Below are 71,436 nucleotides of genomic sequence, written 5' to 3'. Positions count from 1 at the left end.
GCTCAGACATTAGTAACCAATGACATTTAACTTCCATGATTATATAGTAGCTTACTGCTTGGGGTTGAAATACATACTGACATTTCTGGATAGGTTTTTAAAAATGAAGTGATGGGACCCTTTTGGCACTGAGAAATCTCACCTGCATTAAAGAACACTAGCCATTACTCGCTGTCGTCTTTGAACACGATGGCTTCTTTACCATGTGACAGCTTCAGATCAAGGCATGGTGCTTTTTAGAAGATGGGCTCCAGGCAGCACTAGGTTTTTGTACGCAGTGCAGGATTGAGTGAAAACCTGCTTATATTATCCTGTTGACCGTAAGTGGTTTGTATTGCTAGTAGATGAGATGCTATTAATGGTGGAGGGAAGCATTGTGAAATAGATCAAAGTGTTAAATAAAATATTTTCTTGCTTGCTCTTCCAGTTTTGCTTTTTAGCATTTAATTAAAATTGTTTTACTTCGTAGTGTCTGCTTGGCTGTTTTCAGCATCCTCTTGCTGGTCTTGGCTACTACAGTAGTAGGACAGTTTCCAAATGGCAGGTAAGTGTTTGCTGAGGGCTCTTTCAATTTTTTTTTTTATTTCTTTAAGAATTTGAATTAGTGTGGTGGAATATAAATCTGCTTGAGTCTGCAGGATTAGTGTGAACTATTATGGGGTGATTTTTTTTTTCTCTACTGTAAACTCATAGGGCACTATAAGTGAGAGTATGGCAATGGCATTTGAAAGTGGACATGCAAGGTAAGACACACAGATACTGATGGAAGCCTCTCAGCGTGGAAAATAAAGAAAATAAAGAGTATGCTCTTCTTGAGTCAGAACAGGGCAAGTAAATCATCTGTCCTCAGCAATTCTATATTAATACTGTGAGAGTGTTATGGCCTATCAGTGCAAAAAAGCCTCAAATGTGATTCACTAGCTAAATGTTTTTAATTATTATTAATAAATGAGTCAATAGCAGCTGCTTCCAGAGAAAATCTGTAAAACAAACCCCTGACTATTATCTTCTCTGCTTTGAATCTGGTGGGTTTAGAATAGATTACAGTACAAGAATGGACAAAGAATATCTTTGATACCTGATAAGCTCCTCCTGTGTGGCATTGTTAGTACAATTGAATCTTCTTAGTATGGTCTTTGTAATAACAGCTATTGGGAATAATTTGGAGAGTTTACGTTATATTGTTTTATGAGTGACTGCATATGACTGGAAATATATCTATGGCTTCATTTCCTTTAGATTTAAATGCTGGTTGAGCAACCAGGTTCAGATGATATGTGCCACATTAGGTGTCCGATGTCTGGGTGGTCTTGTTCATTTCCACAACAGGTAAGTGGTGCCACCCTACTCTCATTGGTTTGGTATTGATTTCTTACAGAATTCAATGTCTCAAGTTTCAGAGTGGGATTCTTATTCCACTGCTGCATGGGTACTATGATGGTGCAATTTGATCCAAGGAGCTGTTTAGATTATATAGACTCTGTCAGGATGTTTGTGTGCCCTACTGTGTTTTCTTTTCTGTATGGGTAGGGTATGCAAAGGTGGAGTAGTACTGTGTTCTTGATTAAATATACACTTAGACGTTTTTTTCAGTGTTTGCCATGAATGTGTTACAATCACACGCAAGAACATTGCCATAAAATGTTTGACTGTTCTGTTGGCCAATTTGTTTGGTAACTAATCCTTCACAATCTCTCCTAAATAAGTTATGGATGGTATTTCAGAAAGTTTTTGTAATATCTTGCTTAGTGATGGAGTTTTATGTAATGGAGGCTTCTGAAATATTTTTTGTTTGTGCTTTAGAAAACAAGAAAAATCATGCTCTAGTGTCTTTGCTTTTAGAGTTTTAGTGTCCAAGTAGTTTTTGATATATACCTCTGTGAATGGTAATATATGCAGCTAAAATGCCTACTACAGTGAAGTCTTGTATTGTCAGCTAAAAGGAAACTGGTTTTGGTGAAATGCCAAAACTACTGAAATGTGAAGGGACTCTTGAAAGTATGAGGAAAGATAACTGATCTGCTGTGAGGTACTGCCACAAGTTTTAACATATTATAGTAATATTAGAATTTTTAAATTGTTTTTGTGTTCGTCTGCTTTCTATGGATCTGCATATGAGCTGTGTGCCTGAAATACTTTCATCAACTGGGAGTCTTAGTTGTGGATGTGTGTTCACTGGATGGGTCACCTGAGGGTGCCTGTAGTTTGGAGAATAAACATTAAGTAATTGCTTTTACGGTTGTCACTGCAGGGAAAACAGACCACAGGAAGGAGGCATCTGTGTAGCCAACCACACGTCTCCGTTAGATGTTCTAATCCTGGCCAGTGATGGATGCTATTCCTTGGTACGAACAAGGGAGTTGGTAAATATCGGTAATGTTGAGATGCCCATAAATGTAATGTTGGGTAACAGGATAAACATACTGGTAGAAAGAGTGGGATTTGATAGCATTCAAACTCAAGTTCAGGACTGCAAAATAATAGACACAGGCAGGTGTGTGTCTGCTTTTGACAAAGAGGATTGGTATAATTTGTGAACGAGCTTAGAAATTGATGCATCTGTATTCAGAATTTTATCATTTAAGTGTGTGTGTCTGTCTGCATAGTAACAAGTTTCTTTTGGGCTTGCAGGTTGGCCAGGAACATGGAGGGCTTCTGGGGCTTATTCAAAAATCTTGCATGCAAACCACTCAGCATGTTTTGTTTGAACGCTCAGAAATGAAAGACCGTCATCTGGTGAGGAAAAAGTAAGGTAGTGAGGTGTTTGCTTAATTGTCCCATCAGGTCTAGCAATTGTGAGGTCCAAGTGTGAGCTGAGACTGTTCTCACCCTGCATCTCTCTTTGGTGGGCAACTGTAGGTTGTCATCACTGTAGGGTTTGGAACTGCGCCATCAGTGAAGGTACAGAGTGTAGCAATCATCTACTGAACTTTTGATCATTTGCCCTGTAACCTCTGGGAATTTCCACGTTGCCACAATCGCCCTGCCTGCCCCAGGCAGGAGCCTGTTCATTGAGGGATGGAACATGATGGATTGCCTGTTCTCAGAGGGATGGAACACCTCTCCTGTGAAGGACTGAGAGATCTCTGGTTGTTCAGCCTGGAGAAGAGACTCCAGGGACACCTTATTGCAGCCTTCCAGTACTTAAAGGGGCCTTACAAGAAAGATGAGGACAGACTTTTTAGCAGGGCCTGTAGCAATAGGACAAGGGGTAATGGTTTTAAACTAAAAGAAGACAGATCCAGACTAGATATAAGGAAGAAATTTTTCACAGTGAGGGTGATGAAACCCTGGCACAGGTTACCCAGAGAGGTGGTAGATGCCCCATCACTGGAAACATTCAAGGTCAGGTTGGACAGGGTTCTGAGCAACCTGATCTAGTTGAAGATGTCTCTGCTCATGGCAGGGGGGTTGGACAAGGTGACCTTTAAAGGTCCCTTCCAACCCAAAGATTCTATGAGTTTTGAGGTCGATGATTTGGGATGTCATGACGGAACTCAGTACATCTGTTTCCCAGATCATGCCTTGCCCTGGTACATTTTTCATCAGCTCCGAGCATCACAGCTGGTTATATCTGCTGTGAGTATAGGATAAAGGGAGGCCTGAGTGTAGGATAAAGGGAGGCTGATTGTAGCACCAAAAAAACTGACCAAGCAAGCAAGCAAACAAAAAAGACCAAGGTACCACCTAGCTGCTAGAAGCTGGAAGAGCATTCTGCAGAAGTGTAGTAATATGTTTGCTTAATGCCTACACCTCTCTCCAGGCCTGTGGTATTGATTCCTGGCAGACACAGCATGTTGCACTTTAAGGATATGAACAGGATTGACTCAGTATGGTAGTTCTTATGTTCTCAGATGTTTACAGAGACTGTTCTTAGTCATCTGAAATCTTCGTGAAATAGGGTGCAACACAGCTAACATTGTGTCTGTAACAGTTTGTCATTAGAAAAATGGAGAAGGTCCCCCCATGCTGGATCATTCTCTCCTTTTTTTTGATAACTGATGTTTTGTTTCTGTTCTTTAATGCAGACTGGAGAGGAACTGCATGCTCTTGAGTCATAGGAAAGACAGAAAACAACAGATTTTTTTGTGTCCCTAATCTGCTTAGTGGTAATACATAGTGGTTTTTAAGTGATGCAGCAAATATAATAAAATAGTGGCCTATCTCTTAATTAGCTGTGGAGAATCACTTGATACATATAAAACTGAAGTTATGAACCTAGAAGGAATGAAAACTTGAAATATTGAAGAGACTTCAGTCAAAAGAAAAATTTGACTGTGTTCATAAGCTGGAACCTGTCAAAGATAAATGGGAGGTGATTTTTACACGTGTTGAGTACCACCGTTCTCTGGCTTCATGTTAATTGGGTTAAAATGGTGAAATAAAACTGTATACAGTTTTGTGGAAAACCTACTTTTGCAATTAGCAAGAGAGAACCTCCAAGATAAAGGCCTGAAACTGGCACGCACCCCAGCTGAGGCTACTGTTTGGCAAAGGGCAACTGGGCAAGGGCTTTTCTTCTCCTATGTGAGAGGTAACGGATATTTAGATTCTTGGCCAAATACAAATATGAGTCTTCTATGAAAATTAAGTATACACTGAAATGTTATTTTCTTTCCACAGAATTAGAGAACATATTGCAGATAAGGCCAAATTACCCATTTTAATTTTCCCGGAAGGTAGGAAACAACTATATTGATTTTATTGCTCTTCTCACTTCTTGCCACTGAGTGCAGTTTATTATACTCAGTCTTTACAAGTGAGATGTTTGGTTTTAGTCTGTAGAATTAATTAGCACTTGTGAGATATTAAAAGACAGATTCTAATATTTTATAGCAGTTTTATTACAGTCTGTTTGCTTTAGTTTATAGCATAATGGAAGAGAGAACAGGCTCTGGGATTACGTTTCAGAACTAAAGCTTACTTTCTCCTTTAGCAACTGAAGTCTTCTTAAGACAGTTTAGGATTCATTTGCTGATATTTTTCTTAGAGTGGATTAAACTTTTCATCTGTTTTAATTCTGGCCAGGTACCTGCATAAACAACACATCAGTAATGATGTTTAAGAAGGGAAGCTTTGAGGTAGGAGGGACCATCCATCCGGTAGCAATCAAGGTAATGCATCTGCAGTTTTCCAAACACGGATGGATTATTTACAGAAGCTTCTCATGTCAGAGAAGCTGTTGATATGTAAACTTTTTGAAAGGGGTTTGTTCGGTGTGAATAAGGTACTGAATAAGCTGTGAGAAAGCAGAATCTTTTCATGATGCGCAATGTCTTGCAGTTCAGTGCAGTATGGGAAATGTTTCACTGAATGTCTTTAGAACTGGCTGGGAGCAACCTGAAAAGCACAGTTGCAGTTGCTATGCTGTGTGTTCAGTTCTGCCTGCTCTTTCTGTCCTAGTGTTACTGAAAAGTCGGGGAAAGAACTCCCTAACGCCAATGTAGTGTTAAAGAGCAGGCATTCTTTATTCGGCACCAGGTGCATGCGGGATCCTTCTGCCTAACATGGACACCAGTTCGTGGGAGGCAGGCATTTTTATACATGTAATGATTCACATATTCATTGTATTTCCTGGACGAAGTAGTCTTATGTTGATTAGTTCCTAGCTGTCATTTACATAATTTCCCTCCCTTTTGCACATACTCCACACTGTCCTGGGGGGTCCCTCAGGTGGTCTCTGGTGGTTGTGGGCCCCAAAGGAATTGTTCTTTTTGTCTCTTCAGGCATGGCAACCTTGATTGCAGCAGTTAGCATGTCCCTCTCCTAAGCACATATTTACGTATCGACAATTTTAACTGTGACGCTAGGACTCGTGGCTCTTGTGTGCTCTGGGGATAAAGGCACTTCTTTTGGCACTTCCAAGGCTTTCCAAGTAGCTTTAGCCGAGCCACTCTAGCTCTAGATATGTCAGTTACTTTTTCTGGAACTATAATGTTGCCTAATCTTATGGAAATTGTTAAAACTGGTGTAAGTGTTTTCAACCTACTACCTTTGTAGTCAGCATATCTGTAGATGGCAAGTCTTTACATTTTGCGTAGATCTATCTGGTTATAGCTAAGATGTGTTTCAATGGGTCTGTCATTGTTTGGAGTCTTGTATTGCTTGTAAAGATTAACTGTTATAGACTTGTAATAAATGTTGAAATGTGGAGCTTTACTCTGAATTTACTCCTGGTCTTAGGAGGTGTGATTAGGTTTGTCCCTGATTTTACAAGTTGAGCTGTGACTTTGTGGCCAAAAAAGAGCAGCTTACGTGGTTTAAACTAAAGGAGCAGTTCATGCCCTTCTGCTTATGCTTCTTGTCTTCCAGTATGACCCCCGCTTTGGAGATGCGTTCTGGAACAGCACAAAGTATTCCATGATGACCTATGTTTTTAATGTGATGACCAGCTGGGCTATTGTCTGTAACGTGTGGTACCTGCCACCAATGGTCAAAGAGGTATTTAGGCTTTCGTACGTTTTGAAAATGCTCGTAAAACACTGTCTGGGAGGAAGTCTGCATTACTATGCACAGTGCGTTGGCATTATGTTTGCAAATCCTTATTGACAGCTTAATTGACAAAGGCCAGAAAGAAACACTGTAGTCTTAAATGCGTGCTCGCTTAATTTTATGTGGTTATCTTCAGGTAAAAAGTACTCTTGCAGAGATTCAGACACTTCTGCACCACACTTCCTATTGCTCCCAAACAGCTTCTTTACCTGGGTGCAGGTGCCTTGCTTTCCTCTGTTCCTAGAGACTAGAAGAGATGTTAAAATGTGTTTTTTATGCTGCAGGAGTCCTGCTGCTCAGCCAGGCACAGACTTCCCTTTTTTATTCCAGAAATGATGTACAGGTTCAGGCCTTCTCTTCACTCCATACTGGGGTGCTTCTGCTTTCTGTGTTGCCCCTCTACCTCCACCTGCACAGCTTCCCCCCACCACTTGTTTCTCAGCCCTACAGAATATCCAGCTAATCCTTTGCCCAGCAGCTTTACGCCAGAACTTGGGGCACAGCTTCTCAGTCCACTGCCCTGGACGCTGACCTGATGCTGACAAAGCGGTCAAGGCCTTTGCTCTGGCAAGGCCCCAGTTTGGTACTGCCTACCCTGATCCTTGCTCAGCCCCAGCCTTGGCAGGGAAGCTGCTGTAATGCATGCAGCTTCAGTCCTCTGCAGTTTGGGCAGACAGACTCCTGTGAGCTCACAATAATTCACTGATAATGCCCCAGGCCCCAACCCTGTTCAAAGCACCCCATCTCCTCCAAGGGGATCCTGTCAGTGTGTTCCCAGCTTCGGACTGATACTGAAGTATTGGGAGTAAATGTATCCCCTGCGTTGGCCAGACCTGTGACCTCACATGGTGTAGTCTGAGATTTGCCCTAGAAACCACAGAGCCTCCCACTTAGTTCTTTTCGGTACCAAATGGTGGCAAACCCGGTGGTGTTCCCCAGACCAGCTGGAGCTGCCCTGCAGCTCACATTTGGCTTGTGGGCTTGGCATAAACCCAAAGGCCTGCCGTCTGACAAAAAGTATCTCTTTAAGTGACACATGGGGAAAATCTTAAGTTGCAAAGCAAATAACTAATATATTTTTTCAGGAAGAAGAAGATGCTGTTCACTTTGCCAACAGAGTCAAGGCTGTCATTGCTGCTCGGGGAGGAATGTCTGTGCTTCCTTGGTAAGACACAACATCTGAGGTTGGGTTTAAAGCATATTTAGGTGTTCTGTATTTTGAAATGTTAGCTTGGAATTTTTTTAAACTTCTTCCAGATCTGCTTTGCTTGAGCTGTAGATCATCCTCCTTACTGACTCTAAGTCAGAAAATATTACTCTCTACCTTGAACTGTTCCACTAGAATAAATAGACTAATATAGCATAAAAAGAAAAACAGACCTGACAGGTGGATCTAGCCAGCAGATAGTATTTGGTGAAATTTTTGCCTGTTAAATGCTGGATTAAAGGAAAGGCATTGTTTGTGTTGTGTGGTAAGCCTTGGTAGTACACATCATTTAGAATTGTATTTCAAAAGACAACGTTTAGGCTGAAAACTGCTTTGACTACATAGTCTAAATACTGTGACTGGGTCTTTTTTGCCTTGACCCTGAATGAGCTCAATGCCGTTTCTTTTCTGTATCTTTCAGGGATGGGGGACTGAAAAGGAAAAAGGTCAAAGAGTCTTTCAAGGAAGAGCAACAGAAAAAGTATTGCCAGATAGTAATAGAAAATGCATCTGTCAGAAATTGAAATATTTGTTAAATGATATTTATTTTATCTCATTCTCCCCTTACTTATCTCCACTGGTAAATGGGCTATTTTTTATACTAAAACCGACATATTTTCCTTCTGTCTGTAAGGTTTTGCATATGACACAGCAGGGAAATGATAAAGAGATCGTATTTGTTAAACAAGGATATAAGTTTATAAATAGGAAGATTTACAATATACTAGTAAAATTCTCTCTGATGTTGAGGGAGAAGAATCTGCAATAAAATTACCTGGGTTCATTAAAACACCATTTTTAAAAATCTTTGAGTTGCCCTGAAGACTTAAATGGTAACTTCTTAATTTGTAATAAAACACCTCTGTACTTCTAGCCTCTATCAGTGACTTGGACTAGCAGTTTTCCTGTGAGCCACAGTTACGGTGTTGCTGTAGAGGTAGATTTCCTGATGTCAGAAGATATTAAGCTGCTCACCAAAATACGTTTTCCAAATTGCAAGTTGGAGAGGAATTGTTGGATGTTGGGGGAAGGAGGCAGTCGCTGACTTTGCCCTCCATATCACAAGACCAACGATGGCAACATGGGAAGCTTTCCAGGGTCCCACTGACAAACAGTGGAACAGTGGCCAGGGCAGCGCATCCCTGATGCCTGGGTGTGTGATGCTGGGATGAACTAGTCACGGCCAAGGAGAGTGTCATAGAAAAATGTATTTTTAAATTATATTGTGTCTTCTGATTTTTTTGCTGTATCCCTTTCTGTGTCTGTTGGTATGCATTAAACAAATTAAAGAAAACCTATGATGTGACCTCTGTGATCCTCTGTTGTAATTATTTCTGGATAGCCACCTGCTAGTTACCATTTGATGTGAAGGCTATTGGTTTGCGCTCTCCGTCAAGGCCACCCTCCAGAAGTAAATAGAGCAAGGGCATTTAAGGAATCTGAGATGGAAATATAATTTCTGTCACTATAGTATTTCTTTTGCATAAAATATTTGCTCTCCTGTTAAGAAACTCCCATGTGGAAGAATCTGTCGTCTTTAATGATCTGAACATCACAAATTGCTTGAAGACAGATGAGCTGGTAAGGAGAGTTGATAAGGTTTCTGCGACAGCAGCCTGTTGACTGACGTCTCAGCAGAGATGCAGGACCTGTTGTGGCAAGCACCAATACACCCTGCAGAAAGACACGTGCACAGATAAAACGCTGCCTGGCCCTGGAGAGTCTAGAAAATGAATATTCAGGTGAAGGGCTAACGGAGGTGATATCCGCCCTGAGGTGGCATGGCACAGAAGTGAGCTCACCTCTTCTGTGGCCTGGCCTGGTGTATCATCCCTGGGTTTAGGTGCTACAGGTATGTGAATTCTCTTGGTGGATCAGTCAGTCCAAATTTTGGTGTCATAGGTAAGCAGTAGGAGAAACTGCCCTTTTCAAAAGCTATTAGCTATTAGGGAGAGTGCTAGCAGTATGTCTACAGAGGAAAGTTGCTTCAGGCTCTCCTATTCTGAAAGAGGTCTGCTTGCTCTTGACTGTAGTAAGCTGTGCTTCCATATGTGTTGAAGATGTCAATTTAGTTTCTCAGTAAAAAAATCGGAAGAAATGTGACAGACTATCATGATAACTATTAAGTCTCTTCAGTGTGCCAGAGTTTAAAATTGGGAGGTTTTTTCCTTCTGCATGACTGATGTCTGACAGTCGCTAATAGAGACAGCACTTGTATGCAAGATGTGAAGACAAGTGTTGGGAGCATCCTTCCCACACTACTGTGTGCCTTCTTCCTGCTCAGAGGCAAAAAAGGGAAGACAGAACAGTCAAAAAGAGGAGCCAGATACAGGAAAAAAGGGGGAGATAAAGAACAACTGTTGGAACAGAAATTTTCTCATTTGGGTTCTGCTTATGTAAGACATTGGGAGAAGATGTGCCTTTTTTCCTGTCCTGCAACACTTCACCAGCTCACAAAGAGGAGAAGAGTCCTTTGATTCTGTGATCCTCATTATGGTTATGACTCCAAGTCCTGTAAAAGTAGAGGTCAGACCTCTGAATGTAGGAATATTGCATGTCACCTGATGAGCTGTGGGAGGAGTGGTGTGGTTCTCTCTATTTTCTCTTGTGGTTTTTTGCCTGTCTTGACAAAAGAAGCTAAAAACTCTGAAGTAGGTACTTACACATAGAATAGAGAAATCCAAAGCTAACAATGAACCCAAGAACTCGTCAATGAAAAATGTGAGGTGTGCTTTGTTAGCTATCAGTAAAAATGCCAACCTGGCTTGAAATAGAGACTACTTTGTCTTGCCCTGCTTTGAAGAAAAGTTTCTGTCTTTTGGTGGTGCTTCTTCCCCTTTCCTTTCTCTTGATATTCTGTGTTTCATTTGCTTGTATCAGCAGTGGCCTTGGCAATTGCTTTTAACTGAAATTGCATGCTGCCCTTAGAGTGCTGAGGTTTGTGGAGGAATTAATTGTTTTCCACAAGGACACCACAGACCAGTGTGTCTTCCTCCTCCAGCAGGAGGGCACAGCAACAGTAAAAAGAACACTTTCTCATGATAATGCGCGAGTAGGAAGCTGGTAAACGGCAGCTTATTTTTCACAATCAAAGAACTCACTCTTGTGCTACTTGTCATCTTTGCCTATCTTGCTCCCTTTCCTGGGTGCATCTTGCAGGAACCAGGCTTCTAAACTGTTTGAGCTCCTTTTTCACTCCGTACCTTCACAGGATTAAATGTAGCATAGCTTCATGCTAATTTGTGCCATATGGTAGGCTTAGATGGAATATTTCAGTGGATCAGGCACTCAAAAAATAAACAAAACAACTAAAAAATATGCCAGTGTAAGTAATTTTTTAAAATTTTTTTATTTGCCAGCTGTGCAAGCTACAGGGACAAGATGTATCATCATCTTGGAGAAGCCTGGGGCTCTGTCTTCCTCAAGAGCACGAACTTCCTCTATTGTTTATCATTGAATGTATTTGCCCTTCAGCTCCTTCCCCAATAAGCCTTGCACTTTTAATTGACTGGGTGGCCTCTTCTCCAAATGAAATATGAGGGCTTTCTGATACAGCTCATCAGCACAGGGAAGACCTCCATTGTAAAACATAGCCTTGCTTTGTAATTTGATGCTGCTGGCTGATACCTACGTAAGAAGCATCTAAGTGATGCTAACTGTTGCTGCGGCACTAATGTGTGATGTTGATGAAACTGAAACCAAGCGAAGCAGTCCGAGCTGCGTTCATCCCGAACTTCTGAGATGCCGAAGACAGTGGGCCGTGAGTTGAAAATAAATGTATGTTGGAATGAGTGGATAAAATCAGGCCCTCTCACTATGTGGGTGAGTCGGAGACAGGGAGTCAAAATAGCTGCTTATGGTAACTTTTGAAGACACCACTGTTTGATCAGCTGTGTGGATGGAAAACCAGATACATTTAATAAACTCCACCTTTAGGTCCTTAATAAAACTCATGCAGTATGTCCAAGGTACAGTGCAGAATCTTTGTGCCCAGTGTGGGTCCTGGGGTAGGCTGGGACCCCAAGCCACTTGGGCTTCTGCACTGGGCTGAAGGCTGGAGCTGTGTCCCTTGCATTTAGAATCCTGAAGCCTTGATCTTACAATCCCATAAAAGCTACATCACCCTGTCTAATGTGCCTCTTCTTCCTCAGGCAGGCTTCCAAAAACGGAATTTGAGGAGGAGTCCTCTGAAAGCATCTTTCTGAATGTTTGCATTACTATTACCTAAGTTTTCCTTGGCTGAGAGTAGAACTTGTAAAGATGATTTATGCTTTAAACTAAATGTGCAGACTGAAGGATCTTCAACATCTGGCTCATATTTCTGGGTTTTCATCTCTGGACTAACAAGAGGTTATTTGGACATTACTACCATTCATGTTTAAAGTACGTTGTGCTGCTCTGCTAAAAAGGTAAAGTAACCTGAAACAGGTTGTAATGATGCAGCATTAAAGCAGTGTAAGGTGAATTTCTGTGTAAATGACCGTCATTGCCTTAATGCGGTTGAGCCAGTTTTTTAGACAGGTTCTCGGAATTTCCTGGGCCTCCAAGAGCTTATTGTGATGCAAATACAAGATGGGTTTTGAGGTCTGTTTTTATATATATAAATATAGATATCTTTTTCCCTGTGTGTGTGTATGTATATATACACACATGCACTTTGTATGTACATAAAGGGATGCTTGAGTGCCTGCTATTAGGAGCATAGCAGGGATGTGAGAAACATGAGTTAACTACGACAATCTAAACATTACGGATTATTAGAAGACGTAGCGATAAGCAACTTAGTGACCTCTTGTACTCTGTGAGAACTGAATCGGAGTTTGCTAAAACGTGTAATAACCTTTCCCTGTAACGTACGTGCACGTTAAGACTGACGGATGGAGCTAGAGTCCTTTACCCTTTTTCTCCTCACTCGCTCATGTTTTAAGATGTGCCTGCCTCCGTCATTGTACGGCTACGTAGCATAAGATGTGTGCAAAGGGCGCCATCTAGTGGCGGCTAGCTCGTGGTACCACACTCTGCCTCGCCCAGCCTTCTCAACGGTTCGTTGAATGCAGAGTTGCCTTAAATTCCGATGAATGAGCCTGTTATTTCTCCTACGTTTCCAGGAAACCATAAAAAAACGTAGAAATAACTCTGCGTAGCCCCAACACCGGATCTTTGATTATCGCTCGTGGTGTACTTACCAGCAAAGCTTCTGCTTGTCCTAAGTGACAGCAGCCGATGTGGTGTGGGGCTTCCCCAGGCTGTCTCTTCCCTAGGACAAACCAAAAATCGGAAATACTTCTGTCCTTTAGTTGCCTCAAAATCAGGTATGGGTCTAACCTCTGAGCTTTTATCTGTCTTTTAAAATTCTATAGAGGCGGCAAGTCTGGGACGTTCCTGAAGGCAGTATGACACTTGCATTTGCTGTGATGAGTTTCTTCAGTACCTTGATACTCTTTGCTCCTGATCTGGGACTGGGGACTCTTTTAGAAGAAAACATGTTTTCAGAATAATAAGGGAGAAGTTCTGCACATGTTTTCTACCAGCATGTGTTTCCCTGAGCTGTGAGAACAGCTAGTGCCGAATTCGACAACCCAGCATTTTACTCAAGCTCTTCCTTGTGCAGCCTGCCCTGGAGGAGAGCGAGGAAAACAGCCTGGGCTTCACCTGGTGGGTTTTGTTTAGCCTCAAGGCACTCTAAGGAACATACTTTGGTTATCTGTGCAGTTTGAGGACTGATTTCAAGTAGGCCAATGGAGATAGGACACAGATGTGTTACGGATGGGACCTTTGGGTTTTTTAGCCTCTCTGCGGGATTTGCTTTTGGAACTGTGTTGAGGTGAAATACCCATTGCTCAGGCTCTTCTGAGCATGTTTCCCAGCTGTGGCACAGATTGTGGAGATCGCCTGCGGAGGCGTTCACATGTTCTTTTGGTTTTGGAAAAGTATGCTTAGAAGTTAGTGGACATATGGTAGAGACAGAGGCCTTCCTGGCTCTTTGCTTTTTTGTTGTTGTTGTTGTACAAACAGGAAGGACCTTAGCTTTGTAGCCTTTTCTCCTCTCCCCTCCTCCTCCTCCTCCTCTTCCTCCTCCTCCTCCTCCTCTAGTATTTATTATACTATTTAACGATGGCGCCTCAATTAGTGTACCAGATTCCTTTGTGAGCAGGGTTCATCATGATCAATTGTCATCAAGGCTAGCGTTTAGTTCATCCAATCAATGATGTTCTATATAATGGCTGTGGTATTGACTGATTTCTAATTTTACAGTATGTTGAGCCCTGTTGAACTCTTTTAATATGATAATTGCTTTGCTAATCAGTAGTCATGATTTGTGTGCAATTTCAGATTATTGACATCGGTTGATACCCCTTGGTATTTGCATTTGACTATATGAAAGATGTATGTGGTGAAATGCATTTAATATATACATGGTGATACTAAATAGAATAATATTGGGGAAAATACTATATTTTTGCATATTGGACTTCTTTTAAGAAATAGGTTATTAGATCATCTAGAAGGGTGTATTTCTTATTTTCTTCTTCTGGGATAGCTGCTAAATACTACCTTTTAAGTTTATACAGACAGCTATTAAACAGCTTATTTTGTAACTACATTATAAGCATTCATTTGTTCATACATTAAATGCTGTGTTTATCAATTACATAACACATATATAATGGCTATGGGCGGTCTCCTTTACTCATATAATTTATAACTTTACATAAGATGAAGTATGTACACACGTTCAATAAAATAAACTGTATGTTATACTCCAAATAACCGCTCTGTTTGTCTTGTGTTTTATTAATATAATTTTATAAATGTGCCTACAAGGGATTATAAGGAGAGATATCCATACAAAAAACCCATTTATGTTAGATTTGAGCTGAGGCTGATTTCTACTCAGATGCTGTCTTACATATTTTGGCTTTTAAGTTATTCTTTGCATGTCGCAGTCTCACCCTTTGCATCAGAGTGATGCAAGGGTGACACAGGAACCTGGTGGGTGCATCAAGCGCATACATTACCTGGCACAGTCTGCTTCATATGTCAAACGGGGACGGGTCACTCTTGCTGTGGGACCAGGAGGTGGCAGCGCTGTATGCATGTCTAACACCGCCATGAGAACCTTATTAATGCTCTTTTGGGAAGTACAAGCCTTAATATCACTTAAGGAAAAAAAAAAAAAGATGAAAAGGTAAGTTAATTTACTGGACATCAGCATCTTTTGTCCTTCCTTAAGATACTGGCAAGAACAGAAAAGTACGGTATCATTTTAAGAGGTAATTTTGTTATATTGGAAGCTTAAGTCATTAAAGAGATCATGAAGTTCTGGAGTAATAGCTATGTATTTTTTCTTCACCGTTTCTCCTCTCCAAGTGCAGTAGAAAGCCAGGCTGCCAGGCCTCAGGTCACGATGTAAAAGGAGGTGCCATCCTTGTGGCGTGCTCCTTGTGTTGATGCTGGAGATTCATGCATGTCTGCTGGCTGCTTGTCTATTTGTAGCATTTTTGTTCTGCAGATGGTGTCTGCATCTCCTCCTGTGCTTGATGCATAGAACCACTCAGATACTTACAAAACCCATTCCACGTTAACACAGTGGTGAAGGTTTCTAGGTGGTTTGGTCAGTTGAGCGCAGGTGTTTTTAAGGTCAGGAAGGGAAGACCAATGCTGAATTGCCTTCTGATGCTCCTCTACTGCTACAGAACCAAGCTTTAGTTATGCACTTAAATATTTTGTTGTATTTTACAACATGTTGTGTTTTACAGTGTATATATTTATGTATACATAAATACACAACAAAAATACATTTTGTTGTATATTTAGCAACTTGCAGGAACAAGCACTGAGACATCTCACTGAAAAATGTTCAAGCGTATTCCTTGCTAGAAAGGTGTCAGGGTCCTGTTTCCAAGACTTGGCTGTTATGCTCCAACTAATAAAATCCTGCTGTAGATGAGAGACCAAATGACCACAAAGCCTGTTCTTAGGGTATCCAAATAAAAAGCGTTGGGTGCTGAACATCCAGGAACATTTGTCCCTGGGATTTATTCATATGACCATTGCATTAGAGAAGATCCCTCTTCCTCTTCCCCCTCCAGCATTAAAGACTCAGTTTCTCACCAAGTCACCTCAGCATAAGCACCTCCAAGACACTCAAGGTTGTGTGGGACACGTGTGCAGTTTCTGTGGCCTGCAGCCATCTCCACCGCAGTGTGTTTCCTGTTAGGTGTTCTAGCTAGAATCCTCTCCGTTTCTGCTTGCCTCTCTTAATGTCCTTCTCAGGTGTTCACATTTTCTCACTCGTCGTAAGGGGAAAGTAAGCTTAAGGCTTTTGATGGGGTTTTAATTGTAGCTGGATTGATGAAGTCCTAGAAACCTAAATTTCTAAATTATGGAAGTTAAATTTTTTGAGGTGGAGCACACCTGGGCACTGTGTTTATGAAGCACACAGGGCTTATGGGCCCTCATCCTTGCTGGAGACAACACACAAGGCTGCAGCTCTGTCAATACACACTACTAGGCTTAAAGGGTATGTAGAAGCCAGGCCACATGTATTTATTTTCACTGTAATAAGAATTGGAGAATTCTGACAGCAGAAGGTAAAATTCCACTTAGGTTCCTGGGTAAAAAGTGAAGCTGAAAACATCTGACTCCTTGTATAAAGGGTATCAATTTTTACAATGAGTTATAGCAAATACAGTGATGGAGAGAAAGCATGACCTGCCTGCAGCCAGAAGACAGATGAGAAAGTGCAAAATTCCCCTGAGTGGTTTGTTGGCTACCTGCCATTCCTCAACAGCAGAAGATAAAAGGGAGTACTAGGATAACTACCCTGACCCTATTTATTTCCAATAAAACACAGATATTTACATGAGATGAAACTGTTTGATATTCTGCAGCTGCCTGGCTCCAGTGACAGGAGACAAATGAAAAGCTACTTTTTATTGGATCTGACCTACCAGAAGCCAATAACACGTGCAATAACTTAGCAAAGGGAGGGTGTGACTGCCACATGAAGTGACACCATCCAGGCTCTCTTCCCGAGTTGGTTCAACAAGATTTCCCTCAACATGGAAACCAAGTTTGCAGCCATGCTCCATGCCACCAAAACTTGATAGGCTCTGATAATTAAGCAGGATAAAATAAGTATAGCCAAAGGAATGTAAAAATAAGTCATTCAGAAAAGAAGTGTGGTAAGACTGATGAGAATTTTACACATGCTTTTTCTCAGTCTTTGATTCAATACACCCCCCTGTTAAAATCATGCACTCCATTACATAGCTATGCATATTAAGGCAATAAATGTAAATGTATTCTTATTACAGACATAAAAATACATTATTAGTTGCGTTTATAGAACAAAAATCAAGAAGCTTGATAACTTCTCACAAAGTTAAAAAACAAACCAAAACTTTTAGGAGCACCTAGTTTAGATAAACTTGAAGTGTATAATTTCAACTGAAGTACTTTTTGTATGCACTGCACTTTGTGAAATAAACTGAAAAATAAGATTATATGAAAATGTTTTCTTCCAAGTTTATCAACTGATATATTCTAATGGTTTTGCACTTTCTCCTGGAAAATACTCCACTAAGAAAGCATGACTACATGTAGTCTTTGTGCGTAACACAGGCCTTCAAAAAATGAAAGCATGGAAAATTGTCAAAACCAGGACTTTTTCTGTGTATTCAGTGGAATTATGCTGTCTTACCTATGCTGAAAGTATGGTCCTAGTGCTTGAAGGAAAAATATCCTCCTCTCTTAGGAAAACAGGCTCACTGGTGAAAGTGAGGCAGAGAAATTTTATGTTCTCCCAGGCTACAGAGCAAACAAATAAAATGTAATGATGGAGTTAATTTGAAACTAATTTATCAGTATATAGGGGATCAGTGGTTTATAACAGCTATATCTTTTTAAAAGACAAAGGTCACTTGGTGAAGAGCGCAAGCTGTTTTGGTTTTTTTTTTTTTTACATAAGTCAACAATTTTTGCAGTTAACAGCCCGCTATTCTTTGATGGGAATGCAAGATACATGCAAAGGATGAACTTCAGCATGTTCATGATAGGACTTTGCCAACAGCTCTATCGCTAGGAGGAGGTTTAGCAGGCATGTTTCCTCCCTGCTGTCCCAGGCAAAGAAGGTGGTTCTTCAAGCAACTCAGGAACAAAATTTATTTTTTTCCAATTTAACATTAAGAGCTTTGTGAATTATTAACGCAAGCATGGAGGGGAAACCTGGATGCAATAGAATGAGAGTTTCTGTTTATGTGTGTGAGTCTTGCTTCTGTTCAGCTTATACAGAATGGTTGTCCGTGCCTAAAACTCCCTCCTGTCAAAATACCTTTTTCCCCACTGGTGTGTAATGACAGCAGGGCTCAAACCAGTCACCTTCCCCTGCTCTAAAACACAAATCTTGGTAGAGACTGCTCATTTCCTACTATTTGTTTATGGACCCTGTGGACAGTGGCAGCAGGTAGGTCCAATAGGCAGGCTAGTGTGGCAGAAAAGCGATGCCTTAATTCCACATGATGAATGTTATGAGTAGAGGCCTCCAGAATTTTCTTTTGATGCTGCAGGGACACTGATGGATTTCAGCCCCTGAGACTCAGGAATTTGCCATATGCCACCAAATTTGACACACACTGTGCTGAGTCAAGACTTTTTTGCATTTTACATTGCAGAGATTAAGAACCACATGGAGTAAGTCAAACAAATTCTTTAGTTTTAGTTGCACAGGATTATCTGTATTGCAATTCTTGTTTCAGATGGCAATTTTAGATGTTACTATCTAAATGAAGATATTGAAATATAATGGAGAGGAAATCTGTACGACATGTACAGACACCCCTGTAACGTTTGAAAACCACTTGTAGTACAGCTCTTTGGAGTAGGGACTCTTGCATTAATGTGTGTATGGCACTGACAGGCTACTGCCTTCAGTGCTAACTGGGCCTTTTGGGCATGATCACAACTAAACACTTAGAGGTATGAAAACAATGACGTGCTGGTTGGCAATCTCAGATCTGGCTGTACAATTGCTTCTGTGGTTGTGCCCAGAGGCTTCATCAGGGATCATCCTGTCTCTGCCTCATAGAAATTATCTAACTAGATGAGGCAAAGAGTGGGAGGAGAGGTGAGATGTCGAGAGCAGAAAAGACTCATCCAAGATGATGCAGTGTCAGAGCCAAAAATAGGAGCCAGAATCCAATGCCCTTGTCCACATGACTCTCCTGGAAATAGTTCTTAAGGCCTTGGAGTCTAATTCACGTTTTTCCTTGGATCCTAAGCGCTTGGCTCTTAGATGCATTTCTGACCTCTCGAATATGGAGAGGGTCATCAAATGTCCCTTTTCTAGGAAGTGCCTATGAAAGATGCATGCAGACATCAGGTTTGAAGGCCTTTTTCCTGGAGGAAAACGTTCTTCCCCTTCCCCCAGGAGGCTTTGGCAAGACTGCCATACCTCTTGTACTTCAGCCTCTTTCTGCTAACACCACTTTCTTAGTATAGATTGTATCATGCCAAGTGCTATATGACTGCCGTGTACAGGCCTGGGCGGACAAACCCTCCTCTAGCCATTTTGCACAAAGTTTCATTTTTCCTGGCATGTGCCTAGTGCCTGGTCAGGTACCCTCCGGCCGGTCCCTCAGTGAATCCCTCTTCCCAGGTCAAGGCATGAGACAACACAGACGGAGCAGTGCTTGCCGGCTGAAGTGCAGACCTTGTCCCTTTCTCCTTTTTTATCTGTCTGTATCTACTTTACTATTCATAGATCCACAAGCTTTCCCCAATTTTCCTTTTCTCTTTTGCTCCCCGAGCTGCTATTTCTGGGCTTCTTATGGCTTTCCTGCTCGTGCACCTGCCATGAAGCACCGCGGTACGCTGTGGCACTACTGCCGCCCTCCTGTCCAGTTCCGTTGGAGCCGTTTTTCCTACACAAGGAGTTTTTAGTGCAGACGTGGCCTGGTTTTAGCTGCTCTCCGTTCCCCAAACATCACCTCCCAAGGCTAAGCCCCATCTCCCTAGGGAAGATTCCAAAAGGAAGTATTCGGTAAGGAGCTCCCCTTTACAAGAAGACACTCGCTGTGGAAACATCTACTTAAATAAAATGCCTTGAGCCCCCCCCAACTTCACGCAGCGGCGGGGCGGTGTTGCCAACCCCGCGGCTGCCCTCGCCCGGCCCCGGGCGGGCGGAGCGGGGCGTGCCGGGGGCGGCCGCGGGCCTTAGGGCGGTGGGTGGCGGGGCCCGCCCTCTCTGTGGCGGCGTCGGCGTCGGGCGCTGCCCGCGATGGAGGACCTAGGGTCGGCGGCGGCGCGGGTGGGCGCGGTGTGGCTAGCGCTGGTGCTCGCTCTCATCGTGCTGCCCTCGGCACTGGGCGTCTCGCTGGGCATCTCCGAGGCCTACATGTGGGTCCTGGTGAAGACGCTGGAGGTAGGCGGGGGCCGCCGTCCCCTCAGCCCGGCGCCCTCCCTCACACGCCGGGTCGCGCCGCGCTGGGTGTGGGGGCGGCCCGCGGGGCCTGTCATGCCGCCCCGGGGGACTCCAAAATGGCGCCCCCGGTGAGGTGTCCCCCCGGGCTGGCGTGAGGCGGGGTGCACTCCGGGGGGGCCTCGGCTCGTCTCCCCTTTCCCCGGCCCGGGCTGCTTCTCTCCGGCGGCGCCCCTCCGCTCAGCGGCGCCGGCGCGTTTGTGCTTCGTCCTGAGGAGACCGGGCGGGCTCTGCTGGCCGCGCACGGCTCCCTCCAGCCAGAGGAACCGTAACTGCTCTGCCGCCTCCAGCCGCGCCCCGGGCAGTGGGGGGTCCCCGGCGCGGAAGGGTGGGTGTGAGGGGATGGCGACGGCCTTTCCCGCCCGTGGAGCCCTGCCCAGGGCTGGGAAGCCCAGAGAAGTGTCTGTCCCCGTCGGCCCGGCTTGAGGAGTGAGGGCTATGGAGGTAGATTATGTCCTGTCTGGCATCATCTGTGGCCATTTGTAGTTTTAGAGTTCAAGCCCTTAGGCAGAAACCTGAATCTGTATGAATTTAGTGGTTGTGTAGGCTCTGACCTGTGCTCCTTGAACCTGCAGGAGCGCAAAGTAAACCTTGTTACCTAAGGCTGCACCATGTCCTGGGCGTGGTTGTCCCTGCTTGGTGTCGACTGTTCCCACCTGAAAGAAAGGTGCCGGGTCAGGCTCTCAGAGGGTATAAATGTCTGGCAGCATGCCTAGTGCCTGCGACAGCAAGTGCCAGGAGTGCTGATGCTCAGAGATGTGGATTCCCATCCGATTTGAGCGTGTCCAGCACCTCAGTTGCCATCTTCCCCCAAATTCTCTGGGAAAGCGAGTTTCTTGCAAAGGAACTGTTCTCTGCATGGGGCATAGTTCATATATGTGTGTGTAAACAGTCCCTCGGAAGCTCATAGTGGTGGTGAGGGAAAGTGTTTTAAAATGGCTGGTGGAAGTGATCTGGTTTAAGTTTTTATTATGCTTTTTCCAAGGATGAGTTGAACCCAAACCAACAAATCAGTTGTAAGGAGAAGTAGTAAAATGACGGGAGGCACAGTCTGTGGCTATGCAATATACATCAGTATGTGACTATGGAAAGTAGGTTTTACCTAATTTCACCTTGTTTTATGAGGTTTTCAGTCAAACCTTGCTCATGTACTTCAGTGCCTTCAAGATCCTTGGTGCTTGGCTAAAAAAAACCCCGCCAGCCACGTAATAAAAATGGCATCAGTTAAATGCATCTTAAGTGAAAATGTTTTAAGGCTTTTGGTGAGAATGAACCTGCTTGAAGTACTTTCTGGGGCCCTCAATGGTGTGAGGATAACTGTTAAGGGTAGAAGACACAGTTGTTACTGGTGAAAAAATTTTGGATAGCAGAATCTGAGGAGGTGAAGGTCACGCTGGCCTGAGGGAGCAATCCAGATGGCCTAGTAAGATAGTCTTGTTTGGATGACTTGCCCTAATTTACATTCTTTACTCTTAGATCATTAATCTTTTTTTTTTTAGTGTCATCAAATGTTGTGACAAGAGGTGACTCAAAATGTCTTGGGCAGAAGTATGGAGAAGCAGCTGATGGCATATTGATGTTGGTGACTTGTAAGACCTCTTCTGATGCCTAAGGGAGGAAATAATGACTTATCTTGAGAGTTGCCATTATTTTTGCATGAAATACTTTCTGGAATTACATGCCATATATTAAGAATATATGATATTAATACATATTTATATCGTACATAAATATTATATATATAAAAAAGAAAAGCCGATGACAAATTGGGAAGTGTTCTGAGGAGAAGAGTCTGGTAAGTTGGACTTCCTGCAGGAGAGTGAAGAAGCTCAATCCATTTAGGTCACTTATCTCAACTTGGCCCTGCTTTGTCTGTAAATTCTTTATGCCCTCTCCATGGGGAGAATCCCTGAAAGAAAGTGTTTTGTTGTGAAATGTCTCCTGTTCCTTGGCTCACAAGTCTGTCTAGGTTAGTAGCCTGACAGAGACAGGCTGATAGTCTGCCAGCCGGTTCCAAGCAGTGCCTGCAAGAGCCCCTGAAGATACGTGTTGTCGCAGCTGACGTGGAAAGTTTTAAATACATATATGTGCACCTTGTGCAGTTGCCTGGGTGTCTGAAACTTCCTGGGCTGTTGACTTGAGTGTGTGGGCTTTCTTCAGAAAAGCAGTAGTCTGTTTTGTTGCTATGTTGAGTCGTAGGATGCTGCAGTCTCTGGTGCCTGGGACCTTTTTCAGCACAGTGGTTAACTTAATCGTTTCCTTAAGCTTCCTCTTTGGCTTCCAGCCCTGGATCTCCCAGGTGATCTCCCTTGTCTCTCTGCAGGAGGGTGGGCACTTGGGCCTGCAGAGTGCTCAGTCAGGATGATGTTGCTGCTGCTGCTGCCTTCAGTGCCTCTTTGATGGGCCAGATTGTGGGAACTGTCTGCAAAGTGGTGGCTGTTTGTGCACCCCAGCTGAATACCAAGTTGCTCTCTGGCTTTGCCTGTTAATATCCCACATGTTGGCATAGTGGGAGGACACAGTTTGTTTCATATACAGCGTATATTGTCAGATAACAACATGTACTTAATTAAAACTAATCTGTTGTGATGGCCCAATCTGTCAACTTGGGCACCATAGTCCATGGACTAAGTAGATTGAGAGTCTACAGTTTGCTGTGGTACATCTGCTGGTCCACTGTCGCGTCATATGAAACAAGGCATATAAAAATGAGTCTGTGGTGGTGGTGTTGTCTAGGCTGTAGTATGGAGCAAGTTGAGGATAACTGTGGACGTGTGCTTGAACTTTTTCCTGCCAACAAAAATAAATCTGTTCTTGCTTGTTTCAAGAGGGCAGAAGCTTGTTCCCAGTGCTGCAAGCGTGGTCCAAGAAAAGGGAGGGGAAAAGCTTCTTTTAGGAACAAACTGTTCTTGTCCTTTGACTATCTGACATTACTGAAAAGGGAGATCGATTGGTGTACAATAGCTTTTTTCTATGCTGGGCTGCTTCGGCAAGGCACATGCTTCTAAGCAAAATGCTGCATGTACAGACAGCAGCGTTGAGGATGTGCGTCTGTTGGCTTCTGTTGTGGGTTGCATTTGACCCTTAAGTACTGCACTAGGGATGACCAGCTTTATATGGAGTATACAAGTATATTTTTCCTATGTGATAAGGGGAAAAAGAGCAGAAAAGCATGGCCAGCTATGCTAACACCAGAGGAATGCAGTATGGTAGGCAGATTACTTGCTATTAGAAAACCATCTTTCCCTATCACATAGGCATTCTGATCAGTATATTTGGTATATTATCAAACTAAGAAAACTTTTAGGAAACTGGTGACTTCTGCCTGTGGCTTCCCTTTCAGTGTTAATAGAAGGATCTCTAGCACCATGTTAGCATGTTTTTTTAAAATGTTGGATTACTGCTACAAAAGCATCTCCAGCAGCTGTTTGCTCTTATGAGGAGCTAGTCTGGGCTAGTCACCTGCCATGCTGATGCTTGTGAAATCACTTGCCACAGAAATCTTTACTTATTGCTGAAATGCTGGGGACTGCCTCTTGCGATCACCACAGCGTGCTGCATTTCTCCCTGTCTGTTTTTAAACATCATCAGATAGCTTCCAATTTTAAATATAGTGTGTCTTTACCTCTTGGTCTCTTTTTTTCCTCTGTCTTAGGCTGTTGCCTCTTTTGTAAGCTCTACTGTGAGTTGGGGCTGATGGGGCCCCTGCAAGCATGCCATTTGAGCTCTTTTGCCAAGCAGTGGAGAAATCCAGCATTTCAGAAAGTGATTTGTCTTTCATTAAGGCCCAGAGAGCAATCTGCTTCTCTAGTTCCATCAGTTTGTAGAAAATCTGGAGGACTAGTTTAGACTGTGTGCCTATATATTTGGCAGTAGTGATGAGCCCCCCTGAGTGATGATCTCTGCTTGACAGGTTGCAGCTCACCTTGTTAAGAACTAATCCAAATACTCTGGGGTTTTTTTCCAGTCTGCTGGGGGTTTTTTGTGTGTGTGTGTGGGGGGGGGGGTTTCCCCTAGGGTGTGCCTAGCTCCCTGAGACAGTAGGGTTGACTTGTCAGCAGCACTTGTACAGACTGCCCTGCTTGCTCTTGCTAATTGGGAAACACTTCTCGTATTTTTGAACTGTGTGGTGTGTGTTACTTGTGAAATATTAAGAAACAAGCTAGCCTGAGGGAAGTGACGTTATTAGGTCACACTTGTGTTAAGAAACAGCCTGGCTATAAACTAACATCATGTTATTGTGTATTTTTGGGCTAATAGTTTGTTAATGGCTGAAAGCACTTTGAAAGCTCCCCCCCCCATCTCTTGAGGCTCTTTGATTGTGAGTCTTGCAGTTAGCAGAGAAAGCATTTCTTGGGTGGTTGGTTTTGCTGATTGCGCTGTAATACACAACAGATGCTTGAAGTCGTAGGTGTTTTTAACGTCCTGTAACTAATCCATCTGGGTTTAATAGTGGCCCCTTGTAACAGAAGCAATTTCTAATAGCTTATTATGCTGCTCTGCAGGGAATGTGCTTTCACTAGACAAGGGTGTAACATTATTTGGTAGCTAGGAGGTGAAGCCAAAGGTACTTGTGTTGCAGGTGACCATGGCAATGTGAATGGACCTAAACTTAAGACTAATATACCTGTTGGGGAAAATGGACCTTTTGGTGCCTGTCATCAAACTGTAGATTGTGGCTGTGCAGGGTAGGTGGGATGGGCTGTTATGTCCTGTCCCACGTATGCCAGGCTGCCGCTTCTTCCCATGAACCACCATCAGGATTGCATGTGGTGCTGGGTGTAAGGGTGGGGAAGGGAAAAGGAGAATGTGTAACCTAATAAATAGGTGAATCATTGTGGGGTTTTGACTGTTTCCTCTTTAACTCGCTGGCCTCTAAAGCAAGCTTTGCTGACTAATGTCATTGTGCAGTGTCAATAAGGCCTCTGTGTAGTCGGTATCCTTCAAGTGCTGCTGGGCAGAGGAGAAAGAGAGAGCTCTGAAGTGACAGAGTAACTCTGAAGGCTGCCAGCTCAGATGTTAACAAGAAGCATGTCTTGGAGATGTGCCTGATGTGAATGACGCACCCCTGTTTACAGGGCTTGGACTGACTTTCAGAATAGTATTTTAGCAAATCTGCTGCATAACCTTCAAGTAAATCCCTGGGTTATATTAATGTAGCCCCGGTCCTATGAAGGCCATTATGTATGTTTTCCACAGATTTACTAATCAAGACTCCTTGCATATAAGTAAGGTTGGCAGAGATGGGGGTTACTCTCTGCTGGGATTGCAGCATTAATTAACCTAGCATCTTTCTGGTCAACAACTCTGATCTCAAACTGCTCTCGATTTCACAGCATGGGAGCACTGGGATTTCTGATACTGTTGATAAGCAAATGCTGTTAAAAAAATAACAGCTGCTGTATTCAGAGCTTGCCTTAAAGTAATAATTTGTGAAGCTGGTGTAAAAGAAGCTGCTTGGCATTTCTGTTGCTGATGGCCTTGGTGTTTTTCTGTAAAGCTGGACTCTGTTTTTCTTTGGATACCTGTCCACCAGGACTTGCTATACAACTCATGTATGCAGAAGAATTTGGAAAGCTGCTTGGAGGCAGTAACGAGGATGTCCCATCAGAATGAGGAAAAGATGGTGTGGGAGACCACAGAGGACCTTTTACCCTCAGTCAGGAATGGTTGCCCCTCTTGATGGTGGTATTTTCACACAAAACAACCCAATAATTGTCATGCGTATTTTGCTGCTTTAAAAAACGTAGCATTGTGTGGGAGGTTCTATGAAATCTTTCTGTTACGAGGTTTGGAGAGACTCCAAGGAGGTGTGCTCACCTAAATTGGCATATAAACTTTTGCTCTGAACATGACCTGGCAGTGCCTTTGAGTAGGGGAACACCAGTGATCTAACTCCATATGACTGCAGATTTCAGTCATCGTTAATAATTCTCTCCTCTTCAGAATAATTTTCAAGCATTGCTATTAAGCCAGAGGTGATGTAAATGTGATAAATTGGGTGGAAGGCGAAGGTCCATCTGTTAGGGAAACAGGGGAAGTCCCTGAAGTGTTCCTAATAACTTGACTTGTGATTGATCCTAGTATCTAGGATCATAGTATGCTATAGTATACTATATCATATACATAGTGTACTATAGTATGTAGTATATACTATATATAGTATATACTATATATCATTCATATACTATATATGATACTATATAGTATCATATACATAGTATACTATATCATAGTATCTCTAGATATATGTTCATGAAACAACATGTCAAGCTTGGCTTTGGAGATAAATTTTTTTGCCATCTCTTGTAAATAATGTATGATTTTTTGCCTCTGAGGTCTAACTAGAACTTTCTCAAGTACTGCATAGGTCCTATATAGTGATGCATAAATTAAATTGGTCTTTTGGCCATTTTGTATAGGCTGTTGACTTGCTGTGTGTTTGTATTTTTTGAAGTGCTGATAAATTAGAAGCCATTCCTATGAGGATGAGGAGGGAAACCTTTTCAGGGAAAGGCTGATATGTTCCTTGCCTAGTGAAGTGTGGTATCTTCAGACTGTGCTGTGTGTGATTAAAGCATCCAAGCTACTTTGTCCTGAGCAGTTGGAATACCAAAATTTCAGAATCAGACCTGTGGTGGTGTTTGTGTAGTTTCTGTGATCATGCTGCTTTCTAACTTTATGTGCTAGTTCAGTGAGTAGCCCCAGCTGCTGAACTATTTTTAATCTGCCCAGGAACCTGGTGTTTTATACTCATTCCCAAAAACTGCTTCATGAATCCCTGCTAAAGACTTAAGTCTGCACCAAGGTACTTGAGACTGCCTGCTCAGCACCAGCTCCCAAGCTGGGAGAAGCCACTTAGGTTTGTGTCAATGTTACGGGTAAGTGATAAATCCAAAAGACCTGCGGGTCTGCTTTTTGCTCATCTCCTGAGTAGAATGGAGGCTATGGTTTATAATCTTGTTTCATGGTTTTTGATCTCTAATACACAAACACATTATTTTCTCCTCCATGGGATGGATCAGGTTACACTGTGATAGCTCTTTGTAGCATAAAACTGTGCTTTAGCATAGGAACCAGCTGAAATGACAATGGATGGTGCAAATCCCTAGCTAGTGGGAAGGAAGGGAAATTACTCACATAGCTGCATGTGGTATCTCTCTTGTTTTCCAGACTGGATAAGACAAGCCTTTCCAGACAAGCTTTTCACTTGATCGAAGTTAAAATTTTGGTTTTGATAGTGCCTTTATTTCAGGTGCCTGCGAATAAGTGGAAGTAATAAATTAAGTAAAGCTAAGCAAAAATGTCTTGCTGCTTGGTTGCTGGAACATGCATAGTTTTTGGAAATGTGATGGATTCAGGGTGAAGGAGTCTAGGAAGGCTGGACATTCGTCAAGAAGGAAATCTTGAAGGTGCAGGAGCAGGCCATTCCCACGTGCCAAAAGACGAGCTGGTGGGGAATAAGACTGGCCTGGCTGAACAGAGAGCTTTGGCTGGAACTCGGGGGCGGGGGGAAAGGAGAGTTAATGACTTTTGGAATAAGGGGCAGGCAACTCGGGAGGACTACAAGAATATTGTGAGGTTATGCAGAGAGAAAATTAGAAGGGCCAAAGCCCAACTAGAACTTAATCTGGCTACTGCAGTAAAAGACAAAAAAATGTTTCTGTAAATACATTAGCAACAAAAGGAGACTGAAGGAGAATCTTCATGTGGGGGGAAACATAGGGACAAAGGATGAGGAAAAGGCTGAGGTACTTAATGCCTTCTTTGCCTCAGTCTTTAATAGTAAGGCCAGTTGTTCTTGGGGTACCCACCCCACTGAGCTGCAAGACAAACGGGGAGCAGAATGAAGCCCCTGTAATCCAAGGAGAAATGGTTAGCGACCTGCTATGCCAGTTAGACACACACAAGTCTACAGGGCTGGATGGGATCCATCCAAGGGTACTGAGGGAGCTGGCGGAAGCTTGGCTCACCATGCCACTTTCAATCATTTTTCAGCAGTCCTGGCTAACCAGGGAGGTCCTAGTTGGCTAGAGGTTAGCAAATGTGACACCCATCTACAAGACGGGCCGGAAGGAGGATCTGGGGAACTACTGGCCTGTCAGTCTGACCTTGGTGCTGGGGAAGGTTATGGAGTAGATCATCTTGAGTGCCATCATGTGGCACGTACAGGACAACCAGATGATCAAGCCTAGTCAGCATGGGTTTATGAAAGGCAGGTTCTGTGTGACCGACCTGATCTCCTTCTATGACAAGGTGACCTGCTTCATGGATGAGGGAAAGGCTGTGGATGTTGTCTATCTAGACTTTGGTAAAACCTTTGACACAGTTTCCCACAGCATTCTCCTGGAGAAACTGGCTGCTCATGGCTTGGATGGGCATATTCTTGGCTGGGTAAAAAACTGGCTGGATGGCCAGGCCCAAAGAGTTGTGGTGAATGGAGTTAAATCCAGTTGGTGGTGGTCACAAGTGGTGTTCCTCAGGGCTCAATACTGGGGCCAGTTCTGTTTAATATCTTTCTCGGTGATCTGGATGAGGGGATCTAGTGCACCTCCAGTAAGTTTGCAGATGACACCAAGTTGGGTGGGAGTGTTGATGTGCTTGAGGGAAGGAAGGTTCTACAGAGGGATCTGGACAGGCTGGATCAATGGGCCGAGGCCAACTGTGTGAGGTTCAACAAGGCTCAATGCCAGGTCCTGCACTTGGGTCACAGCAACCCCATGCAACGCTACAGACTTGGGGAGGAGTGGCTGGATAGCTGCCTGGTGGAAAAAGGACCTGGAGCTGTTGGTTGACAGCCGGCTGAATGTGAGCCAGCAGTGTGCCCGGGTGGCCAAGGCGGCCTATAGCATCATGGCTTGTATCAGAAATAGTGTGGCCAGCAGGAGGAGGGAAGTGATTGTGCCCCTGTACTTGGCACTGGTGAGGCCGTACCTCAAATACTGTGTTCAGTTTTGGGCCCCTCCCTATGAGAAAGACATTGAGGTGCTGGAGTGTGTCTGAAGAAGGGCAACAAAGCTGGTGAAGGGTCTAGAGAGCAAGCCCTATGAGAAGCAGCTGAGGAAACTGGGATTGTTTAGCCTGGAAAAAAAGGAGGTTGTGATGAGGTGGGTGTTGGTCTCTTCTCCCAAGTAACAAGTGACAGAACGAGAGGAAATGGCCTCAAGTTGCTCCAGGAGATGTTTAGATTGGATATTAGGAAAATTTTTTTCACCTAAAGGACTGTCAAGCATTGGAACAGGCTGCCCAGGGAAGTGGTTGAGTCACCATTCCTGGAGGTATTTAAAAGACATGTAGATGTGGTGCTTAGGGACATGGTTTAGTGGTGAATTTGGCAGTGCTAGGTTAACGGTTGGACTTAATGATCTTAATAGTCTTTTCCAACCTAAATGATTCTTTGATTCTGTAAGAAGAAAGCTGACATAGAGGACTTAAAACTGGTTTGCTGTAGCATCTGGTAGATGTGGGCCCTTATGAATGTGCAAAGGTTCCTGGCCAAGAGGGGAGCAAGAGGGGGAGCTGGTCTCATTCTTGCTGGTTTTATGAAGTATGCTTAAATCCCCTGGGAGATCTGGCACCAAAAGTAAAACTGCCTCAACTATTGACTTGTGGAGCAAAAGTCAGCTGTCCCCTGGAACGCTCTGTGCAACCTTTGTACAAGATGCCACTCTGGTGTCAAGCTTGTGGTGGATCTCCTGGGAAGGTATGGCTGGAGGGTAAAGGGAACTATCGTCTCCAGTCTTTCTCTTTGCCCCTGTCCCCCCCATCCCCTAGGTGGGGTATTGCAGCTTTGTGGAGTTAGATGAACTTGTGGACCAAAAGTCAGACTACTTGAAAGCAGGAATGTGCTTTTCTGAATAGGGTAGATAAATGCATCTAAGTAGTGGGAGCTTACTAGGGTTACATGACCCTGCCATTTCTGTCTGCTTTGGGAAGAATCCACTGCCTCCTTTGCATAGCAGGGTGTAAACAGATCCTGCAGTGCAGCAGGGTGTTGCAAGCTTTTTAGCATTACAAAGGCATGTCTCAATAGCCTGTGTCCTCATGGCTTGTGCTGAGGCTTAAACTTTTTGACTCTGTCCAGCATGAACTTGTAACTGCAGGATTTCTGTAAGCAAGAGCATTGTGAAGAGAGTGTTGCATGCCCTTTCTGAGCACCAACCAGGTTTTGCAAAACAAAAGGTGGCAGGGCTAGATTTTGATTATCTGTTTGAGAGGATTTGGAAGATGAAAACTTACTTTCTCAGCTAGTGTATATGGCTGAGACCATTAGCCAAATATGTTCTTACTCTATGTAATAAGTGACTTAACTGGTTATAGATATTTTAATTCATTGAATACAGTGGTTCAAGTCTGGTCAGAGGATGATTGTGTCAATGTATTTGCTGGTCCACCTGTACCCCCAAATCCATTTAGTAGAAGAAATGTAGACATGGAGGTACTGTGAATAGTTTCTTCCTTGAACAATGTTTCATTTTGGTACTTCCCCAGAACTTTTATGGCCATACCACTGCTGAGGATGGTGTGTAGCTGGAAAGTACTGAGTTACTCCTGCAGGTAAAATTAGTTCCTGGAACAGCTATTGACTTAGCAGCAGCGGAACTGAGAAAAGATGTGAATATACTGGCAGGGTAGGTTGTGATTTAGCAAGAACTGATATAGTAATCAGTGTTTGGCGGTTCCTGAGAAGTTATGTGGTGGGGATAATGAGTCAGGATACTGACGCTTCAGAAGAAAACTGCATCCCCAAAGGCCCCACAGCTTTGTTGGAGGGGAGAGGTAGAAACTGCATGGTTTAGCATTGGTCTGGATCCTTTCTGTGCAGACCAGTGAGGACCATCTGTATGCTGTTAAAGTATGCCTTTGATACTGCTTAAGGACTGGAGAGTAAGTTGTTAATATCCTGATCTTTTGATATGAGCTCATTTGTGCCAGGTCACCTGCCTGTCTTGGAAATGCCTACTGTAACAGTATTCCTAGAAATAGGATTAAGTCTTGTGGGAGAGGAATTAATGTGCATAATGGAGAGCCACAAAGTCAGTCCTCTTTGGCTGACCTTTCTGTCCCTTCGCAAAGCTGCTGTGTAGAGAAAAAGATCCAGGCTAGAAGGGCTACTCTGTCATCACGGGCAGGCTTTTGGGGCAGCAAAGGGGTTGTAATTGTTAACCCAGTAAAAATGAAGCCTGACGTAGGAGATAGAAGGGCTATTTAAAAGCACTGTGTGGAACTGAGTCAGCTGAAGGTCAAGAAAGCCTCTTGGCCCGAGAACAGGTTAAACTGGCTCCAGCCCCATCAGGGTTCGAAATGAGAGGAGCCTCCTGACGCCTGCCCATGTGGTTCTGCCACGGGGGTTTGCCTGGAGCAGAGCTGCTGGAAAGGAGAGCAGAGTTCATATCACCTATTTCAATCTCATTCTCCCAGCCCCCACCCCTAGAAAATAGCAGGTTAACCCCAGTGAGCTGGCAGCCCTTCCCAAGGTCAGGGAAAGAGGCTCTTTGCACTTGTACGCTAGAGCTGGTGATTTGGTCTGTTTCTCTGCTGCCCAGAGCTCTAAAATACCAACACAGGAGCAGTCGCAGAGTCAAGGGAAATTTCAGTTTTGTTCAGCTTGGAAAAATCTTGGGTGCAGTCCTCTTTGGACTGAAGCTGGACTTAAATGAGACTTCCCATGACTGCAAATGCTGTTTTGCTTTTTAGCAGAGTTAGCTGTGTGCAGGCCTTAGTTTGACATAACCCAGTTAGGATTTTTTTTTGCTTCAGTATGGTGCAACTATTCTGAAAGAAGACAAGATGAGTTAATGTGTCTGTCGGCTCTGTGAATGTGTGGTATGTGCTCAGGGGCTGTTGTCTCTCTGAGCTCCTGGAGCGTCCCATGCAGCCATGACTCGGTGGCTGGTGTGCAAGTAGCAAGGCTGACAGAGGCGTATTAGGCTCTTGGTGGCTGTGAATCTGAACTGGAACGTCTGTGAAGCACCGAGTTGGCTCTCTGAAGACTGGCAAGCAGAGTTGGGAAGTACTGACTAGCACTGGGTGTTTTTTTGATTATTAAATACACTGAGGCAGTGTTTCTTCAGAGGAACTGTGTTGTAGATATACCTGAGAAATATGGGTGATGATTACCTGGTGGAGATACTTTTTGAAAATCACAACCTGTCTTTGATTAACTGTTGCTTTTTTAGGTGACTTTTTTCTTAAGTGAATACTACATTTGTGAAACTAATATTTTATTTCTCTTCAACAGTGGGCCACTATACGGATAGAAAAAGGTGTCAAAAAACCACAGCCACAGATGCTAAAGACTCCTGCTGCTAATGGTGAGAGCTTGGGGTAACATCAAATTGATAAGACTAATGTTAGTAGAACTGGGTCCTTTTCAAATGGAGAAGTTAGATGTGTGCATGAGAGAACTGGAGAAGAGGGGGGGTGGTTACAAGCTAACTGCTACACCTAATTGTTTTGCAATGCTACTGGTGCAAGAACTGTTCCTGCAGAATGATATGCTTCTTTTACTGGCTTGTACTGAATGGTTGAAAAATCAGGGGAAGAGGAAATGAAGGGTATGAAATAACATTAAGTTTAACAAAACAAAGTAGAGCTTAAGATGGAGACATATCAGTTGAGGAAAATTTTTGAGTTGCAATATGAGGTTGACTTTTGTCTTGAAATCTGTCTTTAGATGGCTGCTTGCAGGGTTGCTGGACACCTGTCTCAGTCCTAACAGCATCAGAGTACACTTAATCTCTGAGGAGATCTGATTGTTTAGTGAACAGCACTTTTCTTGCCCAAGCTTAGTGCTTTTTCTGTTGTAGGACTGCTGGATGGAATTGTGTGGTGTTATACTTGTTCCCTTTTTTCAGTCTGCTGCTGTTCACCTTTTGCCCCCTGGAGTTATCTCAGTGTTTCCCAGATGAACTTCTTACACTCATTATCTGTAGAAAGACAGCTGAAGAATTGCTTCATACTTCTTCCTTTAGCCTAATTTTGAAATGAGCTCTTTTACTATATTTTAACCCATACTGTGCATGTCATGGTAGGTCAGAGTTGGCTGTAAGACTTTGGAGCTGTAAGTGCAGTGAGAGCAGTCTGAGTTACTCCAGGAAATAGGAGAAGGCTGAATAAGGCATTGCAGACAGCGGTTGTTTTTTTTCCTTGTTCCTGACTGCCTTGGTATTGCTATTGATTTGCCTGTTTTTGACAGCAGTGTCAGCATTTTATATGTGCTCCCTCATTAGGCAGCACAGCTGGAAACAGGACCAGCTTGCCAGTTAGTAGACAAGTAAATTGTTATCTGATTCTATGAATTAGCTCCTGTGAACATGATACAGTAATGGGGACTGAACTGCTGAACTGGTTGCGTCTAAAGGACTATCCTTATCAATACTGTAAACACTGGTACTGCACTGTCTGCAGGCCAGGCATGAAACAGGCTCCAATGGTAGCAGATCCAACTGTCAGTTAGCACCTGTAATAAAAAACTGGAGATACTGTACAGCAGCTCTCAAAACAGGTTAAAATTTGTCTTATTTAATTGCTGACTTTAAAGTGGCCGAGAAAAAGTATGTCCCATATCACTCAGTGTCCTGAAAGATGTGAGGTTTTTTTGGGGGTTGGGGGAAGGCAAGGTGAGTGATCCTTCCAAATAATGTCAGTGTTCTGCTATCTATGTTTCACAGGTTCAGTGATGCAGCAATATATCCTTTTTCTTCCTGTAAGGGTGATAGTGTCCCATTATGCCATGGGTCAGTGAGAGGGCAAGAGAACCATCTGTGCTGCTTTAGCTGCACAGTAGGAGCTATTGTGTTCATAGATATCTGATAATTCCGGCACACAGTTGTTTATTCTCTAGAACAGAAAGGTAAAGGGAGAGAGGACCCAGGTAGTAGATCATGTTCTATGAGCTATCTTTCAATAAAACTGCAAGTACCTATTTCCCTCTCTGTGTGTGACTGAGGGGTGTATAGTGATAATATGTGCTGTAGTTCAGAACCTGTTACACTAACCTGAGTGTACTCCACTGTCTGGAGCATTAGTGATAGTAAAAATGGCCTGAGGTAATTCATACAGATGATTGCATGTGGGCTATGTTCAAGTGGTCTTATGGATGGGGATACACAATCGCAATGGTGGCCAGAAGCACACTTTCTAATATCCTTCTTATATTTGAAATTAAAATTAAAAGCTTTCCCCACTGTAGGTGGCCCTTACTGCAGTAAGCTGGAGTCTAACTATTCCTTACTTGAGAAGGTATGGGGAGCTGGGGAGATGTGGAGTCTGCAGTCCCAAGCTGTGCTCTGTATATTGCTCTTGGGAGCTTTTTAAGCATAGGACTGACTTGTGATTAGGAGTCTGGGTTCCTGTATGTGAATGAAAGTACTTGAGGGCCAGGGCAGGTATAGGTCTAACAGTGCAGTATATAAGTTGATATGCCCTGAAGTGACAGAACGTGAGCAGGTGGAGAGGCCCAATTGCATTACACAATATTTACACTGAGGGAGGAGAAATTCTGGGTGATAATGAATTACAGAACAGCTGATTAAAACAGGGTAAAGGTAAGTGACTATGTGTGTAAATGCATATACATGTTTAAGTGCTGCAGGGGAATGTGTAGCACCTCTTCCATCTTCCCTGACCATCCAGTCGTCACTAGGAGGTGGGTAAGGATAGGAGGGAGCGTTGCAGATGCATGTGCAAGGGCAAGTTTTCCTGTTCCCAGGCTGTTGTGGTTTAACCCCAGCCAGCAACTAAGCTCCACACAGCCACTCACTCACTACCTCCATGGCAGGATGGGGGAGAAAATTTGGAAGACTAAAAGTGAGAAAACTCGTGGGTTGGGATAAAGACAGTTTAATAGGTAAAGCAAAAGCTGCATGCACAAGCAAAGCAAAACAAGGCATTAATTCACTACTTCCCATGGGCAGGCAGGTGTTCAGCCACCCCAGCAAAGCAGGGCTTCATCATGCATAATGGTTACTTGGGAAGACAAACGCTGTAACTCCAAACATCCCTCCTTCCTTCTTCCCCCAGCTTTATATGCTGAACACAATGTCATATGGTATGGAATATCCCTTTGGTCAGCATGGGTCAGCTGTACCAACTGTGTCCCCTCCCAACTTCTTGTGCACCCCAGCCTCCTCGCTGGTGGGATAGTGCGAGAAGCAGAAAAGGCCTTGACTCTGTGTAAGCACTGCTCAGCAGTGGCTAAAACATCCCTGAATTATCAACAGTGTTTTCGGCACAAATCCAAAACATAGCCCCATACTAGCTGCTCTGAAGAAAATTAACTCTATCCCAGCCAAAACCAGCACACAGGCAGAGCAAAAATGGTCCTCCCCCAAAGACCTTAAAACCTAGTGTCCCTCAATATGAAAGACAAGAGAGAGCATGATTGAGACACATTTCTCTGCAGTACCAAATCCAGCGTATTTCACATCTGTTGGCAGAAATGGCAGACAGTGCTCCTGCGTTGGTATAGTGCTAAACAATAGTCCTAAGAAAAGTTGGCTGGTGTAGTTGTTGTGTGGGGAATTACCTGGTGCTGTCACCTCAAGGTCCCTCTTGGGGACCCTCCAATGGTAGCTTTTGGCTGAGCAGATAGTTGGAGGCTAAATGTCTCTCTCAGCTGTTGGTGTGGGTGTTGGCTGTGTCAGAAGGCACTCCTCTTCAAGTTTGTGGGCTTAAACTCAAAGTCGCTGTTAAGTCAGAGTTTTGAAAGTGTCATCCACTAAAAGAAAACTTATGCAAATAATGTGACTGTAAGTAGATGGTGTCAAATTTGAGCCTTGTATAATTAGCTGATTAGAGTATGTGAGCACAAGCTTGGGGCTTGTGCTGTTGCACTGAGAAAAGCAGTGGCTACAGCTTTTTTGGTTGAGGGTGATGTTTGCTGTAATCCTGCATAATGCTGCCTTTTAGCTGCCATTAGCAAACTCAGCTCTGCCCATGGCCAAGGGATTAAAGGCCATGAAGTGTTACTTCTGATTACAAGAAGTCTAAGTACATCACCTGAGCAGCATGTGTTTAATTCTGTTCATAATACTTTTGCCTGCTGCTGAGATCTTGGCTCAGAGTAGCTTATCCCAAGGCTGCAAGCCAGCTTGTGCATGGGGGTGTCGTGTGACAATGACAGCGCAGGCTGGTGAGGCGAGACATTACAGCTGTGCTATCTCGGCTGTGCCAGCAGTGTGTTAAACTTGAACTCTGGGCTGGTTTCAGCCAACAAGTAGGAGCCAGGGGAGCCAACTGCTTGGCTGATGCTGAACCAGGGGCTGGGTAAGGAGAAAGTGTTCGCAGTTCTCCTGGGAGCTGGAGAGAAGAGTTGGACTTGTGTGATGGGTGCTGGAGAGTTCCCCAGCCAGTTTCTCAGCTACGACCTGTGTCTCACCCCATCAGCAGCATGGAGCAGGCAGGTTGGAGTGGCTTATCTACAGTCCTGGCTGTTTCACAGCTTAGAGGTTTAAGGGACTGACTGAGAGAAAAATTGAACCAAATTGAACTAGAGGTCTAGTTTGGGTTTAAAATAAGACACAAGTGTAGTCCATCCTGCTCAATGTTTGATGTGATGCATGTTTGTATAATTTAGATCCCAAAGGGCATGTGGGTGTTTGGGTGTGCCATATTAACAATTTATATTTATAGGCTAGTGATAGGACAAAGCACTGAGATGATCCACTGTTGGAATTGCAAGTTGTGGCTGCCAAGTTCAGAGCTGAAGGTGCTAGAAGGTTTTGTTGCAGTGTGACATCTCTCTTGCATGTTGTTCTTTAGTGTTTGCCTCAGTGACTTGAGCGACTTGTAACTTGGAGCTTCTTGTGTTATCCCATTTGTACACTACAGTGCAATACAAAGAATTTCCATGTCACTTGAAACTTAAATGTTGAGTGTGATTTGCACAGCAAATATATTCACAGAGTTTTTCTGCTAGCAAGATTTCCTTGGCATGTGGATTTCCACATTGTAGGATATGTATTTGTGGGAGGGTGCCTAGTAGCTTGAAACAGTTGGGTGCTTCCTTCTTTGCCATTTTTTCATCCTAACATGGAAACACAGAGATTATGCAATTTGTCAGAGGGTCTCTGACAGAGTGGCAGCTTGAACTTGGACCTCTGTAATCCTAGTTGAGTGTCTCAGGGGATGGTTGTTCTGGTTCAATGTTATTCTAGATTTCTTCAGTCATCAATTTCTGGAGCCAGAGTTGCCTGCCAGAAAGCAGCTACTTGATCTTTATATTTAGCTTACACAATTTGTCCTTGCCTTTGAAAGCTCTATTGAGAAATTGGTGCTTATCAGGCGATAAGTATAAAAAACGAAAAGAGAGGAGGGAATACTTGCTACTTGTACTGCAATTCTGAACTCTCTGGGTTTATTTTCCATTGCTGGGCATTATGTGGGCAGAGTTCAACTGAAACACAACTGTTAATACCAATCTAAATTATATCAAGGCACCTGTAAGCACAACTTTCTTTGACTCAGTCTTTGTTGGAGGGTTTTTCTTTGTTTGAGTTAAAATAAAAAAACTAGTGTGGTCCTGCCTGCTCACAGACAAGACTTCTGCTGTGAAGGGAGGGAAGTGCATTTGTTTCAAAGCTGGTCCATACACAGATTTTAGGTAGCTGTTGCATTCTGGGGCTTTGGCAGGTAGCAGCAGAGCATGTCTCAGCTGAATGCAGCTGTGGGATGCCAGAATGTCTGACGAAAGACCGGCCTAAGGAACAGGGAAGACTCCATGGAGGAGACTGAATGCCCTTAAATACACAGACTACCAGGAGAAAGGAGTGGAAAGGTCAAGGTCTCACTTGGTTTCCTCTGGAAGCATAAGATGGATAAAATTGCTGAGTTGAGGACTTGTCAGATGGTGGGAAAGGGTTTGCCTTCTTGCTTCAGCTTCAGTAGGCAACAGAGCTTGGTATTTGCAGCTCAAGGTGTTTATGTGAGGAAGGGGAGCTAGAACTGGCTTAACTAAAGAGTATACTGTGTTCAGCTACCCATCTGATCTTGCTGTCAAGGGGCTCCGACAGTAAATTTGTCTCCTCGAGTAATGCAGAGCAGTGAGAGATTTGGAGGATGACTGTTACTGTATAGAATTATTTCCTCATACAGTTACCCTTTCCTTCCCAAGGTATCATTGAAAGAGATGAAACGCCCATGGAGAAAGAAATTGCACGTCTGCATCGAGTGGACTTTGAATTCTCTGACATATTCTACTTCTGCAGAAAAGGGTTTGAGGCCATTGTGGAAGATGAAGTCACCCAAAGGTTTTCCTCTGAAGAACTGGTCTCCTGGAATCTCCTTACAAGGACTAATGTCAACTTCCACTACATCAGCCTGAGGCTGACTGTTGTGTGGGTCATTGGGGTTATAATGCGGTACTGCTTCCTGCTGCCCTTACGGTAAGCCCATGAGTGCTGAGGGATTTTCATCAGTCTGAGCATATGTAAATGTGTGTTTTCTTGGGAAACATAATATCAGCTTTTTTAACCCAAAAAAGCGGTATCTGCGTTAGCAGATACAGAAGATGAACCAGTTTAAACTCTCCTTTGAATGGTTTAGAAGCCATTCAGAACGTTTTTATCTTGCCATTTACTATGGAGAGTAGATTAGGGCTAGTGGTTATCTTTTCTGTGAATGCTTCCCCAAAATCATCTGTATTGGCAACATAAGTGTAAGTTGGGCAAGCTCTAAAACTCCCTGGTACTACGTGCATTGGGGTGTCTGAATCTGGTGCCTTTGCTAGACGATGATTTTGAGCAAAGTGTCAGAGAGTACTGAGTTAGAGAGCTGGATATGTCAAGTTTCTGAGGAATAACTGAATTCCTGCAATCCGTTTCCATTTTAAAGGGGAAGGTGATACTAAAATCGGCAAAACTACTTATTTTGATTTAATGTCTTACTTTGTCTGTAGCTTTACCCTTGCTGCCATTGGGATTACCTCAATGATTGTGGGGACAACAATGGTAGGGCAGCTGCCAAATAGCAGGTAGGTACTGTGTGTGGTGTGTGAGGGACAAACTTGCCAAATTGCATCAGTGCAAACAGCTCAAGATTAGGACTGGACAGATTTTACAAGTGAAAGACTACTGATAGTCCACTGCACCCACAAACTTGTGGCATTGGTTTTAGTGGCATTTTGAACTTGGGTTGAGACTGGCTTTTTGCCAGGCTTGGCACTGAGGTTGGTGATTTCTGATGGGTTCCTCATGCTGTCATGAGAGACTTAAAGGGAGTATTGTAGGGGAGATAATGGTGCTGGGTTAAAAAATACCCAGTGAGGAGATGACAGTCTTGCCTAGGTAAGTGAGATCAAGGGTATGACATGTCTTGGCTGAGCTGCTGTAGCAAGTAAGTGGTAGAGCTGGGAATATCCTTCTCTGCTCCAGAGTACCAGGAAAATTTCAGCTCTGAATTGTGTTGAGTAGGCTGGAGAATATTGCGTGCGTGTCTAGGTGCTTTCCAGGATGCTCCAGATGCCTGTGATTTCTTACAGTGTGAAAAACTATCTGAGTGAAGTGGTCCACCTCACGTGTTCCCGCATCCTTGTCAGAGCTCTGTCTGGTACTATCCATTACCATAACAAGTGAGTGAGCTGTCTTTGTGATATCAACAGTGTGTATATTCTATGTGTCTGAGTATCCCATTCGAAATGGGGCAGCTTTTTCCTGACCTGCAGGTTAATGTCACACTAGAGGCTGACTCACCTGAGAGCTTTATGGAACTGTTGTGTGTATAATGTGGTGCTAAATGCACTAGTAGTCTAACAAAAAATTATGTAATTGCAGGGAAAACAAACCTCAGAAAGGAGGAATTTGTGTTGCAAACCACACATCACCGATAGACGCAATCATTTTGACAAATGATGGATGCTATGCAATGGTATGAGATCCATGATGACCAGAGCAGAGGGAGAGAGACCAGGAAAGGGAAAGATTGTGGGGTATTGGTTGTGGAGTTAGCACTTAACTTTCACAGTAGAGGCGTTAACTTGAGCGCTAGTCTGTGGGGCGAAGTATAAATGTTCAAGTTGGTCTACAAGTTATGTGCTGGTAAAGCTAGGCTCTTCATCTGGTGAAATACTTGAGGTATGCTTCCATGTGTTTATCTAGATCCTTTCAAGTGAATGCATTTTAGTGGGCTATTTTAGAATAGTTTTTGTGGGCACTACCCAATCCTGGTTTGCAGTCTCCAGGGGGTTTGGGTTTTTTTTGAGGGAGGGTGCAGGAGAGGAAGTTTTGCTTTTCATGTGTCTGATATGCTGATGTGCCTTATTGGGCTTGCAGGTTGGCCAGGTTCACGGTGGACTAATGGGAGTTATTCAGAGAGCCACAGTCAAGGCCTGTCCTCACGTCTGGTTTGAACGCTCGGAAATCAAAGACCGCCATCTAGTGACAAAAAGGTGAGGTGTGGGCTGGAGCAGGGGATTGCAGTGCTAGTGTAACGCCGGTACCTAATAGTGCCTGGGAGGCCACGCCTGGGTATGTAATCCCCGAAGAGTCACTGAACAAAGACCCAGATGAGGCATTAAAGCTTTGGAAAGGCAGAAGCCCAAGAAGTTGATGAGGTTGCAATGGGAAGCGGGGAACTTGGAACCTTGGCATCTCGAGAGGGCAAAAGACCAACTTGCGAAAGCACTATCTTTTAGCAGGAGCCATATCTGGTTGTCTTATTCCAAACGATGACTTCTGCTTATGAATTCTAATTACAGGGATAGGAGTAATCTGTAATTTGACAATCTGTAATTTGGAATGATGTAGGGTGTTGCAAAATGATAGATATGGATAGGAGTAGAAGCAGTTGGTATAGTAGTGGCTCAATAGCAGCTCTTGGAGTGAGTTGGAGGGCTGGTGTGCAGCAAACAGGATCATTCAGAATGATCTGAATATGCTTGCTTTTGTGGGCTTTGGTACAGTAGACAGCTCAAAATGCCAAGTCCTCAGGTCACCAAGGAAGGCTTGGAAAGTTTATACAGGGTGAAACAGTTCAGACCAAAGGTTCTGGTAAAGTCTGGATTACCGCAGACTGTCACAGAACATCTCATTTGGGTATCCATCAGCATAATAACTAATGTCTGATAAATTCAGGTATATGTTTTGAAAGGATGTGAAGACATTTCAAATTCTGGCACTTGATGTTGAAGAGAAATACTGAAGAAAAAATGGGCTTTTTCGGTGACACAGACTGTCTCAACTTCATTTGAAATTGTGAGCTGCTAGAAATAAGCAGCTTTGGGTGAGAGGTAAAGATATGTCTGGTTATAAAAATGAGCTGCTTGCAAGGGCAGTTTTCTGCAGAATGTCACCAAAGGCATACCTGTGAACAGTGTAGTATAGTGATAGACATTCTTAATAATTTTTAAGGAACTTTCAGGTTAATTTTGACAGGTTAACTCCTTTACAACCTCATTGGCCTCTGCGCAGCAGGACAGCTTTGCCAAGTCATCCAAAGGGTTATTCAAGTACTGTGAGCTGTAGGTATTTAGGAGTCCTCTTTTTAAGAAATCTTCAGAGTTAATTGGACTGACTTAATGGCATACATTTGTTGGCTTCCCCGATAGTCATTAATAAAATAATATATATAGAAAAAAACCCCTCAGTGTAATGTGCCAGGGGCCTAAGGGGTGGCTTGCACAAAGCTTCAGGTTTGTCAGAAACAGAATAGTGAGTACAAATTAGGGTCCAGTAAAAGGCTTTCGTTTCAAACAAATGTGTTTATACGTAAAGATATTTTTAATGCAACTACCTGGGGAAAGAATAATGGAAAGGAGCTGTCTTTTTAAGCTTTCCTACTGCTTTCACAGACTCAGGGAACATGTGGCGGATAAAAGCAAGCTCCCAATCTTAATTTTTCCAGAAGGTAAGAAGCTGAACTGCTCCTTATATCCATTCAATGTAGATGTCATCCCTGTTATCTTTTCATGGCTTCTGGTGCTCAAATGTATGTTCACCTCTGGCAAAGTTTTTATGAGGGCATTCCTATTTTTCATCTTTAACATGAGATTGCATGAAGACAACAAAATACTGTCCCTGGCTGTTGGGTCTCCTGGCAGAAGCTGTAGGCATAAGAAGGGGAAGATTGTTTCTTTTGCCCTGTGAATATCAATTCACTGCCCTATGGATCTAACCTCAGCCTAGTGTTTTTATCTCACATGTTCTGGCTTCATTCAGGGAGTCAGTTACAAGGCAAAGAATGAAAGCAAGCAGGGGAGAGATGCTTAACTTACCCATAAAGGGCCTGCATTTGCTCCTTAGTGAGTGTAAGACCTGTATGTTGATGTAGTGTTGCTACTAAAATGTGTTAGATTGTGTGAAATGATGAATTCAGTTTCTCTTCTGGGCAGGCACCTGCATAAACAATACATCTGTGATGATGTTCAAGAAGGGGAGCTTTGAAATAGGAGGAACAATCTATCCTGTTGCAATCAAAGTAAGTGGAAATAGCTAGCTGCTGAATTTGAAAGTTTAGGATCTGTTTTTGTCAGGGTGGTAGGAAACTGTCTCCATACAGCTGCTAATGAAAGCATAGTAGCTCTGGCAATTGGCTATGTGCCATGGATGACTCCTAGAGTATAAATGGCTGAAATGAGAAAGTCAAGTCCTTCAGCCTATGGAGCCTGGCTGGTAGGATCTGGTGCGGTCAACTTCTTCCTCCAGAAAGCTGGAAGGAAGGGAGATGCAGCTAGTCTTTCCCAGTGGTGAAAGTAAGAGAAGCATGCAGCTTGCAGCAGACTTAGCTCTTTTGGCTTTTTGAGCAGATGGGTGACGTCTGCTACTGGTTCTGTCATGTAATCACACACGGCACTAATAAGCACATGATAATTTTTCTAAAGCCTCATTGTAAGCAAACATGTCAATTATGAATTTTCTCTTACTCTGGCATGTGACTGAAAGCATCCACCTCAGATCTGGGACAGGCCATAGCGATTTGTGGGGAAAGGGTTTTATAATTTGTTTTTTGTGATCCCTTACAGTATGATCCTCAGTTTGGAGACGCATTCTGGAACAGCAGCAAATATAACATCGTGAGCTATCTGCTGCGAATAATGACCAGCTGGGCCATTGTTTGCAACGTATGGTACATGCCACCAATGGTTAGAAAGGTAATCTAGCATCTAATTGACTTATCGCTATTTAAGAACCTGACTGTGCCTGCACGTGCCTCTTTTTATTCTTTTTCCCCAAAACCCCTACCCACCCCATGTCTCCAAATCAGAGTTTTATACTGGACTTTTGTTAGTGTTGACTTAGTATGATTTGACTTAGCTTTTCCTGCTGCAGCTTGGCACCATCAGTAGTGCATCAAATATGCAAAGGATAGCAGTAAATATGGTGCTATTCACAGTAGTGATGCTGTTAATGTTCCATCCTGTTGGAGCAAAGTTTTCCCCTAATTTCAACACTTTAGGCGGAAAATGAGCTAAATTATTATCACATTGGAACATCAGACTGAATTGCCAAGATAAGGGATGGATCGTTTGGCAACGAGCTAATTTGATGAGGCAGCAGTTGAAAAGTGTTATCCAAGTCTGTTTCAATTCACTTCTCTCTGCTTTGATTGTGTTGAATTTATGACCCTTGAAGGAAGGCGAAGATGCTGTTCAGTTTGCCAACAGAGTGAGGTCAGCCATTGCTCGCCAAGGAGGACTGACTGAACTTCCCTGGTGAGTGATGGCATCCTAGTTAGACTTCATGGACTGTCTGTTGTTAGTTTGATTGAATGGTGCTTCCTCCCTTAGCTTTGTGACAGATAACATTCAAGATAACTTTATTCCACTCAGGAGAAAATGAGGGAGTAACTTCACATGCACGTATGTAAAAATAAAAAAGATGCATAAAGGCATGTAGCGTTCATGCAGTGAGTTTCACCTAAAGGCTTGATGCTTTTTGAATAGGGCCCCTTCACAGTTGTTTCTCATGTTGAGACTCATGCAGAGATTAAGGAGCAGAAGTGAAGTTACTTGGCAAAACTGATGAACAACAAAAAATAAAACACAGGGCTTGAGGCTTTCTGCTCCGACTTTATGTCCTACCTCAGTACGTAGCAGCATGATTCCTAGATTTCATAGGACTATATGAAACAAACTTGAGCAAGATTCTGATGAAGAGAATAGGCAAATGGATTCAACTACGAGACCCGGCTGGCCCTCTGAATGATATAAGGCAAGAGACAGCTATGGTGTTGCACAAGATTGACTGCTTCTACAGTCTAGAGAAATAGCATCCTAGATTGGCAAAGGTTTCTATGGTAGGTATGACCTGATACCAACGTGAGTAGGCTTCTTTAATGGGTTAAACTCAAAATTTGGTCTGGATAAGCATTATAGCTTAAGGTAGATGTTTTAATAGACATGCTTAAACTTGGATGTTCTAGAAGTTCTGAAGAAAAGACGTCTTAATAACCTTGTAGGTTAAGACTCTAAAGTTGACTAAGATAGTTAATATAATACATAGTTTGATAACAATAGTGGTAACAATCATGATGGGTTACTTTTCTCTTTTGCTCTGTTTCAGGGATGGAGGTCTGAAACGAGCAAAAGTTAAAGATACTTTCAAAGAAGAACAGCAGAAAAACTACAGCAAGATGCTAGTGAGAAATGGATCAATAGGAAGTCTGTCTACAGGAACAGAGTCAGACTGAATGGTGGTTCTTGGAAACTAATTTTGCACAGCCAGCCTTCACAGGAATAATGCTTTTTAATTGGAGAAAAAAACCCCCACCATCCAAACAAAAAAAAACCCCTCACAAAAAAACCCTAAAAACCCCAAAACAAAAACTGGAGCAACAGAATCCCTCATCACGTGTATGCATATTCTCTGTATGGCTGGTGCAGAGCCTGCCAAAGGCAGTGCCTCTGTATCTCTCCCTTCCTTTTCACTCTTCTCACTCCCCTGCCCCTCCCCATCTCAATGTGATGATGCACTGCAGCTCCTGGTATTCATGAGCTGAATGTGTGGAGAGTTAAGAGACAAAAGGAAAAAAGCACCACAGTTTTTCTGAGTTTGTAAGGGAAGTACACTGAATAGATGCTATCAGGACACTGGTTGTGAAGATACCCCTTCTTCTTGGTACTTTGAAGCTTTAAACGTAAGAAATTTTTGTCTTTTTTTCTTGTTGCTCACAGATTTTTGGTTGTAGATGACTTAAACAACATGTTTTAGGATGTTGTCAGAACTGTAAGATTGACTCTTTTGGTTAGCTTGCACCTGGATGTGCAAAGAGGGAAGGGAAGCAAGGGCTGCAGACCCTAAAGGGTGGGGAAAGGAGCTGCCCTGCTAAAAGCACAGTTCACAGACCATGAGGAATTTGGTGGCCTTAAGGTGGTATTGCTTTTATTGAGAACTGCTATCTGAGGGAAGATAAAGGGCAAGTCCTCAATCTCCCTGTCTACTGCTACTGTCAAAATTGCTTTTTTGAGATCTGGAGCTGTAAAGGTAAGGTACAGTAAGCAGCTGGATAATGTAGGCTGTGACAAGTGAATTTTTATGAAGTGGGTTTTGAAGACTACCCTTCTGCAAAAATTGCTGCTAACGGCTTAAAGGTCTCGAGAGCCACTCCAGAAACACATTCTGTGTTGATCTGTGCTAGCAATAGCTATCACAGCTGTAAACACAGGATCCATAAGTCACCTATGATAGAAGACTTGGCATGTTCAAATCTGCAATATATTGCTGTCTGAATGTAAAGAGAAATAAATTCTATATTTCTAATGGCTCTTGCGTGGCATTTATACTCTTCTCTAAATGTGTGTAAATAAAAGTTACACTTCCCGAAAACTTAAAATTAGGGTCATGGAAACTTCAGTCACTGTGACATACAGGACCAATTGTAGTTGAGCTCTTACCTGATTTCTAACCTGACTTCTTCCCCCGCCCAGACTCCAAGGACCATATATAGCTTAGTGTTTGTCCTTTCTACTGTAGGAGTGACTCATCATGCAGACTGAATTTGAAATTACAACATGAATTCACATCAGGGAGACTCAACTAATGAGTCTATAATTAACTGGAAAACAACTGTGAGCTTCTAAATTTGTAACAAACTGTGAGTTCATTTGTAAGTAGTCTTTTCCTGTAGCAAAGAGATTTTTCTATTCAGTGCTGAAAAATCCCAAACTCCGCAAGTTCCACTCCACACTCCACTCCCAAGTTCTACAGCTGATAGAAATAGATAGAAAGTTTAGAAATCTGTTAGAAGATAGCCTCCCAAAAAAGGGTTCCTGATCTCTTTTCCATTATACCTCAGTCCAGGCATTTATACAAGGACAAGTATATTTATTCATTGAATATTATATGTAAGTATGTAGCATATCATACTTCGTCTTGGAAATCTGTTCATGAAGACTGTTGGAGGTATGTGACCTTGGAAGAAAACATTGAGAAGGGTCTTATGCTGGTTTTTGTTGGGATAGAGCTAATTTTCTTCAGAGTAGCTAGTATGGGGCTGTGTTTTGGATTTGTGCTGAAAACAGTGGTGAGAATACAGGGATGTTTTTGGTATTGCTGAGCAGGGCTTACACAGAGTCAAGGCCTTTTCTGCTTCTCGCACTACCCCACCAGCGAGGAGGCTGGGGGTGCACAAGAAGTTGAGAGGGGATGCAGCGTATAGCTGACTCAGGCTGACCAAAGGGATATTCCATACCATACGACATTGTGCTCAGCATATAAAACTGGGGGAAGAAGGAAGGGGGGATTTTTGGAGTGATGGTGTTTGTCTTCCCAAGTAACTGTTGTGCATGATGGAGCCGGGCTCCCTGAACACCTGCCTGCCCATGGGAAGTGGTGAATGAATTCCTTGTTTTGCTTTGCTTGTGTGTGTGTCTTTTGCTTTACCTATTAAACTGTCTTTATCTCAACCCATACGTTTTCTCACTTCTAGTCTTCCAGTTCTCTCCCCCATCCTGCCATGGAGGGAGTGAGCAAGTGGCTGCATGGTGCTTAGTTGCTGGCTGGGGTTATGCCAGGGCTCTTAGAGAAATGCTTTCAGGTTTAGCATGGCAGGCCTTAAAGAACAAAATCGTTTATATTAAAAGGGTTAGAGTGCTAAGACAAGTGAGACACGGCAAACATTTTTTGCTTAATGTGAACCTAGTTCAGCTTGGAACCAAGTTATTACTATTAAGATAAGGTCATGCAACCTTTAGGCTAATGAATGTGTTTGTCATAATTTCTGGATATTAGCTGTGAGCTTGAGATTTCCTGGATTGCGCTCATGGTAGGAAGCTTTGTAAGGACAATTTAGCTTTTTAAAAACACACCTGCATGTGTGCATATGCATACACACATAAAATACAATTTAGGTAACACGTTTAAAAAAAATCTATTATGCATAAATATTGATGTGTATGTATATAATAATTCTTCTAAGGTATAGATTTTGTTGTATTCCTCTGTAGGTAGAATAAGAATTGTTTTGGTGAAGGCTTAAATATGTGATTCCTAAGAGAATCTTCACAGTCAGTTTATGGGCTGATATCCCTCTGCTTTCTTCCTGCTTTTGGAGTTGATCATCAGTAATTGAACTGCAGTGGTTTTTGAAGTCTGAACTGTGTTCACTGGGATTCCTTGTTAGGTGCACATGTTTACAGCAACAGGATTGTGAGCTTTGGGAAAAGTGCCAAAGACTGCAGTTTGCTTCTTGCTTAGGGCAAAACTGGATTTTAAGGCAAAAAGCCCTGCTAAGGCGAAGGGTAATGACAAGGTAATACAATGATTCTGTAATGAAATGTTGCCTCGCAAGCCAAATGGAGTTTTGTGACTTTTTTAGAATCTGTGACCTCAACAGATTTACAAATAGCCTCTACTGAACTCATTGTTAAGCAAAATCTGCCTTATTTTGGAAAGAATTTATCAAGGAAACACGTAGATTAGCTGTAGGAGTGGCACGAAGGACTGCATGAGTAGAGTATATCTGTATGGCCATGAGAAGAGGCGTCATTCAGTCCCTAATTGCTGCATGAGTGGAGAAGGTGTAGGTGAATGAATAAGCTGATGAGGTTTCTTGAACCTGCAGTTGCTCATACATCTTTACTAAGCATAATATAGTCTTGCTTGTTCTTTGCCTCCATTTCTGGCAAGACTTGATAGGAATTTGGCGTTGTATCCCTAGACTTCTCATATATCTCTGAAAATGCTGTGTTTGGGATGGCTGTGTGAGCTGTGTGAGTAGTGGTGACTACTAATAGATGGCTCTGGACCATATCTCAGATTTGTTATAGACATGAGATCCACATTCTTTGAGTGGTTTGGAAATGTGTCTACTAGCTTTGGAGAAGTATTTTTATAGGGCAGCAATGTATACCACAATGGCTAATAGCTGGACAGAATAGAAGATACCACTTGGCTCAGTGCCAGTTAAGCTACTCTCTGCTGGCTTTGGAAAGCTTTTTGTACAATTTCTTCCTTTTTCCCTTGACAGATCTGAGAAGTGTTGCAGCTGAATTGGGTTGCATCAGTAGAGACAGCTCAAGAAATCCATGCAGCAGTTGAAGTCTTACTTCCTAGTGCTGGGCACATAGAGCATTGATTCTTATTTAAGGACCTAAGTACATACTGTTCTTGTTTAGATTTAGAGGAAGACCTTTGAGTCTTCCTTTGAGCATTAGAGAAGGGGTGGCCTCATTCAAGCTCTGACAAAACATCTATGTTCCTTACTGGCTTTGGGCAAAAAAACAGGTAGTTGGTTTTAAAGGTGGTGATGGAATCCAACTGAAATGTCATTAATTCTTTTTCTATTGCTGAAATCTACATACTATTTCTACCTTGAGCACAGTGAATATAGCCAAGGGGTCTGTCTGTGTCCTGTTAAGTTGCTCTACCTCTACTACATTAAACATATGCAGGCTGTCATTATGGAACACTCATGCTTGACATGAAGGAGACTAATGAAAGTACTCAAATTGGGAGTCCTTGGAAACTTTTAATGAAAAGCTCAGCATTGGCTCTGGAAGCTCCTGGGCCAAAATCTAAATTATGTTTTACCCTGAGATTTAAGGTACTTAAAAATGTCCTTGTCCTCTCCACTACAGAGCAGGTTGATAGGGGTTTCTGGTTAAGATTTGAGTCTTCCCCCCCGCAGTATTTATCTTGGTATAAGAAGACTTTAAGCACCAGGCTGGCAAATGTGATGTATTCTTGTTCTTCTTTTTTTTGACTAGTACTTCTCAAGAACTGGACAGACCAGATATTATAAAGTCTGCAAATTCTTGCGTGAGGAATGGAAAGGATTTTAAGCAGTATTGAGGTATTTACAGAAAGAGCCAAAGAACACCCTAAAGACACTTAACTAAGATGAAAGCAGACTTCAGCTATGGAGCATTGCCCAAGGTACTAATACTATTGCCCTAGAAGGAGGTTCCTAGTTACTGCTTCTTTTTGTGAATGTTAGACATTAAGTAGCTGTTCGATAAACAAAAAATTTATCAGTACTGGCACTAAGGAAGCCTGATTCTGTATGCAGTTGTGCCTCAACTTAGACTGCAAGCTGTAATTGAAGTTGTGGTATAATAGGCTGTTTTCATAGAATCATAGCATGGTTCGGGTTGGAAGGGACCTTTAAAGGTCATGTGGTGCAACCCCCCTGCAATAAGCAGGGACATCTTCAACTAGATCAGGTTGTTCAGAGCCCCATCCAACCTGACCCGGAATGTTTCCAGGGATGGGGCATCTACCACCTCTCTGGGCAACCTGTGCCAGGGTTTCACCACCCTCATTGTGAAAAATTTCTTCCTTGTATCTAGCCTGAATCTGCCCTTTTTTACTTTAAAACCATTACCCCTTGTCCTATTGCTACAAGCCCTGCTAAAAAGTCTGTCCTCATCTTTCTTGTAAGGCCCCTTTAAGTACTGGAAAGCTGCAATAACGTCTCCCTAGAGCCTTCTCTTCTCCAGGCTGAACAACCCCAGCTCCCTCAGCCTGTCCTCACAGGAGAGGTGTTCCATCCCTCTGATCATTGTTGTGGCCCTCCTCTGGACCCCCTCCAAAAGGCCCATGTCTTTCCTGTGCTGAGGGCTCCAGAGCTGGATGCAGGACTCCAGGTGGGGTCTCACGAGAGTGGAGCAGAGGGGCAGAATCCTCTCCCTCAGTCTGCTGGCCAGGCTGCTTCTGATGCAGCCCAGGCTGTGGTTGGCCTTCTGGGCACGTTGCTGGCTCCTCTGCAGCTTTTCATCCACCAGTACCTCAGAGTCCTTCTTGGCAGGGCTGCTCTTGATCCCTTCATCGCTCAGCTGTTACTGATACTGGGGGTTGCCCTGACCCATGTTCAGGACCCTGCACTTGGCCTTGTTGAACCTCATGGGTTCACACGGGCCCACTTCTGGGGCATGTCCAGGTCCCTCTGGATGGCATCCTGTCCCTCAGGCATGTCAACCGCACCACTCAGCTTGGTGTCATCTGCAAAGTTGCTGAGAGTGCCCTCGATCCCACTGTCAATGTCATTGATGAAGATATTAAAGAGTACTGGTCCCAATATGGACCCCTGAGGGACACCACTTGGAGCATGGATGTAGGCCAGTATGTGCTGCAAAACATGGGTCTCGACTCAGCCATGCGTGAGCATATGCAGTTGGACTAGGAAGCTGCTAAAAAGTCTTGGGGATTTTTAATATTGATTTGGATTACAAACTAGCTGTTCAAGCCTAACAGTGAGGGTAAACTCTTGATTTTTGTCACAGCTGTGCTTTTTGGCACTGCTGCTCCTGAAGAATGTGTCCATGCCATTACCAGCTCTGACTTGTTTCCATCCAGAATGTGTGGGTTTGGGGTTTTTTTTTTTTGTTTCCCTGAAATGAACATAATAAAAAAGGCAGAAATGTGACCTCAAGAGCCAGGATACAGACTCCAATGATTGTTCACTGTCTCCATCTTTTTATTAGATTTTCTGGGACTGTTTTTCCCCCTGATTTGCTGGATAAAATCCATACAAATGAAATACAAGCACAGTCAGTAAATAGTAATGAAAAGGTAAATTCATTTTACAGAGAAGCCAGTGCATGTAAGACATCATCTGGAATGATGCTGGGTTTTTTTTTTTTTTTTTTTTGCACAGATCACGAAGCTATTACAGTCCTTCAAAATTAATATCTGGCTTTTAGGCTCTATAATGGTTTGTGTGACCTCTTCTTACCCTTTGGCTAATAAGAAAAAAGATACTGTTTTTAAAAACAAAACAGACACAGTATATGATAGTTCCATGGATAAGGCCAAGACTTCTGTTAAACAGCATGGGATGGGCAAGTGCTTGGCTCAGTTTTCCAAATTGCACACTAGTGATGGGACCACCTTTGGGGCAGGGGAATATGGAGTTTCCCTGCAACACAGTGAGGAGGCACAGAGAATTCTCCCTGCCAGCTTCCTACCTCTCCTCTGTAGGTGAGGCATGGCACAGGGGTGGAAACTCAGCTACAGGTAGCCAGGTTGCAGTTTCTGCATCTCTGTGGTGGGAAGCGCCACCTGGCCCGGACCTGGCCCCACTGAATTCCAGGATGTTTCCAGCACTCCCATCAGTGTCAGTGACTGTATTGTATCCTTATGCCATGGTAGTGCACAACTCACGGGCTGGACTGTATTCAATTTGTTCTCACACACCAGATGATGTTTTGTGTGCACAGCATGTCTTGGAGACCTAACTAGGTAGGGATTTTAATTTCAGAGAGGGTGTGGGAGATTAAAAACCCTTAATTTCTGTGAATTGCTATGCCATGTGATGTCTTGACACTATTCCACCAATGTAACTTAACTTGGTTCGTTTTACTGGAGTCATGTCAGTTTAAAACAAGAATGGATCTTGGGAGTGGTGCTTTTAGCTATACCTTGAATACATGTCCTGTCTTAGTACTTAAGCTTTTAAGTCCTGATAATTCCAGAGTTGTCTCATGTAGAAGCAAGCTGCACAGAAATCTAAATGAAATTTGCTTTGGAACCTTGAGGCCATCACCTTAATCCAGCCACATACTGAATATGTTGCAGAAAAAGAGACTTCCTTGCAAAGCAGTCCCGTCTTTCAGCTGATGACTGCATGAAAGTTTATTAGGTTTTGTGGTTTGGGTTTTTTTCCCCCCAAGTTAAATGCTTGTGCAATGAATTGTCTGGGGGTAACTTAATAAACTTATCTTTCTAAAAAACCGTGGAGATGTTCTTGCTTTGGCTAGCGAAGAGAGTGTTTGGGATGAACTGGCACTGAGCTAGGATGCGAGCAGGGGACTCATGCCTTTTACAGGTAAGTCTTCCTTGATGCTCTTGGTGTTTTCAAGTAAAGGGGATTCTTACCAGAGCACTGCCGCCTACAGTTTGAGGGCCTGTGCTGGTGTTAGGCTAGACAAGCTAAGACTTTCTGCTTCTGAAGTGACTTGTTGGTATGTCAGAGCTTTATTGAATAGCAGCAGGTTTTTATGCATGCTTTTCTCATCAGGATTTCTCATCTTTCCATGTTAAAAAGATTTTTTTTTAAATGTTCTTTGGCTGTGCAATTTCATGCCTGATTTTTTTTTTTTTTCAAAAGGAAGGCACAAGTTTTGTCACTAAAGAACGTACTTCTGTACATACTTCCAGTGTTGATTTTCTCATATTGGTTGCCTGTGGGTTTCGTCTCTCTACCTCTGTTCCAGTACAATAGCAAGTCACCATCTCCTGCAACTAGTTCCATAGAAGAAAGATGAGATTGGCTCTGTGTTCTCCTCACTTCATCCTAGGATAATGGATTAGTCCAGATGCTTGACAACATTGCATAAAGTGAGCGTGATGGAGTGCAAACCCATGTGGGGACAGCACAAAACAAGCCTTGCATGGCACTCTAATTTTTCTCCTCATGCTTCATCTCATGCAATGGTTCCACTTAATTATTGCACTGTGGAAGGTGGCTGCCTGGGCAAGGATTAATCCTTTTCAACAATTGCAATCAAACTTCCACTTGTACGCTTGACTCCTAATGCTGGGTTCGTGCTTAGGTGAAGGGATGGGAATTCAGAAGCATGGTCTTGACAGCAGCAGAAATTTCTTCCTTGTCTTGCTCAACAATGATAATGACCATACCCTTTGGGGAGGGAGAGGAATAATCTTGTTTAGGAGGTAGTCAGTCCCCAGGTTAGCCATATGAAGAAACCAGTGATCAACTTAAGTCCCAAACCCACCTTTTTATTTAGTTGTGCTGTCTTAGGGTAAAAGTTAAACATTTGTCTGGGCTTTTGAGCAGCGGTTGGGGAGGGAGGGAGAGTACTTAAGCTTCTAGGGTTGTTAAGTGCCTGATGAATGCCTAAAAAGTGCCTAAAAACCTTGTATCTTAATCTTCAGGTGCTGAAAGGTCTTTGGAAATTGTCCCTGACATCTTGAGTAAGGTAGCGTCCAACTGTAAGTTTTCAATTTGAGTAAGTTCAGAAGTAGCACAGGCTCGGACTAGTTCTGTGAAACTAGAGATAACACATGAAGTGAAAAGAAAACATGACTGGGAAGGGAGTGCAGTTGCGGCTTTTGAAATAATTTGCTGCTCAGAAAATGTAGTGCTCGAACCAGACTGCATCCTTAGTCCGTACTCATCTCAGTATCTTTTGGAGCTGTGCTTGGCAGTCTAATGACCACCTCTTCATGCACCAAAGGGGCAAAACCTTTGCTTGTTGAGGACAACATTGAGATGGTGAGATGTTGTCCTCACAGTTTTGACTGTGTTTTGGTCAGGGTTCACCCATACTCCCACTTCAGTCAGTACAGGATTTACTGTGTTTCAAAGGAGCTCAAAATAAACTTTGAGAGTGGCAGCAGTATTTGTCTTGCATCCTGCTCCTCCCTTGAAATCACATGCAGTCATTTATCTCTTTAAGAAAACTCATGGGGAGTTGATAATCAGTGTTATCTCAGGGCTAGGATTTCCAATTTCCTTAGACATGTTGATTTCTGGTCCTTACGTTATTGGAACAGGGTGCTACTGCTGTATTTGCAGAGGTTTTCTAAGCACACTGAGAGGGCTGGAGTGGTTTGGCAAAAGGGCTAAGGTTTGTACTAAGGGCTAAGACTGAGGGTTAACTTTTACCCAGAGTGGCATCACTGTCATGTTGCTATATACAGTAGAGAAAAAGTTAAGATTAGATGCATGTGCGCGCTTGCTAGCAAGTACTAACCAGCCTATCTTATTTAATCACCACTCCAGGTGTCATCTCCAATTGCCAAAATTAAGGCATGCTGTTATTTTCTTTAAATTACTGTTATATTTTTTATACAATAATCAGCTTCTGGCATAACTACATTTCTCTCAAATGAATTTCACATCCTTTTAAATGGCATATACTCCTCATTTTATGTTCTTTTCAGATACTGCATCTTTCAGCAGGACATTGGCAGTAAGTGTCTGGCATTTTATATAATGTATGTATGTATGTATGTTTCAAGTTCCACTTATTGATATCTCTCTATTTCACACAGCCTAGAGTGATTATGAACCTAAAATACTGCCAGAATCTGTTGGCAAAATCTCAGACCATAAACTGTATAGATAACTTTTACTGCTTTGAATCCTCCATGTTTCATGAAAAATGAATATGCCTTTGGCATAAGTACCATCATGTGCATGGTGTAAAATGGCCAGGCTCCATTTTCATATCTTGCCTGATTGCTTGCCCAAAAGCTCCTGGAAGTTTGTGTTACCTCATGTTCTCATAGCACTCCTAGCTAAAGAAAATTCCCAAGTCATTGGGACCACTGACATTCATTAGCAGCTCTTCCATCTCTTTAGATAGATAAGTTTTGGCGATTAATTGTAAATTTTCTTGGAAAAGAATAAAACAATTGCATGTAATCTGGTAGAAATAGATCCACATACTTCCTGTGCGGCCTCAAGGTTTATGCCAACAATGTTCAGGTTCCTAATTCGCACTGGAATCTCTTGAGGCTTTTGAGTAACAAAAAAAGACACGCCTCCTCAAAACCCCAAACCTTAACCCCACCATTGTGTGCACCAATAATAAGATGACAAAGATGCAAGTAGTATTGTAGAGGATAAGATACATAAGCAAATTGGGATATTCGTACTGCAAGGTTATTCAAATCTGTAGGTAGCAAATCAAACCTTGCTTCTCTGGTGGGCTTTGCATGGGGTGTGGGAGTTTTACGATCATTGCTGATGGCAGCACCAGGAACTGGTAACTGCTGCTTTGGGGATGCTGCTGCTCTCACTTTGGGCTTTACTTTGTAGGAGCAAATAAGGCCATTGGGCTCCTCCTGGCGGAAATACACACCAACTTCTTGCATGGAGTTTCAGTTTGATCTGGCTAAATCAGAGTAAACTCGTATTACAGAAATCCAGTTTAGGAAGCCAGCCAAGTACAGGCTTCTTGTCAAAAAGATAAAATTATTTACTTAAGCCTGTACTGTCCAGCTTTGCAGAGTTGAAGTGGCTTAACAATTTGAGACCTTAAACGGGATTAATCCTTGCTTGAGATAGCTTTATTTGCCTTGCTACATCACCAGCTGAAATGAAATTGGGAAAAGATGGAATCTGTGTAAATGGGCCCACTGTTGAGGCTTGCATGGTGTTGCATTTTAGCCCCCTCTAGATAGGGCTGCCTTCCTCACAGCAAGTTATGTTACTCCTGCCAATTCTCTGGGCTTGTGGCAGGCTTGTTGCTGACCTTGGGATTTTGCATCAGTAAGGCAGCCTTCCTCATCTTGCCTGCTGTTATGTTCTGACTGTTTGTGGAGCATCTTTTCCCGTAGGCTTAAAAAAAAGAGAGAGAGAGATCAGTAAATAGATAAAGAATAAGGTTGCTTGCATATGTCACTGTGGTTCTTTTCTTTAAGAAGATGGACTCTGTAGGGAGTAAAACTCTCAGCCATTAAGAAAATTGCTATTTGAATTGGTTGTGACCCAGGGAGAAAGCAGAAGAAATACATCCCAGGATGCGATAGGAGAAGCGCTGTCTCGAGAATGCCCTTGATAGCCCTGAAATATTTTTCATGGGCGTGTGATGACAATGCCAGCAGACCTTGTTACAGCTTACAGAATTCCCTTACTGCAGCCTCTCAGACAGCCTTCTAATATGTGTGCGTCCTGAAACGAGAGTGGCTATTTCACACTATTCTCTTAGCAGAAAGGTAAAATAAACTCTAAAGGATACTGTTTCAAGGAGGCTATTATGCTATTGAGCATCATGTTACTTTGCACAAGGGTTTGCTCATTGTTTTCAAAACTGTCTGATGAGGATGCTTTTTATTGCATATAGCTGCTTATGAAGTAACAAACAATTTTTTTCTCCTCTTTTTTCCTTTAAAGATTTCAGTTCTAATGATTTCAGTTCTTGAAGTTAGATATGTACAGTATTTAAATTGGAATAATTTTTTTTTAATGGCAAAGATGCTAATGTCTGGGTTTAGCTTAGAAATCAGAGTTACCTGCAAACATGCAAAGGGAGTGAGGGTCAACTGTGTTGGACCCCCACGTTTGGCTTCTCACATCTCTTAGGTATGTGTGTCAAGATTTAGTGTTAAAAGCAGTAATGGTTTGTCTTCCATGCTTCAAATATGGCATAATTATGTTGCTTTTCAAGCTGTTTGAACAAAAAACCCTAGCTATAATATGACTAACATAAAAATAACAATAAAGAAAAAACCCAAACACAACCCAAAAGCCTGGGCTATGCTGTGATATTGGAGTTTCAACACCACAAACAGAATTGGAGGCACCCTGATCTTGCAAAAATCACATACTTCATTTTAAGTCCTTCTGTAGCTGCTGTTATGTAGTTTACTGCAGGTCCTGGCAACACTGACAAGTGTGGCAGTAAAGTAAGTATTACATCATAATTTTTAGGTAACCAGTGGAGAGATGAAGCTGACTATCAAAGTTGTCTATAAAGCCAGGGATAGAGTCCCACTGTACGGGCAGAAAGCCACTGTGCGGGAGGCTTTGGCCCAAAAATGTACTTGTGCTGTAGCCACAGAATGGGGAAACTCAGTCCCTGCAGGTGACTCCTTGAAAGGAATAAGCCTGTCTGTTATGAGCAAACTATGGGAATATCAGTCAGGATGAACGGGACTCAGGAGGGCCAGATTTTTGCAGGTGTATGAAACTGGACCTCACGGCCTGGCAGGCACATGCCCACTGCGTGCATGCTGCACGACTGTGCATTCACCATCAACTATGCCAATACTCCCGTGTGGTTGGGGTATGCAAGGCTGTGGAGAACTGGCAGGAAAAAAAGGTTCAACTCAGAACAGTTCATTGTGCAGTAGCCTTGTGTCTCCAGACAGCTATGGAGCATACATTGCATGTGTGAAAATTTTAGCAAACTTTTCCTTCACATTTTGAATTTTCACAAGGAAGAGAAAAAGCTGCCTGAAATGCTACTGTTTTGGTTTGGTGAGGGGAAAAGCAGGCTCAGATTAGAGTGTGGCAGGATTGGATGTATACTATTGTCTATGTTGGTAGCCAGAAATCTATTCTAGAGACTCAGAGCTCTCAGTTGTCATTTGAGAGGGCAAGACGTTTCATTGACGTAGGTGGAAGTTGGATGAAATCCCTTCCTTGCAGTATAATGATGTGCTTTTTAAAATGCCTTTTCTTCTTGATGTAAGATGATGAAAGGAAGGTAGTATCACTCAATTTTCTGTAGCTTTGCATGCACCCTTTCTTGTAATTAACCTTGAATCTGCTTTCTGAGATGCATTGGTGGGTTTTCTGCACCTTAAATTACTGAGTAGGAAGGTGATGAAGAACTGCTATTGGGCACATTTGGCCTCTGCTACTTCTGCATCCCCTTCAAATAACTTGGAAAGGAGCTAGTGCTTTACAGCACACGCAGCTAGGGGCCAGCACCAGCTCACTTTTGCGTTTTGCCTGACAAGTGTCTTCCTCGGCAGTGCCCTAAGCAGTAGCAGCTCGTCTATATGGTGTACTATTTGCATACTATAACGAGATGGGCTATAATTGGCCTTCATTGATTTTGTTTTCATTGAGCTAAAATAGAGTCAGAGCTTCTTAGGCAAGAAGAGCTGATTGATTTGTGGTAGGATTCAGGACCATTCAGTTGAAGAAATAATTAATTATGTTCTTATTTAGTAATTGTCAGGGTCTAAGTTTGCTCTTACCTTTCAAGTAGACAATGCTGAATTTTCTGCCTAGACTGAGTATCTCCTTTTAAAAGCTGTGCCAACATACTGAAGACAGTACACAGGAAACACTCAACTCGTTTCCTTCTCTACCCCTTCATTACCACTTTTTTCCCCCTGCAGTTCCTCCCTACTAATCCATATGCATGTCATTCTTCTTTTCTGGTGTTAATTGATCAGCTCCATTCCCTGGTAATTTTCTTTTAAACAATTCCAAGAAAACACCTTTTTAACCAAAATTTGGAAAACATAAGAAAAAGTAATTGCTTACTTAAGCAAATGTGAATGGTAACATGCTGTTAAGATTTCTCTCTTTTTTTTTTTAAGTCAAGTGCCCAAATGAAATGCTTTCTTTTGTTGAAGTATGGGTGTTGAACAAATACACCTGTGTAGCTCAGGAGCTGGGGTGTGTTGATTGTGTGCTGTTACACACTCATAAAGCTCAAACAGTGGATACGTTTGTGTGCAAGTGAGTGAGTTATGGTCTTGCTGAAACTGGAAGGGTACTTGTCCTTCCTTGTGCTTTTCTTATGAAGTATCCATTTAATTAAACGTTAGCACTGTGTCTGCGAGCAGACAGTGCTGTACAGCAGAGGCAGATTTTATGAGCTGTTTCAGTAGACTTGAAAGCAGGGTTATAATGGCCACATACAGAAAAGTTAGCATTGGCAACAAAGATGATGTTTCATATGTTTTCTCCTCTTCTTATCTTGTGCTTGCAGCATAATATGGTGGCAATGTTTGCTAGTGCTTTTTAAGTGGTGGATCTTATTATGAATATAATGTTAAACGCTAATGAATTGAGTGTAAGCGCTTTCTTGTGCTGCTGCCACGAATGCGGAGCTCAGTAAATACCTTGCACCAAGCAAGTAAATGACAAAGGAACTCTGTGGACAAACAACAACCAAATGCAAGAAATTGTTCTTTCTAACAAATTAGTTCTTAAATAGAAGGGTCTTCCACCAGCTTCACCGGATGAAGCCTCCTGACTCAATGAGTGTGCTGAAGTGGACACAATTGCCAACAATTATGTAGGGGATAAGCCCTGAGTGGCCTCAAGTCCTTTGCGGTATGCAAGTTGTAGGGGTGGGAAAACCAAACGAGAAAACTACTGAAAAAATATTAGGGTGAGGTTGTTTTGGCCACTGGCTCCAAGTAACGGGCCAAGTCTAGCTCTGAGGGGAACCATCCAGCAGCTCTTATCTCTGTTGGGCAGGTGAAGTCAAAGTGTGTAGGCCAACTCCTGCCCACTCGCTGCCTGTTGTGCTGGAAGAGAAGCAGCACTGCCGCAACAATTGTGTCTAGAGTATTGTTGTTCAGGTGGAGGAGGTGTCTCTAGACCCTTAGCTTGAACATGTTCAGAGGGATGCAGTTTGCTCCGGGAATGCTACCTCTTTGCATGAGAGCTGGTGGAAATCTTATGGAAACTTCCATGGAATAACTTCAAAGTTCATTTTCTTATGTGCTTTGAAGGAAAGACAGAATTTGGAAGGATCTTAGCAAAAATACCGTGTTAGAACTCAACTGTGTTAATGTTTCTCCTTTCTTCCCCTTTCATTTCCAAGAAAAAGCAGGAGGAGAAGCACTTTGATACGCAGAAAAATCTTCTTCCCACTCATCAGTTTCCTGCAAAAAAAATAGAAAGAAAGTAGATTCTGAGTTTTTTTTGTATTTTTTAATTTTGGAAGAAGAAAGGTATTATTTTGCACGAAGGATCTCTTCTTTAGAAAAATTGAACCATATTTCTTTAACAGTTTGGGGAATATCATTCCTACTCATTTACATTTCCCAGATGTGAGCAAACATCTTTAGTCCTCCTGTAGGGCAGGAGCTCCCACAGAGAGAGGGAAAGGACTGGAGGTGAGGTTCTTTAAACTGATGTCTGAGTGGACTTTGAATGCCATCCTACATCTGAAAAGTTTCCAAAGCTGTGGTGAAGTCACAGCTAGGTAATAGCTGCATAGGATCCAGGGCACTTAGTTGGCTGTGTGAGCTCTCCTGTATACTGCTGGAGTGAGTAGCCATCTCTGGATAGCGTGTGCAACCCCTTCTCCAAACCCTACTGCCCCCGCAGATCTGTGAGCTGTCTATGCTCCCCAGCACTGAAAACGCTCTCTTTTCCTTGCTTGCAACCTCACTTTTTGGTTAAATTATCTTTTACCACAGGTGGTGCTTATGAATGACACATACACACACACCACCACTGCCACACCCCCCCAATGCCTGCCTTGCCCTGGCACAAAGGGTTGCAGACCCTCTGGCTGTTTGGTGGCCTGTGCAGCAGCTTCCATGTTGGGAACTGTGCTTTGACAGGGATACAAGGTTTATGTGCGAGGCCTTGGAGGTTGGAGTCTGAAAGAAAGGAGGTTTTGGGGGCAAAAGGAAGTAGGAGGAGGCAGCTGTGTGATCTTATGGTGGCAAATCAAAGTCTGTGCTGACCACCATGTTCCTTTGAATTGGGCACTCCCATTACATTATCTAAGTTACTCTCTTTTTGGCAGTGACTTTTCTTTAAATAATGCTTTATATTACTCTAGATGGTTCTGTTTTGAGAGCTTAAGGTCACAGGCTTCGCCCCTTACATAGAGATGTTTTTTCTCTTCTCTTTGTTGCTGACCTATTTTAAGGAGCAGAAATGCATTGCATTACTTTTTTCCTCCAGAATCTTCCCTTGTGAAGTTGAGATGGCTTATCGTAAAATACTTTTTTTGTTAAAAAAGTGGATGGGTGCACCGTGCCACAAGACAATTAGCATCACTCTGTGTCTGAATATTTTCTAGTAGGGAATTAACTTACACATGTACCTCCTGGGATTTCTGTGATTTGTGCTGCCATCTTGCTATTTGTTCTGCATCAGAGGTCCCAGGTCATTTCAGAGCAGGGAAGGCAGGGGCTGGGATGTCTGGGATGTTTTGCACATGTGCTTTCTAGCTTTCATGCATCAGAAACCTGAAGGCACTTGCTGCCTACATTCAGTTTACTGAAGGCAGCTTTCTTCACTACATATGCATCTCTTGGATTAGATTCTTATATATTCCTGCCTTGGGACAGAGGTAGCACTTACAGCAGACCAGTGCATTTGTAATGGTCACCTGGTTTTGTCAGTATTGTGAAATGAACCTGAATTCCAAGTGCTCGGTAAGAGTTTTCCCTTTACTTTCACTGAAAGCGGGATGAGGCCTTAAACCTGTTTAATCTTAAACATGTGTTTACGGGCCTCTTAAACTTCATGTGTTTAAGGTGGACCAGAGCTTCAAAGACTTGTCATTTCTACTAGACTGATTGCCTTGAAAAATGAAGAATTTTCTATGGTGATATGCTCTGGATAATGAATGATCAGCTTAGGAGAAGATGAGTACCTTGGGGGTTGTAAGGATTATTGGACTGCCTACCCTGGAGCTTCAGCTATTGCATTGTAAAGATAATGAATGATTAATTGATCTCATACTTTGTACTTAACTTAATTGGTAGCAGTGCTTTGGCCGCACTGGCTGCTGTAGCAACTTAGCCTTAGAGGATATACTCATTCTGAGTAAAAAATTAAAAAAAAAAGTGAAGGGGCGTAGGACAGTGAACAGAAAGTGCCACCTCACTGGCCCACGTAGTTGTTGTGGGTAAAATGTGAGTAAAGGGAAGAGATGGGAGTAAGGGGAAGAGATGGGAAAGAGGACTACAGCAGGAATGCTCCCAGCTGGGAAGATCTGGAAAATCCCCCTGTCTGGAGAGAAGACCTTGCATTGCATCCTTCTCCCTTACCAGCTGAGACCTCAATTTTTCTCTTTTCAGAAGAATGCAGAACTATGTTAAATGTCTGAAGATTGTCTCTCTCATAATATCACTGTACCAGCATCTGTCTAGAAAGAAGCTGACCCTGGTATCTCACCCGGTTATCTGCTCCTTTACAAATTAATTTATTGCAGCAAGCTCCAGCTACAAGGGGTTGTTGCTGCTGTTGTGTTATTTCCTCTTTCTGGTGTTATTACTTAGGTGTCCTGTGTCCTTGGTGGATTATTAAGCCCTGTACTCCTGTGTTTCAAGGGGTGAGTTATAGAAATAAGTGCCTGTTAAAAGAGGCAATCGGCTACAGTAAGTCCATGTTAGACATGAAGTTAGTTCCCGTTAGTGTTGCCTTTGTCTTTGTTTGTAACCAGTAAATCCCTATTTTCCGCCACTCTGTGTGCGGTATGTAAAATAACTTGCCAGGTCTAAAGGGAGGACTGGCAGCTGTGCAACTCTAATCTTGTGTGCAACAAGGGAGAGTCACAATCACATTTTGTCTAACAGTCTGCCAGAAACCATCACACATTCATTTCACAAAGTGGAAGGAAAAAGCTCTGCAACTCCTCAACGTAAACCTGGGAACAAGCTGTAGAACTACATCGTCTTTCCTCCCTCCTGATGCAAGAAGAAATGTTCCTATAATGACTCGCATCAGAATAAGATGCTGGAATAGATGCTTTCTGGGTTGTTCACCCATCATCTTGCCAGATGAACCTTCATCTCAATGGAGGTGGTGGTAGTAGCATGTAATGGTGAGAATTGTTCCTCTTGCTGACATTTCTCACTGGTTTGGAAAAAGGCTGAAGTAAAGCTAGTAAAACTGCACTTGAAAATTAAAATATGGACGTTACATTGTGGATAAACGGTTGGATGTGTGGCATATGAACTTGCCAATACTTCTGGAGTATGGTCTTTATGACCAGGGTACTGACTGGGGCAAAAATCCTTGAAGTACAGCTTTCAACCAGAATTTGAAAAGGACAGACATCTGTCGTTAGTGGCCCAGAGATGTGAAATCCTTTTGGTGCGAAAATAAGTCAATTTTCTAATGTACTGTTTCTGCTTTTACAACTTAGAAATAATTGCCAATAAAAGAGTGGAAACAGATACAAATGAGTATGCTATGGTGTTAGCAAATGGAGATTATGTTAATCTTGGTATGAAGAGTCCATATATGTTAATAATGATCAAATAAAATCGCTCATTAATAATCATCATAAGTAATATTGATCTCCACAGCACTTTCCACCCAGATGCTCCAAAATGTTTTATGAAACTTTGAAAATCATAGCAAGACGAGGCAAGCAATTTTGTCTAGCATAGGCAGTGGTGGCAGGAAATGAAATCTGGGGTCATAATGACTCAAAAACGTTCAGTGAACAAAGCCGAGTTGTCCTGAGAAGAACTGAGATTTCTTAAGCTGGTCTGATGCATGAAGATACATGTTCACTGTCGTTGCTAGAAAGTGACTCTCTTCTGGGTTAACTGCAGTTGAAGATCTACAACAAAACTTAGTAGCTCTGTATACCACTTCTGCTGCTAAGGAGCAACTTCTTCTTTATACTGTCTTTGGCATGCAAGATGCCCTCAGAAGATAGCGAGTATTGTGTATTTCATAGCAATAATATGTGAAAAATCTTTTAGGTTGGTTCCTAATTTGTTTCTACTTCAATTAACTTTTTTAACTGCATGTCTTGTCTCATAAAATGATGAACGCTTTCCAATATATTGAAACAGTGGTTCTATAAAAGAACAATATGCTTGAGCAGTTCTTTGTACTGATACATCATCATCAACCTTAGTAATGAGTGGGAGAGTGATAGGGCTGGTCTTGGCTCCATTGAAAACATTTGTAGATTTTATCTGGAACAGATTTTATTAAAATTGCAACAAACTTTATAAAGCCCAATATACGCTTCATTAAGGGAACATTACCTTACAATTATGATTAATTAGATTAAACTTATGAAAGAGTGTTATTTGTTCAAATCAAAAGGGTGGCGGGGAAGAATGATGGATGATGAAAGAGTGTGATAAATGAAGAAAGCAGCTGAACTAAATTGAATGTGTATTCATCCGTTTTCACTTCATAACTAATGATAAATTGAGCATGTCACATTAAACAATACATGTCTGAGCTTAAGCACAGTCCCAGTTCCTGTAGTCTAATGTCTTTTGTCAGGTAGCTGCATTCAGGGGACGTGATATTTTGTCTGGAGAAACCTACGTAGTTCATTATCTATCTGTCCCTGCAGCTAAAATCACAAATGAAAGCTCTTGCTTTCTTGAAATAAAATCATGGAAGTCTCAATTAGGATAGAGTTGTCTAGGAAGCAGAATCTGACTGTGAAGTGTTAATTTGACTTGAAAAGCAAGTGATGTATTGAAAATTGTGTGTTTTTGACAAGAATACAGTTTGGGATAATTGCAAACTTGAACACGCCTGTGAGGGTTAGAATCTAACTCACAGGCTCACAGTCACTTGTTGTGCAGTGACTTAAGGAAAAGTGCTATTCAGCACCAGCTGAAATGTCTGAATTTGGCCCAAAAGACTTGGGGACTCTTGGTGTGGGGCAATGCCTGGGTGCCTTGGGATGGTTTCGCAGGCTTCTGAACTTGTACCTCATTTTCTTCTGGGTTAACTATTTTTTCCTTCTTCTGATCATAATCAGCAGTTCTGCTTCTATTCTTGGTTATGACAGATATGAAACAGGATGACAGCAACGAGTGAGTACTGAGGAGAGGATCTTTATTTTGTTATCATCAAAACCAAAAGGGAAAACATTATGTTCTGGGATCACTAAAAGCTTTGGTCAACATTTCATACCAGAAACGTTGTTTTAGCCGACTTCGTTGTTCCATTCCTACTCCAAAACTATTTGAACATGTTAGGCCAAATTCAGTGATGATGGATTGAGCTGCTGAACTACACCACAGATGAATTTTGGGCATGAGATGCTTAGCATTTCCAGGAATAGTTCAGCTGTGATCCTGCAAATCTTTGTGTGCTGTAGACCAAAGAGTGAGAAAAGGTTGTTGTATAGTTTTACGGAGTAATAAGAAGCAACTGCAGAAGTGCTGAATGCATGAAATAATAGCTATGGTCTTCCAAAACCGAAATGGAAGAAAGTCCTGCATCTCTTAAGAGCACTGAGCATAAAGGGATGTGCTGTAAACAGATAATAAATGAAACTGGGGAGCTAGATGTGGGCAAAAATGTCACACATAGCGGTAGCCAAAGAGGAGTGTGGGGAAAGGGCACTCTCTTGTCTTTCTCGGGTAACTAGGAGGGTGTTCCTTGTTACTTTAGTGCAGGATCAGAGACTCCTTTTGCTCTCTGTGCTGTTCCTGTTGTGTGTCCCCTGCTTGCAAGTCAAATCTCTTGGCATGGGAAAGAGACCCTCGTGCTCGTTCTCGTGTGCCCCATCCTCGATCCTTGCTTGGAGCACTCTGTGGAGTTTGAATGACAGTTATATTTTTGAGTCAGGAGTGGACCAAACATCATTCCTATATGGTGCTGCCTGTAAGACTGGATATTAAACAATATCTGGACAATTAAGGTGATTTAAAGCAGTTAGTGAGATTTAACTTTGCCAGCCTCTCTAATTTAATGATGGGAGGAAAGGAACTTGTGCCTGTAAAAGTTAAGAAGAAACTAGACTACCAAATAAAGGGAAGCAAACTGTAAAGTTAAACCTTTCAACCAGTTTTAGTAATGACATCGCTCCCCCCTAGACTAACACCAGTGTTTTAAGTGGCTGTAGCATTGTTCAACCCTGGCTTCAGGTGGCTGGGTGCTTTGTGGTTATGTGCGAGACGTTACACCTGGACGGGATGGATGTGAGGGAAATTCTGTGAAGTCGTCTCTGCTTTTCCTTTATCTGTTTCCCAGGAATGCTGTAAAATGTTTTAGTCTACTTGACTGAGGAGTACAATAGAGAATTTCTTGGTGTGTAAAGAAGTAATTTATTTACGCCTGTAACCACCACCCATAAAACCAGAACCTGACTGCGTCGAACTGTTAAAGGCTCACCCTTTGGGAAGGCTGTGGTAACACATGGCATAGAATTGGCTCTAGCAGTCAGGTTAATAGGAGTAGAATTCTGTTTAAATGATGGGCTTTGTAGTGAAATTAATTCTGCAGTTCAATTGTGTAGTTACTGACAACAAAAGTTTAAGGAATGTAATGGAAGTCCTGTGCAAATTAGCAGTTTTATTTATTCCTCATTCTATGAATGAGATTGGATTTTTTTTTTTAAAATGTAGTGGACACATGAAAAGCTAACTTTGTGCTTATCCCTGGCTGTTATTAGTAATCCTTCTCAAACAATATTTTATGGTTGCCACATGATCTTTCTGACTGTGACCTGATTGATTGAGGTGGATTTTTTGAGAAATGGTCTATGCTGTGAAGATGTTTAAAGACCCTAGGAGGTGGAGGTAAGTGGACCACATGGATTATTTTAGCAGTCTGAAGCTTTGGTATCTCAGTATCTGATCTTTATGGTGAGGCCAGATTTGGGTGAGAAAGGAGGGTGTGAGGTGCTGGGCTTCTTTTTGGAATATTCCCACAGTCTCTTTGTGTTGCGTGTCCTTAATGTGATGCACTTGCATCTCTGTATTGCCACATCTGCAAGCACCTTCCCTGTGAACTCTGCTCTCCTTAAGCTGCTGCATTCTCTTGTAGAAAATAGTGAGTTGACTGAGCAAGATGAGAAGGTGACTCTTCTGGGGGAAATGCTGCAGACTGTTCAGCCCCTTTGAGGAGATCACTCCTTTGGTGTGCCACCATTTTGGGTGGCCCACTTGGAGACTCTTTGAAAGGAGACAGCTCTGAGTACTTTCTGGACTTCAGATTTCTCTAAGGCTTTGCAGTGTGAGCTCCTATAAAACAGAGGTTCTGGAGGTGACTCCCTTCTTAAAAGGTAGCCTTTCATCTTTAAAAAGGTACGTAGGCTACCCTTCCCCCATGGTTGGGTAGAAGGAGAAAGCACAGAGGAGCCACGGGTGTAGGAATCATTAAAGTGAAATGTGAGTCATGTTCATTAAAGGCAAGCTAGCAGAATGTCTTATATTAGTGGCTGTGTAATGATTAGAGCTTCCTGTAATAATGATGATGGTGATTCTACTATATGAATTGAACATTCATTCTAAGTTAATTCACATCCTTTTAACTAATAAGTTATTTAAGGGAACAAAAAAGAGAAGCCCTTTTTAGCTCATAATTTGAATAGACTGGTCAGAAGAATATTGAAATAGCAACCCTCCCTCTGTGCTGGGGAGATTCAAACACTAATCTGTATCTAAATGTTGTACTGAAGGCATACTTTTATTTATTTATTCCTAATTCATTGCATCTCTGCTAAATACTAGACCTTCCTCCCATTGGAGAGTATATGTGTGTTCACTAGCTATATGTTCCTAGTTGAGATGATAAAGACCTTTGTTTTGGTGTGAAATAATTATTTAAAGAGAACTTCACTTTGATTTTTGTTATTCTGAGACATGGCAGGGAGATGAATGATTTACTGTTTGCCTTACAAACACCTCCATTTTGAGCAAGACATCATGGTCTACAAATATTTTCCATCAGGAAAAAATTTGGAAAGGGAAAAGAATTATTTATTGTATATAGGACATACAAATTTAGAATAGCAAGATGAAAAGGAGGGAAAAATGTTTGGTTTAAGTATTGAAGGAAAACTTCAGTGGTGGCAGACATGGCTTTGCAGTAATCTCTCGGCAGGGAGGAAAACCTGTGGTTAAAGCTGTTTAAAGATAGCCTGGAGGGTAAAAAAGCATATAAACTGCCCCAGTGGACTGGAAGATGGATACAATAAGCTAACTGGTCTTTTGCACTTGTGGCTTTGGTCATTCTGAAGATCTGGACCCATTGGCAAGTTGAGGACTTTAGAAATTGTGTTTCACTGATGTCAACTTCTGCATGTTTGTAAATTCAACTGAACAGTTCAAGGTTAATAAGGTGGATTTTCTCATAATTTTATTCAATACCTTTGCCTTGCAGTCAGAATAGGTATGACAAAGACAAGTTTTGGCATAGTTAGGTATAAACACAGTATGTACAGAATGTCTGAGTGTTTGACCTGTGAGTGCTGCTTAAAAGTAACAACTGAATTCTTACTATGATTTCCCTTCTGATTCAAGGATTACATCCATTAAAATATTTCTTGCATTGCCATACATTTCAAGATTAAACTAGTCAAAACCTCGGCTCTGAACACTATCAGAACTTGGAGGAATTCCAAATTGTGTGAACTGAGAGGTTCAAAGTGAAATTAAAATTAATGTAATTTGGGATGAGCCTGGATGATATGTTCTGATGCCTTTGTACATTTAAGTTTGTTCAGCTGAGTTCTGGCATATAAGAGCCTTTAGCTTGTGCAGAACTGCAAACATGTAGGAATTGTGAATAACTTGTCATAATTTACTCTTTAGGTTGTGCTCTTGTTTCTGACATGCAGTCTTATCTGCAAAGCCCTCAGAGTCAATACTTACCTTCTATTTGAGTCATTGCAGGTATCTGCTTCCTTTTATGTTATTCACTTGATAACGAACGTATGGTTATTTGAGGTGTAACTCAAATTAGTTTGGAGAATGTTTAATTTTGGGTGCTGTGACAGATTCTGGAGGAGAAGAGCTGCGGAAGGAAGGCCGGCTGCCAAGCGGTCTGTCTTGGAGGGCACCGCAGGCTGAGGGAGCTGTCCAGCATAGTGTTCTCTATGAATTTTGTGATGGTGATTCTTACAATATTTTTTTGTCTTTCCTTAAGATGAGAGTTTTCCTGTTTGCCTCTTCAGAACTGCAAGCAAATACTTACTGCAGTCAAAGACTCTCTGGAATAGCAGTACTGGAATCCACCCTAGATCAGGCTTGGATAATCTTTTAATAAAACAACAAGTACTAACTACCTTAGTTAAAATAGGCTGAAACATGGAATTGTAGAATCATTAAGGTTGAAAAGGTTCTCTAAGATCATCAAGTCCAACCGTCAACCCAACATCACCATGCCCAGTAAACCATGTCCTGAACACTAGCACCTTACAATTTTATGATGCTGCAGATGGCGTTCTCACTTCAGGGTGTAACTAACTTGAAATAATCTCTACAATATGGCCCTCTCCTCATCCATAGCCCTGAGAAAAAAGTCACCTGAAATTTTTCCTAGGTAGTAAGCAAACAAAATATTGTGTTCTTTAGGGTTTGGGAATAAACTGCTAATCACCGGCAGGTAATTTGGAGACACAGGTCTTTGAAAGAGAAATATTTTTTCCATCTTAAAATAGTTTTTGTTCAGCTGCTTCTTAAAACTGGGTTGTCCTCAGACTCTGTCTCTATTTATAGTTCTTACTGCATAGCACCTAACATAAGGGACTATTTCTGGGAAGGTACTAACTTAATTAGTTCCTGAATGCCTCTGATAATCTTAGTGGTTTGCATATGCTTGGACATGGGTCTGGAAGACATGATATATTGCACCAAAGTTAATAATCTTGACCTGAAATCTGGCAGACTTTTATGAATTTATTGGTGAATGGGGGAGACTAAATTCTGCTGGGTGAAATAGAGAGATCTGGCAGCTCGCTCTGCAGTTTTGAAGTTCTTTGTAGGCTTAACTGATTTTAAGCCATATTGCCTCCCTGAGAAGTGTTTATGTGCTTTCATCATCTTCACTGATGACAACATCCAAGCAGAGTTATGTACTGTGATATAAATATCAAAGGATGCTGGCTGTTCTAGCCCAAAACATATATGAAGTAGAATATGTGGCAAGGCCTAGTATATCCTATCTAGTGCTTGCATGCTGCAATGAAAGATAGCTGGATTTTAGGAAATGAATCAATAGTCAGAATGATAATGATCAAAAAGAATGTTCATGCACCATAATTAGTGATCTTCTGGCTTTATTCTTTTGCCAACAAATATAATGTTCTGATGAAGATATAGTTCAATTAACATCATCTTAACACTACCCAAAAACCTGTTCTTTGCAGGAATCAGTCATGCCCTATCATCTGTCTACAATGATGTTACCTATCTTCTGTTACAATGATGATATCGCTCTTGTTTTCTGTAATCTTCCCGTGCTGACTGTGAAAATTGCATCCAGCTTTATTATGAAATTAATGAAGAACTCCGCTTTTGAACAACTGTCAAAAGAGCTTTTTATCCTTCCAACCTGAACATCCATGTATTTACATTTAGCTCTGTGCAGAACCACTTGGAAAAAAAGTATTTTCTCCTCCCTCTCCTCTTACTTTCCTCCTTCTACTGCCTTTCCCAATGCTCGCCTTTACTTCCACCTCCCTTTCATAACCTCATCTAGATACCTATTAGCTCTCTTTCAATAACACTGCTCTGGCTTCCACGAAAGTGCTTTTTAATGTAGGAGATGTACTTCAGCCATAACACCAGGGTCACTTTCTGAGTAACATTTTATGGGATTGATTAAACTTTAACACCATAACTGTTGACTTTATAGGCCAAGGAAGAGACACTGAGTGCTAAGCTCTGGATAATTTGTGCTTCGCAATTTTTTAAAATCAGATAGAGATAGTGTTTAATGTGTTTGATAAAGCAATGCTCTATTTTTTCCCAGTGTCTCCTATTTTAAAAGACCTACAACATTTAACATGAAGTAATGGCTTTAACATTAATGAAGTAAAGTTATAGTAAATAACTGTATTAAAAAAATAAGGTGTTTAGCTATATAGGAAGAATGTGAGAAAAGATTTAATTTGCTCTCTCCTTGGCTCCAAATGTGGACACCTCATAATTTTTGTTATTGCTAGAAAGTGAATGAATGGGTGCTGTTGGCTGAGAGTTGACGTTGCAGAAACATGTTGTTCCTTCTCACTGCAGATTCTTTCCTTGTGGTGACTTTGGTAGGATAGAAAAAATGGTGGTTTGCTAAATTAACAGAAGACCCTCATCTTCCCGTAAATTGCTTCTTTCAGTGTGCACGGGCATTACTGCTGAGAAATTACTGGATGGTAGTGCATCTTGCCATGTACCCAGAAGAAAGATGAGTATGAAGGAGTGCTTGATGGATGAATGCGACGGCAGATCTGAGGACAGTTCCCAGGTTGGTTGCAGTCTCACATGATTTTAAGCAGATCATCTGTAATCTCCTCATCACCTCACCTGTCAAGTGGCTAACAGAGTACTTATCTGTCAGGGTTTTTCTATTCTTTTTTGCCTATGGGTAACTACTCTGGCTGGAGCTGGCACATGGTTCCTAATTACACTAGTACGTTTGCCCAGCAAAAGGGAAGTACAGTTGTACTTTTTTGTGGAGCTGGTGATTTTAATGCAATGATTGACCTCGGACGGGAGGACACAGAGGTTCAGTTTCATCTTGGCTGAGTGACTCAAATGCAGGTTCC

The 71,436-nt window shown here is 42.4% G+C and overlaps 2 protein-coding genes across 2 annotated transcripts in view; both read left to right on the top strand.

Moving 5' to 3' along the window:
• LOC309404957 (glycerol-3-phosphate acyltransferase 3-like) overlaps positions 1 to 8,223 on the top strand; it is a gene marked incomplete at both ends in the record, with an annotated part of 18,578 nt that extends 10,355 nt beyond the window's left edge. The window contains 9 exons of the mRNA XM_081999613.1: positions 470 to 544; positions 1,240 to 1,329; positions 2,252 to 2,345; positions 2,632 to 2,747; positions 4,624 to 4,679; positions 5,029 to 5,114; positions 6,313 to 6,441; positions 7,578 to 7,657; positions 8,121 to 8,223. Coding sequence (XP_081855739.1) covers positions 470 to 544; positions 1,240 to 1,329; positions 2,252 to 2,345; positions 2,632 to 2,747; positions 4,624 to 4,679; positions 5,029 to 5,114; positions 6,313 to 6,441; positions 7,578 to 7,657; positions 8,121 to 8,223 — 829 coding nt within the window. The remainder of the gene's footprint in view (positions 1 to 469; positions 545 to 1,239; positions 1,330 to 2,251; positions 2,346 to 2,631; positions 2,748 to 4,623; positions 4,680 to 5,028; positions 5,115 to 6,312; positions 6,442 to 7,577; positions 7,658 to 8,120) is intronic.
• An 11,756-nt stretch (positions 8,224 to 19,979) lies between these two features.
• LOC309404601 (glycerol-3-phosphate acyltransferase 3) lies at positions 19,980 to 45,217 on the top strand (the record flags this gene model as incomplete). Its single annotated transcript, XM_081999110.1, has 12 exons — positions 19,980 to 20,123; positions 32,422 to 32,494; positions 38,296 to 38,566; positions 39,079 to 39,153; positions 39,661 to 39,750; positions 39,953 to 40,046; positions 40,451 to 40,566; positions 41,968 to 42,023; positions 42,508 to 42,593; positions 43,138 to 43,266; positions 43,748 to 43,827; positions 44,678 to 45,217. 12 exons carry the CDS (start codon positions 19,980 to 19,982, stop codon positions 44,802 to 44,804), a joined length of 1,341 nt encoding a protein of 446 aa, XP_081855236.1. The 3' UTR covers positions 44,805 to 45,217.
• Between the last annotated feature and the right edge of the window lie 26,219 nt (positions 45,218 to 71,436).

The sequence above is a fragment of the Phaethon aethereus genome (genome assembly GCF_964289735.1).
Source record: "Phaethon aethereus genome assembly, chromosome: 4".
Classification (NCBI taxonomy): Eukaryota; Metazoa; Chordata; class Aves; order Phaethontiformes; family Phaethontidae; genus Phaethon; species Phaethon aethereus.
The sequence above is the reverse complement of the archived record's forward strand: the minus strand, read 5'-3'. Positions and strand labels throughout refer to the sequence as shown.